The sequence below is a fragment of the Watersipora subatra genome, chromosome 3, assembly GCF_963576615.1.
Source record: "Watersipora subatra chromosome 3, tzWatSuba1.1, whole genome shotgun sequence".
In the NCBI taxonomy this organism is placed as follows: domain Eukaryota; kingdom Metazoa; phylum Bryozoa; class Gymnolaemata; order Cheilostomatida; family Watersiporidae; genus Watersipora; species Watersipora subatra.
The window spans coordinates 24,836,014-24,904,312 of record NC_088710.1 but is presented as its reverse complement, the minus strand read 5'-3'; the positions used below and the strand labels follow the sequence as shown (position 1 = coordinate 24,904,312).

General features: G+C 35.0%; 1 protein-coding gene across 1 annotated transcript; it reads right to left on the bottom strand.

Moving 5' to 3' along the window:
• Positions 1–37,760: 37,760 nt before the first annotated feature.
• LOC137390464 (malignant fibrous histiocytoma-amplified sequence 1 homolog) lies at positions 37,761–65,739 on the bottom strand. The gene is made up of 10 exons (XM_068076792.1): positions 65,720–65,739; positions 64,425–64,562; positions 56,257–58,259; positions 55,944–56,027; positions 55,535–55,710; positions 54,771–54,959; positions 54,073–54,295; positions 49,052–49,294; positions 48,477–48,586; positions 37,761–38,243 (listed from the first exon to the last, which is right to left on the bottom strand). The coding sequence occupies exons 1-10, from the start codon at positions 65,737–65,739 to the stop codon at positions 38,112–38,114; spliced, it is 3,318 nt and encodes a 1,105-aa protein (XP_067932893.1). The 3' UTR covers positions 37,761–38,111.
• Positions 65,740–68,299: the final 2,560 nt, after the last annotated feature.

The window sequence follows — 68,299 nt, the reverse complement described above, 5'->3', positions numbered from 1 at the left end:
AACATCACAGACAGTAACATATATGTTTTATTAAATAACCTCCATCAAGGTTTTACATGTACAGTGCATGCCAACAGTCTACTCAAAACTATAGTAATTCGCTATACTAAAATCAGAAAACACTATGCCGCTTCAAAGCAGGAATCTAGTTCAACCAACCTTAGACAAAAACTATCTAGTTATTTTAAGTCATGTCTAATGGGTGTTTAATACAGGGGTCCAGCGTAACTGCTTCTAAACCTCATTTGATTCATTAGTTTGTTATTAGTTTAATTTCTATTTGGTCACTCTTTGTATTATCAATGATATAGAAGCTTCTAAATCATTGGTATTATTCATTACCATGTGTGTAAGATTCTTGCCTTTGTCATCCAAAGTCATTACAGTCATACTTCGACTTACGAGCTTAATGCGTTCAGAGACTGAGCTCATATGTCAATTTACTCGCATGTTGGTGCAATTCATTTATATATAGAACAATTAAATATATATTGATAGGTTTTCATACTTTGAAAATGCAAATAAAACACTCAAAACAATATATTGTAACAGAAAGAACATGTTGGTTATTGTCCTTACGTACTACATGCTTTCAAAAAGCAACAAATAAAAAATAATGCAAGGAAATGTGATTAATTAAAATGTAAAATTAAACACATACAATAGCAGTTAACACTCGCATTTGCCAGGGAGGGAGATATAAGTTATCCTTCGTTACAACATTTGTCCTTGATAAATTTGGATTTTATCAAAGTGTTAAAAGACAAACTTAGAAGCAAACCTAAAAGCAAACTTTCATTTTCAACTAAACGTAATTAAAGTTTCTTCGGCGTTCATAGTTTTAAGTTTCTCTCTGGTTAGCTAATATTTCTTTTGTTTCGCTCTCACGACCAGCCGGCCGTTTTAAGAGAAACCTATCTAAGGACGTTTGCCTTCGTCGCCCTTTCAACGTGTTGCGATCAGGACGAACACAGGTGTTGTCACCAAGGGTTAATGCACGACCGCTAGCCAACTTGTCCGAATGTCTATTTTTTATAGTCTTGATAGATAGCACCGGCTATTTTACGTAGCATCGTTTCAGTTACGCAGTCACCGGCCAATTGTTTGTCTTTTATTCAAAACCTGAGCAGTCTCTCCATCAGTGGTCATGAAGATCGCTGCATCGTTTAGAAACTATGGTTAGTCCTTTTGCAGACTAAATGCCTTGAATATAATCCTTGTGTTTGATAATTGTGGATGTATTTCTGTCATATTGTTGAGCAAGCTTAATCACGCATACATCTTTTGCATATTTTTCAATAATTTTCCATTTAATATCAATTGTTATCATTCGCTTTTTCTTTGCATTATCTATCCTTTTACTGGCAAACTTTCGGTCTACGCACGGTACTTTTAATTCACATAATTCTGCACTGAAAATCGCGCACGTAAAACATGGTACAAAAGTATAATCTGAGCAGTTGAAAAATATAGAGTGATGCTGTTCTCATAAAACACCTCCGACATACTTGGCAACTGTCTCATGTGCTCGTATCTCAAACATGGCTCGTATTTTAGTGCTAAAACTTGCTTAAAAGCTGGCTCGTACCTCAAGTTTCTCGTACGTTAGGGCACTCGTAAGTTGAAGTATTACTGCATATAAGTTTTACATATTTTCAATAAAATATGCAGTCTCAGATGCACAAACTATGGAAAAATTGAGCAGTTTTTAGTGCTAAGTCAATAGGAGTTAATAGATCAGCTGATTCGCTTTGCACATCACCATGATGTTGCGTCATGCTAATTATAGGCCTCACTTGTTTTGATTATTCGCATATCTAGGGTTTACTATATCTATGGTTAGATCTAAACAAGCAGTAGTGGACAACATTGTCACAGCTCGGTTGTCGTACCATCTAACTGCAGCAATGTTACTCTCTTCATCTGCTTGGTAATCATACGATTCACAACACTTCTTTCTTAGATTTGACTCATTGGCCATGCTGGTTCCTGAAAGACTGTTTTGTCTGCCAGTACCAGTGTAGTATATTCCATCATCTGCAAGTTTCCTTAGAAAAAGTATACTAGTAAAAAGATTTTCAGCATTCACTTTATGATTTTGATGTTTTGGTAAAGTTGATATGAGCATAGCAATTACATCTCCTCCCTGACCTAATTCTGTCCGAGTTATATTGCCGCCTTGATAGACATCAAAATCACTCAGCAGTTCGCTACTGTTAGCCCTTGCCCATATTGTGAACCCTCATGGGTGAGACTCGCTTTTTACATACTGTTGTATAGGACTCCTAATTCCTCTATACTGACACATCATTTCATCAACTGATGAATGCTCTTCTGGGACAATTGCTAGACACTGCTTCCTCATAGCGTTTAGCCAAGGTCGGATTTTCCACAATTTACCTTCTCGCTTTGCTTTGTCATCTATTAATGCATTATTGATAAAGTGAATCAAGGTACAGAGTAGTTCAAACCTATTCCTTGACATGACACAACTGACTGGCTCATATGAACTCTCAGCTTCCCAGTATTGCCACACACTAGCCATTCTCGCTATTCCCATTCGAAAAAATATTCCTACCACCTGTTCGAGTTCTTTCACTGTCGTATTGGCACACTTTCCAGTTCTCTGAACACTATACAAGTAAGTATTTTCTGCGAGGCTACATATCATGTCAGGTGTTACAAACTTCTGAAAGTACCCATAAGGTGTGAGTAGATGTTGATGTTCATCATGGTGCAGTGGTGAACCTTTGATGTTTGCTAAAAGTGGACAAAATGACTTCTTCTAGCGATAAATTTGCTTACTATTTCTCGATGTAGAAGCAGACTGTGGAACCAAAGGGGTTCATCGTCTCTGCTGCTGTCAATTTCACTATTGTATTGAACACTGTTCTACAAATTCAATATATATGCTAAGTATATTGTTGTTACACTAATTATTAAAAAACTTGTAGTCAAGTGGCTGATGCAAAAATAAACTCAGAAATACGTATTTTATAGTAAAACCTGTTGGCTTTTATTCACCTGTGAATTTGTAGTCCAGTCTTCATCTGAGTTGCTATCATTATCAAATCGAGTCAACCATATCGAGTATGTTTTCCACTCTAACATGTTTCTTATGAGAAGCCGTAATTGTCAAGTTTTTGCTATTTTACAGTAATAGATCTACAAGAAGAAACATAAACATGTGAAATTACCTATTTCTAATACATATATGTATGAATGCATGTTTTAGCTCAATATCATTGGCAGCAACATCTCTTTGTTATTAAGAAAGGTGATTTTTCGATAATTATAGTGTGATTAGAGCACACTGTTTGCTGACCAGCCAGGTATAAAGGTATAATAATAAAATCTAAGTAATTACAAGAGATATAGAAGCCTGATATAGGCAAAACATACAAACATTCCAGTAACTGATTGAGCCACACAGATTTCATTATGTTGCATAGTAAATGGCACTAAATTCCCAATGTCACACAGGTGTCATATGAAAATATTTCTCTCTAATTTTGTCCACAATGTGAAAAAACAAAAGAATAGTGGATACATCTGAAGAACAGGCATGCTTGCACACAACTATGAAGAGTAATAGGCTGCAAACTTACCAGTTATAATGTTTTTTGTTTGATGTTTCAGCAGTATGGAATTAGACTTCACAAAATGGAGAGCAAGAAATCCAAAAACGCTACAAAGTCACATGGTTTCAAGTAGCCAATCAAAACTAGTTTGCATGCGTTGATAGAATAACAGAGGGATTATAGTGACAAAAAGCTTTGCTACTATGTGCTTATTCATGGCTTGAGGGCTTCCAGAACGTTCTGTGACATGTACGTGTATGTCACTATTTGGCACTGCAGCTGGAGTGTCACAATCATTGAATACAATTTAAACTTTGGATACTTTTTTATTCACAGGTTTTTTATCATTTATTTATTTATTTTAAATGAAACTAATGGATTCAAACTAACTCTATTTTATCAAATTCATTTAAAACATTGTCATTTGTATGCATATTGTAGTTCTTATGCATGGTACTACATGCTATAGTTATGGATTTAGTGCATTACCATGCAGAATTTGGTTTCATCAACAAACGAGCTTGAGTTTATTAGGCACATTCATCACAACAGCTCGTTACATTATTTGTTGTGTACTATCTTAAATATTGTTTCTTTAAAATTTCACTAATGAGTAATTCATATTTTTTTATCACTCAGCGCGACAAAAGAACATTGTTTAACTTCGGCTGCTTTATTGAGGTATTCATTTATGATAACTCATTTTCAAAACACATATCTAAAAAATAACACAATTTTTTTTCATTTTGGTATGTCATTTTCAAATTTACTGTTCAACCTTCGCATTTGCTGTTCTACACCTTCCATTTGTGAATCTTCCTGTGGCCATCGCTGAAAAACATCTCGCTTTTATATTTTTGTTAAAGTATTCAAAGTATCAACAGATAGTTTTGCTGCAACAGTAACTTTTTAATACACACTTCTAGATACTAATTGTTATTATTAACTCAACATTTCCATTACTTTTATTTTGTTCTGTCAGTTTTTGTAAATTGATTGAATACAGAATCACATTTCATTGTGATCGTTGCAGCAAAACAGAATTCATCTAGCCATTACTTGCTGGTTACTAAACATTTAAAAAATCTACAAGTGTTTTATTTTTTCTCTAAAATTATATGAATTGCACAAAACAGTTTTGGTAATATGAAGTTTAAGAGTTAGACTGGTAAATGTTGCATATGATGAATAATAATAAAGTTTCTGTTCAAACTAGTACTTAAATAGTATTCAACTACTCAGCAGTATTCAAATAGCATTCAACAGAGTAGAAAATACTTAGCGAATAAAACTGAGTCATCGATTGGAGCAGAACTGAACGATTTATATTATGTAAAATATGAATGAATTGTTCTGTGGTTACTTCTAATAAATTTAGAGCTTTAATTTGTTCATGCTAACATTTTTATTTGTTTTGGCATGGACAGCTTTATGTTAGCACAATCAAGCACTGTCTAGTCTGTGGTATATACATATTTAATAACGGTTCATTCCTCAGTGTTATTTTAAAGTTGGTATTAATAGATGCTTGGTAGAGTTTTAGACTACAAAGTAGACTTCAGTTGTTTCTCTGCAAACATTGTTGCAGAGATACTTTCCTCCAAAATTTACTTATGCTCAATGGCAAAGAGCAGCTAAATAGAATACTCCACAAAAATTCAAAGAGAATATAAAAATAAGGTTTACAACTTGCAAATCAAAGTGTAGATTGTAATATATATTTGTTGTCAAAGTAAAATTTAAGCAAACCGGTTATATAGTAAACTACATTTACTATTTAACCTAGCCAAATGCAGAATGTTGCCATAGAAAATTTTATTTTGAACAAACAAGTTAACTCGGCTCCTTCTATATAGGGCGAGCAATGTTCAAAAGAGCCACAGTTTGCTTGAACAAAGTAAAAAAGTGCACCATTGTTATATCCGTGAAGTCCATCCAAAGCCTCTGGTTCTTTGTCCATACAGATATAGTTATACGCTATCTTCTGTGAGTTGTCTCCAGACATGAGATATCATTCATATTCCTGTGAGGTCAGGAAAAATAAAGGCTTATATAAAACTGGTAGTTTATATGCGAAATGACACATATCTTTTTTCTGTGCGTCACATATGCAACTTACTTTTAAAAAAGGAACAATAATAACGCCAATAGTTAAAATATATCTATAACACTGGAAACTAACTTAGTTAAACATGTAAACATCAACCAATTCTTGGTAAGCCCTTTTAAAAGGCCATTAATTTGACAGATGGCATTCAAGTTGCTTACCTTATGCCAAGATGATGAGCTTCCTCCTTCAAATGGTGCCGAAGAAATTTCCTCTGCTGCTGAAAAGAATTAAATGTTTTTAAAGCTATAGCTTCTGCACCTAATGTTGTTTTCAGTAACGAGCTTTTTTGTTTCTCCATGTCTAAAAGCATATCAGTGGTATCAAAGTGATTATTATCTTATTGAATTTGATTTAGATCAGAAAGTGAGTGTTATATGCGGCAACTCTCCCTAGTAACTCTCTAAAATATAATTGCCAACTGAAATTACTAATTACTGTTTTAGCCACAGCCATGCATACTAAACTGTAACTAGTTACCAGGAGATGGTGTATTTCTCTCATCAATGCGCTGAAGGCTCTCCTCAATTTCCTCTAATTTCCTGCTGTTGCTTTCAAGGCGGCTCAAAAGTCCATGAGCTATTGTTTGATTAAAGTCCTGTAGAAGTTTTTTCTGTAATTATGCGTAATCCTAAATCTATATAACCTAGTTGCTTAAAAAGGTTTATTGGATTATCTGGTCGCGAGTGTAAGGCCAAGGTACTATGTCCAAGATCTTTAAACATAAGAACTACAATGTTGCAGTACGATACACACAAATTTAATTATATTAGCATCTTGTCAACAGCTGCAGGGTATACCATAATCGGAAAGTCTTTCAGATGGCGCTGGTCTTGTAGATCTTGTCTTCTGTACCAACATTTCAACTTTCAACCTCAATTCAGTCCAATCTGACTCTTCACAGTCTCTTCCATCTCTACCATCCCTTCCATCTCTTCCAGGAGGTCCTCTCAAGTGTGAGAGGTGTTCTGTTGGTAGTAAAATAACATAAGTCAAGTGATGATATACTGACAGTCTTCATTGTTAGAATGTATGTAAACAGGCAAGACAGAGTCGAGAAACTGATACTCAAACTCCGTGTTCATGCCAAGTTGACCTGTGTAAAATTGTTTTTGGTTTTTCTATAAGTAAAAAAAAACCTATAACCAATTTGGAAGCCAGAGTTCAAAAGACAAAAATACCAACTTTTTTACAGTTAAAAACAGACTAGCTTTCTTGTATCAAGGTCAGGTAAAAGAGCTACATTAATTTTTAATTGATTATGGCCAAAAAAAGGTTTTGCTACTAACAAAACCAAATGTGCGATGCTAAAAACATATTCAATTGTACATGCAGTTTTATGAAACTTATTTTGAACATCAATAGTTTATAGACTTAAAATATTTTGAACGTTTTACCTATTTGAGTCAATCAATAAGAACATTTTCTAAAGTTGATGCTGTGCATGAAACGTTCTGTGGCTGAACCAAAACACTAGTTTGTAATGCTAGTTAAACAGACAATTTCATATTATCTCTAAAGAAGCGACCCGATCATTAGCAAACATAAAAACTTCAATTTCCCAGTAGCATTAAAAATTATTGCTATGTTATACTCCATTTGAACAAGGGCAAAATTTCCTACAAAGCGAATCATATTATGTTACAATTGAAAACAAGATAACACTATTGAAGTTCAATTAAAATTGGCATGTAGCCTAAATTCTGATAGTTTTTTCATGTACCATCAAATACTTAGTCGTGTTTCTAGAAAATGTGAATGTTTCATAATACAAATAAAAAGTAGAAAAAAATTAAATTTAGTACTTGTTTTGGTTAGCCTATCTTAGGCACCTTAGATATCTTGAGTACTTATCTTGCTTGGGATATATATATATATATCTCATTCAAGATAAATACTTAAGGTATTTAATTATATATACATATTTTACTTATATTTATTTATATATATTTGTACATATAACATTCTGAATAAAATGATATATAATTAGCAAAGTATACATAATGTACTTAGAAATTATTAATGCATGGGACTGGAATACCACATATATTTTTTCAAGCAATATATATTTAACAACATACATGTATATATACAAAATATACTATATATGTTATGTTGTATAAAAATTAAATATATACAGAACTGTCGGAATGTCCGGCGTTGCACGGTATTAAAAATCAGCTTATAAGCAATGATGTGATATAGTTGTTTGCCACTTGCCATTAGCCTAGTGCATTGCCAATTGCTAATTAAAGTGAGCTTACTAAAAAAAGCTAACTAATTGCTCTCATGAAAAAACAAGCATAAAATTTTGTTGCACTAAACCGAGATCAGTAGATTTTTTTCACCCAGGTAGCGACATATACCGTCCGATGAAACCACAAGTCCCGCATAGCTAAGTTGGTCAGGCAATTGCTTAGTGAATGCCAAGATCAGAGATCAAATATTATGTGGTACGGGTTCTTCATTCTAATATTTTATTAGCTTTAGCTAAAACAACTGAACTATACACAAACATTGAGCTTTATACAAATATCTACTTAGATAAATTTATATACTAAATATATAAACATACCAAAATTTTCTACGATGACAAAACGAAGCAGCTGTATGCGATGCTGCGTGATACAATATGTTTTAATTATTTTGTAAAACATGATTTAAATTATTATTCTTGATTTAATTATGTAAGCTTTAACTTTCTGCTGCAATTTTAAATAGTAGCATAATTACTCTTGCAAAACTATTAGGCAAATTATTGCACATTTTGTTTGAAGGCAAAATTGATTTCTTAACTCACTTACAAGGCAAATATTTTCTAAACTAATTCAATATTTCAATCCATATGTTAGTTTCTACAGAAACTAATTAATCAGCTCAATTAGTTTACAGGCTAAAAATGAAGCCAAAAAAATAAAACCGTTTTCTGTGTTTACAGATCAAAATCTCACCTGTATGATTCTGTTTTTTGAAATTTTTGTATTAAGTTTTATTGTAATATACGTAAAACCTTTTGATACAACACTTTGATGCAAAGCTGTTGATTGAGCTAATAGAAACCTTGCATTTGTGAAACAAAAGGTTTAAGGAAAGGCATTCACATCCAGTATTCATATAAATGTTTTTCATCAGCCTCAAATGTTTTATATCTGTTTACTATTTGGCAGTATCAGATAGGTTTCTCACATAGACATCAACAAGTGTAATTTATTTGAAAACCCAAACCAACCACTGCTTGCCAGTACAGAACCTATCAAGTTTGATTTAAGCTATAAAAGGGTTACCATATTTTAAATTATACTATAATTAGTAAATCATTTGCATTATCTTGTAGATAACATAATTTTTTTTCAAAATGTATATAATACAACGATCATTTGTAGTTACGCTGCAAATGGAAGTTCTTTTGGTCTGTTAATGTGATGGCCTTTTGAATATAGGTTATATAGAAATAGTGTAAGTGACCTGCTTGTTTGGAAACTAGTTTAGAAATGTTTACAAGCTCTTGCAAGCATTTTGAAATTTAAGTATTTTTAGATTATCATGCATGCAACAATTTTCAAATTAGCAATATTTTAAATGTTTATGCTAAAAAATACATATGAATAACAATTCATCAAGGAAATTTTTTTTTCATAACTTTCAAAACTATGAGTTTTTGACCCACAATAAATATTAAAGCGTTTAATAAAGGTTGATTTGGTTTCTATGCCAGAACTGTTGAAATACTGTCTCTACTACAACTGCAGTTTTTATGACCTTCTCATCTGACTTACCTAAAGACAGCTGACCTAAAGTCACATCATTAGCATTCTCATCCTCTGCTGACCTTTTCATCATAGCATGATTCAAATTTGCTGAAGAGGTCATTGCTTCCTTAGAAATGAATCATCATTATTGTAGTATTTATATCTAAATATAATATCAAGGGCTGTCAAGGAGTTGGTAAACAATTTTGCAACATAGTGGAATTTCTAGCAGAATTTAGACTGACACGACCTTAGATATGGAAAAGAAAAATAAACAGAAAATTAAATGACAAATTAAGTCATGAGCAGTTATAACAAAATTATTTTGAAATTGTTGTTTTTGAGTAGCACATTTATTAACTCTATAATATTGAAACAGCATATATCTATAAAATAATGTCTGCTAGAAACTCTAAAATTATTAAATATGGATGTGTAAAAGGAGACAGAAAGTTAAATAACAAATTAAGTCATGAACATATATAAAAAGTAACAAGTTTGAAACTTTTGTTTTGGAGTTGTCTGTTTTCCAACTTTATCAGAGTGAAGCTGCATCTATCTATAAAATAACGACTTAAAATTTCTGAAAACCACTGAATATATGTAATGATGTGATAGTTGTAACTGAGTCTCACCTTATTAGTGTGTTTTTCCATCTGTTCCAGTCGAATGGTCAAATCCTTTCCCTCATTTTGTAACCATTGGTTACTTATTTGAGCATAGACAGACAAAGTGACAGCAGATATTGCAAGGGCAATACTCAGTATTTGGATAACTTCATGCTGCTTGAATCTTTGACCTTTTTCCATCGCGTTCTCTAAAAATCCATTTTCTAAAATGTACTGAAAATTTTTGTTTGTCATTGTGCAAAACAATATTTGTAACAACAACTTTGTAGACAATGAATATAGAGTTAGTACTAACCAATTATAGAAATGATAATAACAAACAATATTAAAACTTTCCTTTTAATAAGTTTTACAGATCTTTATTGAAAAAAGCAAGTTGCTACTGCTTGCATAGTTTTATAGCTAAAGACCAAATAACCAATATACTTTCTTTGAAAACTTTAAGTTTGGTTCAAAAAGTTGGAAATTTAGATAACATATTGTCGCATTTGTTGTAGGATGAGGAAACCTTTTATTTGTTAGTCTCCAGAAAGATATAACATGTATTTTACTAATATAGACAATTCTCATAATTTTAATTTTGTATTACATTTTTTTACAAATAACATTTCATGATGCTTGAGAGAATTTTAGTCAAGCTTTTCTTTTATTTTTGAATTAAGAATAAGCAAGGAAGCTTAATTTTTCAAAATGACTGATGGCTTCAGGTTTTGAACCTACATTCATGTCTTGACATCTTTGTGATTTCTATAGAAATATTTTGGCAACAAAGTTCACTATCATGTAGAATTTATTACCAAAATTAAAATGCCATCCGTTTCAGCAAATATTATGTCATTTGTAAAAAACATGATAAGATGTAACCATTTGAAGTATGTTTATTTATCAGATTGTAATATCATAATTTACCTGTAATTGTTAAGACAAGTGCATTGATTGATATCATTGAAGTTGAGAGGCTTTTATAAAGACTGTATATTACATGCTCGACTCTTGTAAGCGTTAATTTATATAAAATTTCTATTGTCATTGTTTAAGTCGGTCTAAACAAATAAATAATAAATATTAATTTTCCAAAAAAACTTTTACAAAAGGTTTCACACTTTTGTAAAACAATAACTAAAGGTTTATTTTGTTTTATACAGGTAAGTGTGCATTGTTTAGTAAACTCCACCAACAAAAAAGTCAAATACCAACAAGACTCACACTTTTGTAAAACAATAACTAAAACATTTCAGTTTATGAAATTTTGAATTTATTATTTTGAATTTTATTTTAATATGGATTAGCAATTTATTTTCATTGTTTGTCAACCTAAGGGCATGTATTTACTCACCCTTACTATAGCTGCTCTGTTCCGACTTTCCTCAGCAATTGAAAATGCTGGCCGATTAATCTTTTTTTTATAGCAATGAAAATTCATGGTGCATTCATTAGTTGATTAATATGGTAAATAGATAAAAAAAATGTATTTTAGTACCAAAACAGTCAAATCATGTGATGTTATTTGGCATTAAAACATCTGTTATGAAGATGAAGTCACTCCTGCCATATTGATTTTCCAGTAATCCAAAAGTCGCACCCTGAGATTTGTTTGTAACATTTCACATTGAGTGGCAGATGATGACATCTACATAGATTTTTGTCGCGCCAGTAGAAAGATCATGTCAATATGAACGGTTTTGTGTATCCTATAAAATCACTCTTTCTTGTGCTCATTCTTGAGCTGGTCTGGCTGTCACAACGCCAAACAAGTTGCTACAATAAATCAGAAACTTTAAAACTGCTGATAAGGATATGAAAGTCATCAAGTGAAAATAGATCTGCTCACGCTATCCTCAACATTTGCAAATTTACTTCATGTTCCAATTTTATTCATTCCTGCATTCATGGAATTACAGATACAACATCAACTATAATGTAGATATCTAATCTATAAACACCTAACTTGTCACTATTGGTAATTAAACTCTTGTCCAATATATTTATTTCTTACATGCATACACAAACAAAATATATTTAATGTTTAAATAAAATTATTATGTCTATGCACATGTTATGAAATATACAATGAATATTTGAGTCTCAGTCACAGTATTTTTTACATAGGTAGATAGTTTAGTAGAATAAAAAGTAGAATTTATATTGCAGTGAGTAGGCCTCATACTCTTCTGACAATATACACACTAGTGTCAATAAAGCTGAGTGGGCAGAATAAATTAATAAATAACAATTTCCTTGTACTTGTTAGTTGCAGTTAACTGCAAAGTGATTAACTTTTTAACAGATTTTTGCCATTCTATATTTCAAATTTTAGTGAAGTCAGTTATCATTATTTTTAATCAAATGGTAAAATGCTACAGTCTTTGTATTCATGATACTTGCAAACTGACTACACATTTTGTTCAATCTTTTATATCTAGCACATCACATCACAGTTTTCAAGTTACAATTAGTTCAACCTCTGAATTAAGCCTGGTTAGTAGTAGCAGCAGTTGGCTACCTTAATGTTTCTCTAAATAACAGACAAATATCAGCTGTTTGTATAGAATAGCTCTCACATGACTCATTTGTTTTTAACACTTCTTAGGTCAAGGTTAAACCTCTTTAACTACTTACGGAAGGCTGTAAGGAGCAAATTTCTGATAATAAATAACTGCTTTTATTTTGGCAGTCTTTTAGCTGTGAAAAAATAATTCCTGAATGAAATGAACTAATGCCTGTAGTTTCAGAAATTTAGACATCCCCTGACAGATTGTATCCTGTCAAGCTTTGATTAATTCAGATTTTGAGATCAACTTGCATCTGTTTGACTAAGCAAATTCACATTGGCCAGCAAAAGGAACTTTATGCTGCAACCAATGCTAATCAGATTAAATCTTTATCTGCTCTCTCCAGTTCCAGCGCTAATGAATCCAGTTGATGATCACATCCGATAATTCTGTTATAATTCAATATAACCGAATTATTAGATGTCATTATCAATGAGTCCATTTGTGTAGCATAGGCCTATATATCTGGGATAGTATAGTATGTGTTATTAAACAACAGAGAAGAACATACTGATAACATACATGCTATAAAGGGCGGGACTTTAACGTTCACCAATGCTAAATGCTTATATTGGCAAAAAGCTTCAGTATACACACTAAAAGCATATTACAATTATTATGTAACTACCTTATACCTTATATATAGTACTTTATTGGCAATAATTTCATTTCACAAATAGAAATGTTTTTCAAATTAGGCCATACAACAATAGTAAAACAAAAAAAAGGGAAAAAAGCAACAGTTAGCCATTAAAATTGAATAGATAGTCTAACAAATAGTGTTTAAAATGCCTTTCTTTGCTAAGAGAACGGATATCTGGTGGAAGATTGTTAAAGCAGCTGGCAATGACATTTTCAAAATGATTGTTAGTGATTGTATGCAATTTGCTCACATCACAGAAGTTGAAATGAGTTAAGAACCTGTAATTGTCATGTAAAAAACGAGGACACAAACCATGAAAAATCTTGAAACATTGAATTGAAGTAAAATAAATATTTAGCATAGGCAGAGTAAGAAGACGCAGAGATTTGGAAAGATCATTTGTTGGAATAATATATGCAGGCATATGATGTAAATTTGCAATGAGTCGAAATGCTCTTTTTTGCAACAAAAATAAATCCTTAGTGACATATCTTAGAGCTAGATTATCATAAATGTAGATACCATAAATAATATGGCAAAATATAAACTGATAATAAAATGCAATAGCAGATTTTGAGTTCATGTATGGCCTGCAAAACTGGAGCAGAGTCAATGACTTCGTGACCTTACTACAAACAGTGTCGACATGATTATTCCAAGAGAGTCGATCTGTCAAAACAAATCCTAACAATTTTGTTTCATGTCTACAAGTGATGGATTGACTATTAAACTTAAGAGTAAAGCTGTTTCGAAGGTTTTCATCAGTATTATAAAGATAAAAGTGTGATTTTTGTAAATTGATTGTTATATGATTTGCTGTACACCAGTTGCTGATAATTTTCATGATGAGATTGCAGTTTGTCTCAAGAAGTTGCACATCTTTGTGATAACTAACAAAAACAGTATCATCGGCGTAGGCAAAGCCTTTTGGAATAAGTCTAAGAAGATCATTTATATATATTAAAAATAATACTGGCGCAATAAGTGATCCCTGTGGAACACCAACATTTATATCTATTGTCAATGATTCCTTGTCATTCATGACGACCTTTTGGCGCCTTTTGTAAAAATAGGATTGAAGTATTTGCAACGATTTATTTTTAAAACCAGCAAGTTTTAACTTATGATATAATATTTTTGTGATTGACGCAGTCAAAAGCTTTGCTGAAATCCAAAAACATCAAGCAAATCTTCTCACCTCTGGTTTTCAAATCCAAACAATCTGAGATTAGTTTATGAACAGCATCAGTGCATGAATGACTTTTTCTGAAACCACACTGATAAGGATGTAAAATATTATTTTTGGACAAATGAGAGTAGATGTGAATATTTAAGTGTTTTTCAAAAACTTTAGATAAAATAGGGAGTACTGAAATAGGGCGGAAATTTGATGGGTTGCTATTATCTCCTCCTTTAAACAATGGAGTAACTTGTGCATGTTTCCATGCTGAAGGAAAATAGCCATCAATCAAAATTCTGTTAAACATATCAGTGATAATAGGTACAATGAATGGAAGAGTTGCTTTTATCATTTTTACAGAAATATTGTCTATGCCTGAGGCTTTGGAATTAGGAATGTTACTGATGTATTTTACAATATCATGAGGAGTAAATTTGGGAAACTCATTGAATGTGGTCTTCAACTCGGTGTTTTGACAAGACAAATAAGGATTGGATGACGGTAAAATTGAATTTGAAAGTTTACTTGCAATAGACACAAAATGTGAGTTAAGTTCTGAAGCTGACAAACAAGTGTCACAGCTTTGAGGTTTCTTATTTTTCACGTTCAAAGCTTGCCAAAGCTTACGCGTATCACCAATCTTTGACTGTTTAACAAGTTCGTCGATACATTTTGTTTTTTTTTCTTTTAATGAGATTTGTGAGAAAATTGCGCTGCTTTTTGTAAGCAGTCCAATCTTTGGAGTTTTTCAGTTTTTCTCTCAACTTTATATTTTGCTGTACCTCTTTGTCAAGCCAGATAGGTAAAGATTCTGACTTGACTTTTCTAGTTTTAAGAGGGGCCAACTCATTGACAGCCGTAGAAAACTTTTGATTAAATAAGTTAATCATGTCATTAGTGTTCTGTTTAATCAAAATATCATTCCAACTGATGAAGGAAAACTTATTTGAAATATTATTAGAAACAAATCTGGAGTAATCTCTATAAGTGATTTTTTGAGAAAAAGATTTATGTGCAACACCAATTTTTCTCACAATAAATACTAAATTATGATCACTCATAGACAATTTAAGTACTCCAGAAAACCTGGCGTGATGAGAGAAATTTGTATACACATGATCAATTAATGTCGAGGAGTTTACAGTTACTCTTGTGGGTTCGCCAATCAGCTGTTTTAAAGACAGCGGATTACATATTTTCCTTTTCCAATTGGAACTTTCTTTTGTGTTCAACAAATTGATATTGAAATCACCTAGTATCAAAATTTCTTCAGTGTTGCTGTAACACTCTTTCACGAAGTCTGAAAATTTTGTTATCCAATCTACTGTAGAATTTGGAGGTCTATAAACAAAAGACACTATGTAAGGTCTCGAAATAACTGGAATGATTTTAATGGAAAGACTATCAGCAGCAATTTCGTTGATAGCAAAATCCAAACACTTGAAATTAATGGAGTTGTGAATATAGCATAATAAGCCACCGCCCTGGTTATAGTTCCTATCATTTCTTATCATATTATAACCAGAAATTTTAAAGTAATCATCACTATGTCTAGCTCCAAGAAATGTCTCAGAAAAACAAATAACTTTAAATTTATACTTAAAAATCAAATACTTAACTTCATCCATTTTGGAAGATAAACCTCTTATATTTAAATGAGCAATGGAAAATCCTTTAGAGAGATCCATCATTTAAGAGGTTCAGTGTGACATAAACAATGAGATGATGGTATACTTATTCCATGTGAGATGGCATTTTGGTAGAATAGGGAAGAGGAGAATTTAATCTTCAAGGATCTCAATCTTTTACCATCTTTGAACAATCTTTCTATGAAGGCATCAGGGTCAGTATTTTTGATATCTTGATGTATTTTATTGTCATCTGCATCGAGTGAGACACCTTTAACAATAACTACATTCTCTTTAAGAGAATCTGAATCAATGGACAGTCTGCAAGATGATCCATCAAACAGATCAGATTTCCAGCAATCTGTAACTCCTTCAGCGAAGTCCCGGGATCGGAATTGAATCATAATTCTAGGATTGTTTGATTTGAAGTTGTAGCAAGTAACGAGTTCAATGATGGTTTGCCCGTACTGACTGTTTATAGCTTTCCGTACCGTGTCTTGATTAAATGATTTATGGAGAGAAGAGTTTGGTCGAATTGAAACCACAATGTTGTTGTTTCCAACAAAAGCGGTCTTCTGTTGTTTAGATTGAGCTGGTTGCGTGACAGCTGTTGCTGGAATACGCTGATCAACATCCATTAGGGTAAGATTAGAAGTTGACGGCGTATTTTGTTTGTTGCACGATTTACTTTTTGGGTTTGTACACACTGTTGCATTAGCTGAATGTTTCCTTAGTGGTTGATCTTGAAGATAAAGATTTCGCTTTGTTGTCTCGGCATAAGAACTTTGTTGTTCCTTGAACTCATCAAATAATGATTTTTGCATAGCTAAAGGTTTGTTATCAAACTGATTTGATGACCATGATGAATACCTGATGAATTCATCCTTAAGATTTTCTGTAGAAATAGATGTTGATAGTAACTTGTCAATTTTTGTTTCCAAATCCGCAACTCTGGTGATTAAGAATTCTACTGTAGTATTCAATTTTGAGCAGTTTTTACATGTTACTGTAGCTTTTTCGGAAGTAGTGTATAGGCGTGGTCACACGAGCACCGAACCGACGTAGGATCGGTTCGGTTCGGAGGCTGGTTCGGTTCGTGGCACATGTCACACGGCCACCGAAGTAACTTCGATTCCTAGATACCATACGTATAGAGACAGGACACGGTTTCATTAGTAGTTGTTATGTATTTGAGTTAAATATTTCTATTGTAAACAAAAAAACTTTGAGGAACAATTATAAATTATAATTACACAGCAGATTTATCAGAAGATCGTTCGGCTGCTCAAAATAAATCACTCGATACAAATATTTTGCTAACCCTTCCCATCAACATAATTATATTTTTTTTATTAACATGTGAATGTTTTTCTATGCTGAGTACATAACAAACAAAAAAGTCTTTATCATAGTACTGTGGTTTTACATAAATAAATCAGTCAACGATAGTTCATCAGGATGAATATGACACATTACTTATATTCTACACGAAGGAAAATCACAACCATTCCCCTACATTTATGCAAAACCTAAGTGCAACATCTTACATTTATGCAACCCAATCACAAGTCCGGGTGAACCTTGTCGTAAATTGCTTCATGTTGTTTATTTAACGAAATAAAAGTATCGTCCCATTTCTTTTTTAACTTTACTCACACGCACGTAAGAAAAAATGAGACGCGTGCTCGCTAGAATTCTAGAATTTTAACCAGCCAATAAGAGCAAGGGTTCGGCACGAAATTTCGAGCAGTACCGAAATAGTTCGCTTCGGCCAGAAATGTCCTCAGCCGAACTTTTTAGAGCTGAAAACGACGTCGTGTTGCGTCATTTAGTTCGGTTCGGTGCCCGTGTGACCACGGCTTAAGAAGCACTTGTTGAGGCTTCATGATCGATTGTAGACAGACACAAAGGTACTGATTGAATATATGATGGATAATTAGATGAAGACAGCGCTGAAAGCTCATCAATGCACTTGCTTTTTATTTGCACATTAAGAGCCTTCTCTTGATCTTCTGTGAAGCTGGTTAATATCTGTTCATAGTGGGAAAAGAAGATGTCAAGATTTTTAAGCTTGTTCACAAGTATTCTACTCATAGTGTTGTAAAAATTTACAGTATACAAGGCTGAAACACTCGAGTGCACTACTAGACCAGAATGGTCTATATTCTCCTTGATTGATTCCACTTTATAGTTAGATGAAAGGTGAACCACGAAACTACGTTTGAAAACCTCATAACCGGCAGCAGTACAATTTATTACTATCTGTGGGTTTTCAGGCTTACCCAGAATGTCGTAGGTAGTTTTAGTCCTTTCGGCATGATCTATTTTCTTGTGAAGAGATTTGATCCTGGACAAGATGTATGGCAGCTGATTGGATTTTAATACTCCACTTGTTTCTTCTTCAGAAGTCTGACTGTCCAGTTCGTCTATCTGCCCTTCTTTATTAGTTTCAGAAGATTGTTTTTTCCTCTTTTTTGACCTGTTACCCATTGCTTTTCAGAATTATTTCAAATTTTTAAAAAAGCAACAGAGAGAGCACAAATTTTGCAGCCTGTCGTGACGTTGCGCCCGACGCAACTCTCCCAAGACTTCACATAGCTTGCTGATCTGACCCACAGATAGATATACCTTTAGTCACTATCATATTTTGCTAAAATGCATAGAGTACAATAAGTAAGCTGTCAGAGCCAGACTGTCACTAGTTTTGTTGTATATGTTATAATTTTATTTTTTATCAATGTTGATTATTTCTATAATCAAAGCAACATCTGCTAGTATGCTGCTAAATATATTTGAAAGCACTTGCTAAAATCTGTTATATTATGCTTCTCAAACATATAATTATATTCAACAGCTAATGTGGAAATATTTGCAGAAACACATTTTATTAAATGTTTATTTAAATATTGGCTATTATTAAAGGAATTGTTAAAAATTTCCAGTCATTTCATAGCTGAATAAAATGTGATATATTGGTTAATACTATTGTTAAAAACTATATTAATTCAATAGCATATCACTGCTCTAAAATTGTATCAATAAAAATTATTTTTTCAAAGATCGACAGTAAATCTTTTTGATATCTAAATATTTGCTGCAAATTGCAATAATAAAACATGAGTTATTCTGCAGCCTGTTTCTTAATACAATGAACATATATCTATTTATTTTTACTCTTAATAGGCTTACAGTTTAAGATAACAATATACTTTATAATTAAACTCTGCTGACCTACGGTAATTTGTCACATCTGCAGTAAATATGTACAAAAACTAACATATTGAAAGTTTTTAAGCATTCAAGTTTTTAAGTAAAGCCCTATCTCTGTATAGCTCATGTGTTTCAAGTTGACTAGTTTAAAAATCAAATGGAAAAAAATAATAAATGAGTCAATACCATTTAAAAGGGGCGTGCGTATTAACCAAATTCATCACTCAATATTTAATGAAAACAGAACCTGCAAAAAGCAAGATTTAATTCAACCCATTACAACGTTCTAAGTTCTTTATTTTCAAGGCAGAGTATAAAATATATTAAAAACTCATTTTTAAGACTAAGTTTGTTGGGTAATTTAAAATTATTTGATTGTGCCTTTTGTTCTGTGAGTAAATAAATTATCAATATCAAATCTTTAGACCGCTGAAACAATTTTGTACCAAATTTTGTGTAAAGGAAGCATTTTAAAAAATAATTGCAGTTGTAAGTACATTTAGTTATTTTTATCACCAAATATAAATGAGCTCTCAAATAAAATCAACCTTTTTTCTGTGGGATAGTGCGAGATTTATCTACCCTTTCCATGAGTAAATAATTCCTATAGTACTAGGGCATTAGATTTGTCTCAATAATGAAGACATTGATATCAGTCTGTAGCTTATTAGCAAAAGCTGCCAATACAGTCTATTGCTGCTACTAATAAGTTATCTTCAGTAGTCTGTATGTTGCTACTGTTTAACAAACTAGTTATACAGTGTAACTGTAAATAATTTAATTTTTTTTCTTAAAGAGATTAATAGGCAATCTGTAAATTATTTTTTGTAAAATAAATAAATTTTTGAACGTAAAATTGTTTGACTGAATTTGCGCTGTTGGAAACCTAAATTAGCTTTTCTAATGCTTCATCTTTCTACGCAAGTCATAGAAATAGAAACTCAGTTTTGAAACACCCAATGTTTATTTGATTTTATCAAATTTCTGTGATTACTAATAATTTAGGTCAGGTGGATTTGAAACATATTAAATGCTTCTCATATTTGTAAATAATCAGGCCAAGGTAATTTACATGGTAGTCAGCTAGCTTTACAAACAGGCTAACCATAGTAACAGGCAAACCGTGAGTTGTCTCTTTTTGAAATGATAAACATATATACTGACACACCTCTCTTGTCCTTATATTACGGCTTGCTGCTAAATCATCATAAGTCACTTCTTATAAAATGAAAAAACAACTTTATCCTTTCAACAGTAGATTATTTTATAATGCCGATTCATGAACCTATCACGTGTGCTTCACAAAATAAACCTTAAGAAATAAAATATCTGCTTTACCTAGCTTGCCTAGTAGCATAACCAAATTAGGGTTTTTTATTTTATATGCGGAACAGTTAGTCCTATTTGCTGATAAGTAGCAGTTAGGGAAGAGGTAGTTACATGTATTTTTGGAATATAGGTTTTGCTTTAAACATCGCTATCTTTTGTGTGTAAAGTACTGACTTAAATTGAGGTTCCATAGCACCTATGACCTTGATAAGAAAGTTGATGGTCCTTTTAGGACTAAACCATGACCTAATAAACAGTCAGAATCTTGCCGTTATAATAAGAAGAACTAACAATTCATTATTTAGTAGATATAAAAGGGTTTGAGCTTCCAGCACACTCATGGAAAGTTTCAACGAATAATGAAAAGTGGGTAAAGCAAAGAGCAGTTAGCTATTGGCATTTGCAAAACACACTTTTTGTATTTGGTGCTAGCCTTCTAAGAAACTCCAGTTTCATGGTTGATGCTGATTTGCATAATCCCAAAGTACTTCTTTCTGGTATGTTTTTTATTTCAAGGTCATCTAAGGGGCACCGTGATGAATACGCCATTGTTGGGGAATGTACATGGCTGATCTTGAAAATCAGCCTTCCACATTTTTTAATCCTGATCAGCATTATGATATCTTAGCTCTAGGCCTGATTAAGGTGAATTAACAAACCGGTGTACCTTTGCTTATAGTTTTACATGTACTATTATTACAATTTGATGACAACATTGCAGAAGAGGCAGTTTATTTTTGTGCCACTCTCTTAAACTGACACCAATATTGAGCACCCCTGTATATCACCCAGGCGCTTTAGGCATATTCACATGAGGCATGGGGATAAGAAGTCACTTTGGGAGATACCATGTTTTTTTTTTACGATTGTTAGTTTTGTCACAGGCCCTCAGATCTGTCTTCTAGTCAGTCATCAACATTTTAATGAACACCACAAAAACGGCTAAGAAATTAAACGATTTTGGGCACTCAATGAACAAATCACAGGGAATTTGTCATCAGCCTTTTGTAGTAAATCCAAGTCAGATGTTTTGACAAGACAATTCAGGCCATGTCAAAACATAACCTTGATGTCCTTTCATCAAGACATAAAAGAAAACGTTATTTTATATAAGTATCATATTTTTGTATGAATTAGTTTCTAGTAACGAGTCCAAACAAAACTATTTTTATTTTTAAGTGTATTTGTGGTTAGTATGTGAGAGCTACTAAACTATACAGACAGCTGTTCACAATAAAAGGGAATCAATGCACTGACAAAGTACTGATTGTTTCCCCTGACTCAGAGCAGGATTGGGCTATTTCAACCTAGTAATGCCAGCCTCAAATGGATTATAGGAATTCACGTAGAAGTGGAAATACAGCTAGGAATCATCTAGTGCAGCTGTAATATCAAGTGGTGAGACTTAACGTGTGGGCAAACTAAAAGCAAATTAAGCAAAGCTATAGCAGCAGAGGCATCAAATGAATGTCACATCAGAGCACACTTGGTGCGATATCATTTGCATCCATCAGAGCAAATTTATGATATAGATGGTGGTGGTATTTGCATTAATTTAAATTGGAACTAAAATGTATTAATTATTATTATTATTTATTTACTTATCAGCTAGCTTTAATTCTTTGCCAATTTCTCACCAGTTATTCCTTTTGATATCTTCTCTTTTATAATTTTGGGGTATTTGATTATAGAGGCATGGCCTCTCTCTTACCAGCGCAATGAGTTGCTCTTCTATATCTGATCACGCTACCATCATTAATTAAGTAATCGATTTATTATTATTAATACACTACTATTTGGTAAGACGACGCTTGTAGTTTTTTGCGGTTTATGACCTTGGAACAGCCAATAGCATGCAAAAAGTTGCACCAAAAATCAAACATGTTTGAACGCTCTGAAAACGCCACAGTCTTGCCGCTGCAGCTTCCGCTTTGTCACATCGCTTCACTTTTGTGTCACATTTGCTCTAGTGTGTGCGCATCTTCAGCCTTGCATAGTACTTGTTTAGTTTGTTGTCCAAGAACCTACTGTAGTGACTGCACTTTTATTAAAGGTTGAATAAGATCTTCAGGTCAAATGACTTTATGAAGCATTGAAGCATTGCATGACATTATTTAAATGAAGTTGATGTTGGTGAGCTGGTTTTGATAAGATAATAGGGATGTAGCGGGATGTTCTTTTCTTAATGTATTTCAACATGTTCATCAATACATAGTACACTTACTGTTAATTTTTAAGGTCTAAGGCGAGAAGTATGATCTTGTTTGTGGTTTTATTTTTGTATTTTGCGTGTTTTATTATGTGGAATTTTATCCGACATGAAGTTATATGGTAACTTGAAGGTATTTACTTTGCATTTTAAGCCTTGAGAATCAGTCAAGAAGTTAGACGGTGGCAAGGTTTGAACAATTATGACAGACAATTGTTAGCCATTGTTGTTTCACGATGTTCCTCTAAAACATGATTGGAAAATTGTGTTCTGACCTTGTTTGATAAATATTATTCTATTTGGTGTAGGTAAAAGTAATTGTGTTGTTTTATGCATTTCCGAAAGTATCATCTAACAAGGGTATGTTAGGGAAGTAATACCCTTATTCGCTCACACTATAACATTGCCTAAATCCTGAATTTGGGTGTGAGAGTCCTTTTGGAAATGCAGTGCTACACTAGATAAACTTTGCTTTGTGAATTTGTAACAGCTAATCTTTCATAAGTTGTGTACGTACTTAACAAAAATTAAATGAAAAATAAATGCCCAAATTTTTTTTAGTGCGTTTTTGTAGTACTTTTTGACTGTGCTACAACTAATTATATCACATATCAGTTTAATAGTTAATTTTCAACACAGATTTAAAATTAGTAACTTTTTTAATTAATACCAGTTTCCACTATGTAAAATTAGTTTGAATTTGAGCATATCATATTCTGTTTACGATTTTACATGTTTATCAAAATTGTTTTTTGTTAAATGTAAACTAACTGACAAAGCAGTCTTTAAGTAACTTGTAAAGTGGTCACAAAAATCTTGGTGATATAAGTGGGAAAGAACTAGCAAACCTCCATTTTTTTATTAAGTTGTTGTTTGTTTTTTTTTCAAAAGTCGATAACCATCCGTAACTGTCTTTGGATAACACAAAACTCAAAGTTTTTTCTATTAAAAATGTGACAATAAAAAAAGAACCAATATAAAGGTTTAGTCATAAAATGGGATATAAATGTAATTTTACATGGGTACTTTTATGTGTCTGACTGTCTACCAAGCTGCTGTACAATTGATCATATACTTTTAATAGGTCAATTCTTCATTTGTCTAAAACACGCTACAATGAATTTGTGTTTTTAATAAATATCTAAACTTGAAAATATAGTAAAAACTGTTTCCATTTTTTTGAAGATGCTTTATGAATGACATGATTTTAGACATTAAAATAAAGCTCTTTTACATTGTTTACAAAACCAATCTATGATTAAGCCACTCTCCTATGATAGCTTACCTGCCAATTTCATATTTTTCTGTAGGTAATAGCTGCTTTATGGATTGCTTTGATGCTGCCGAGGAAGTATTGTAAATGTTCTCAAGAATTGAGATGATGGAACAAACCAGAAGCCACTAACAAATAGTTTATAGTTCATTTTCATGAATAACTCAGTCTTTTATTGTTCAGAATTTACTTGTTTAGAAGTTGACTTCAACTAGTTCTTTTCTATATTAAAGCTCTGTTAAGGATACTACACTGTAGTAGCCTTATCTAACTTAGGCTACTACAGTGTAACCTTGGCATATGTATGTCCTGATATATGAATGGTTGGAGATGCAACACATACAGTGTAATTTGCAAAATTGTATGCTTTGATATAGATCCAAATGTTTGAGAAATACTTTTTGATGTAGTATTTTTCTTGTGTAGGCAACCGATATAAGCCATTCAGTTTGTTTTTTTATTGTCGTTGTGTAATTAATTGTTATCAACTTCTTTGGGCACTTTTAAAAAAGAGATTGAAATACACATGATTGCTACTTTGTATAATTGGCATGCAGTGAAAGTCATAAACTATGCCAAAAATACAAAACATAAAAATAATAATAAGCAGAAGTTTACGTGAGTAAAAATTAAGTAGCATTGTGTTAGGAATTTTATTATATTTGTGTTCAATGTTGTATGTCAAAATATGTCTTTAAAGACTGATATGTGTGTTACCGTTTCCTTATACTCGTTTTATTGCTATTAAAACATGTTCATTGAAATATCAGTTTCTGTTCTGAAATACATGTAACACCAAGTGAGTACTATCGCTTGCAACATATGACAGGTTTGATCACTGTCAACACGTAACATATTTACGTAGTTATTGGTGTACATACTAAAATAATAACAACATACATTAATAAAATGGTAACATCTCATTTCATTCCACCTCTCATAACCTTCACTTCTGTTGACCTACCATCATCATTCGTTTCGGTAACTAAACTTCCTTTTTTATTGATTTTGTTTGCATTTATTGTCAATTATCATATTACTATTTCATTCTATCAATATTAGTGTCATTACTCATTTTTGTATAGAAACAGTATAAATTGTACGCCATTTAGTTCTGTTTTGTTATGGTTTTAACTTTCAAGACCAGATTAACTCAGATTTCATTATTCGGCACAAGAAAAAATATTTTTTAGATGCAATTTCTATTATACAACAATGGTTATGAAACAAATTAAGTTCATGTGTCAAGTTTTCACGGTATTAAAAATGAATCAGTCACATACATTAAAAAAAAATTGAACAAAATTGTATATCATTTGCATGATAACCAATAAAAGTTGATAAACTTATTTGAGTTCTTTCCTGAGCTCTAATAGCAACTTCAGCTGAGATTGGAACATATAGCTGATCAATTGAAGATGCTATTCTTGGTTCACCCAACCCTTGATCAGCATATTAAAAAGTTAAACTAGGCTCAGTCACTACATATATGTAGTATGAAAGGGCAAACTTATAACAAGAGATACATACACAAAACAAATTATAACTCCATCATCCTCTTACAGCACAAAATACAATAAGTAAAACAACGAAAGGGAACTACAGAAACAATTATGTCAGTATTTGCAGAAACACCGTGTTCGGGGATTTTCTATATCTATTTTTTAGATACCAATGCTAATAGATACCAATAGATACCAATGCTAATAGTTACCAATAGATACCAATGCATTCTATAGATAGCTGTCATTTTTTGATGTCAACAATACTATGGTAATGGCATCGTAATTCAGTAAATTCACTCTAAACCAAATATTTTAAAGAGACCTCACATAAGCAGCCTTTACACACTGGTTTTATAGCAGACTCTCATTTTCTATAACGCCAATTTTGGTGACTCTGAATAAGCAACTAGTGTAAATATGTGATTGATGTTCTATTTGCGTGTCAGAAAACTACAACTCTAAAGCATTAGCCATTGTCGGACAGAATTTCAGTTGGATCACCCTCTCAGTAAATATTTGCTCTAGTTGCGCTATTACTGCCACAGATGTTTTATTACATAGCTTCCTTCTAATACATACATTGTATCTGCTAGGGCCACAGTCTATTATTGTTGAGTATTCTGAATTGATGTAACTAGTTATATTAACTGCTAACTGAGACCAGTCTCTTGATACCTCTACTTGTTCAGTTTCCTACTGAGCTGGAGCCAGATCTACTAACATAGACACATCGCAATGTTTTACAACTTTTTTACATTTTTCCTACATTTTTTCTGCAGATGCCAGCATCCCCCTTTATTGTTGCTCAACGTTGAGTTTGATTTACTGCTACAAGATGAATATTTAGAAGTTTGTGCAGGTTGTCTCCCTTATTTTCTAAAAACGTTATGTTAAATTGCATATCTGTGTTATGAATCGCGTTTAGGGAACTCTTGGTAATTTGTCTGCTTCGTTTTTTTGAGATCTGACAAATTAAACTCTAAGGGTAAAACCAACCTATTCAATTATGTCAATGATTAAGACAAATCTTTCTAACCCAATCATTTCACTTGTACCTCCAACTTTAGGCATTTTCACATCATTCAGCCTAGATAATTCCCAGCAATACACTGTGGCTGTGTCTGTACGAATCTACGAATTTCTCAAATTTTTAAAAACCATGTTTATTGCTTTTGTCGGTCTATCTAACTCTGCAGCGTTTATAAGAGTTTCATCATTGATACCTCGTTACCATTTTGTATCTTCTACCATCAAGTTGTCAATCTCTGCTTACACTTATACTGCATAGTTTAGAGCTACTAGCATTGTCTCAAAAATTGCCATTTTGGTGTTCCAGTTGCACTTCACTGGCTCCCTGAGCGGGTCATGTTTCTGCGCATGTTTAGCACTTCAATTAACATGGATTGAATAGTTCGAGGTATACACCTGCCCCAAACACATGTGTTGGCTTTGCGTTCCATGTAACTACGTACTACTCTGAGCCATCTAGCTACCAAATAGTGACCTAATTATTTCCCACATATTGAGTACAACTGTTTTGTATTATTTGAGATTGCTCACCGAGCAACTCAGAATCTTTGCTGTGTATAGGAACAATTTATTCATTCAAATGATTGTCAACGATATAGTGATTGCAACTGCTTACGATATTGTCATCTAGGAATAACAATGGCTATTATACTAGATGAGATCTTAGGCGCTAGCTTGACCTGCACCTTATACAAGTTGTCACATACAGTCTGACATTGAAATTCACTGCTTGAAACTGCTGCAAGGATACATCAACATTAACTTGTAAGTGTGCCTTCTGCAAATCAAGTATGCATGTCTGATCACCCAACTCGCGCCATTGTTATAGTTTCTCTTGATATACTGCTATATTGTTTTCTGTTTTTCTAGTTACATACTTATTCAACTCACGGCTATAGTCTATGGCATGTCTTACTTTGCAGAATGGCGATAAGTGGAATTACATGTACCCCCCCTTTACCTCACCATGCATGCTTTGTTTTGAGATTCTTACCATCCTTCATTAATCCACTGCTTAACTTCAGTGCTATAATTACTTCTGCGTGGGTTATTTATATCATAGTCTCCACATTGAATTTTTAGAGCTGATTGTTTTTCTATCTATTTCCAGCTAACTGTCAACCTGATGCAATTGAACATAGCTATAAAGCCAATATCATTAATGCATGGATTGTTAGAGTGTGGCATTTGTTCTGCAGCAGCTACCGCTGAACTATCCGAGTAATCAAATTTTACAGTGCTGCGTGAATCAACTGTCACACTATTCAGTTTATAGTTTATATCTACTCCTAGAATAAATCTCCATTCATAGATTAACTCTGATGTAACTAGACAGTTAAGCTTCACACTCTTGCCATCTATTAAAGCTTTTAGTTAACTTTCATAGCTGCATCCTGTAGTACTTCCATTAAGTATTTCTACAGTTTTACGGAATTAGAAGATTTGATATAAAAACAAATTCATATAGCAGTCTGAAATAGAAAATGAATCAGAAGCCAAGTCAGTGTTTGTTAATAACACCAAACTAAAAATCCAAACTGGAACCTAAATGAAAGTCAGGACCTGAGTCTATTTTCTAATTTGAAAAAAATCTTACACGAAAAGCGTTTTCGATTATTAATCAGATCTGCAGTTCACATTGATATCCCAGTTTAAATCTGCATTAGTAAGGCCATGGAATTTTAATGTTAAGTTAAAATCTATTTTGAGATCTTCTTTCGCTTATAAACCAAAATGCAATTACAATTCTGAATTGCAATAGGCCCAAAAACCCAAACAAGGTTTTTCATAAATTGTTGAGGTAATGTAATACTCTGATTTGTTGTATAGGTTCAAATACAAAACAGTATTTAAATTGAATTATCAGTTAAGGTATGGTTTAGATGCATAACCATGATGCATAATTTAAATACAGTTCTAATTATAAAAAATACTAAAAATTGAATTTATATCAGAATTAAATCTCAAACTAAAACATATTTTGCTATCAAGATCAACTCTGAATTTAAATCGATAACCAATTTTTAATCCGAAAAATAAGCAGAATAAAATTCTGAATTGTATCTTGAAAGTGTATCTAAAAATAAAAATTGAAGCTTACATCTTAATATGGTTTAACTCTAATGTTTAATCCAAATCAGACTCCAAAATTGTTAATTAATTATAAATCTACATCCAAATTGGAATACATTCAGCATACAAACCAGAATCAGGTATGACCTAGAATCTCATTAAAATTAAAAAATTGTAAGTTTAAACTGAAATAGTTTTTCATTTGAGCTAATTCATGGGGTCATTTTTTGATTGCTCATGAATGATTCTTATAAAACTTTTCGTAATATAATATACAATAAAAATATGTTCCTTACTTATATCACTGCTACTTTGTAAGAATAAGTTTTAAAAAAAATCTACGAAAATAGTTTTGTTATCTAGGGCTGTGGGTTATACTAGTTAGCTCAATTGTGCATAATCTTTTCCACTGAAAATTCTATTCACATATCAAACAAGCAATCTATTTTCATTAGTCAACCTAGAAAACTGCTGATTTATAAAAATAATTATTCAAATTGCTTAAAAAATCATTAAGCAAAGAAAAACCATAAATAGAAGTAAATGTTGATGCAATCAAAAGGCAAAGAATAGCTTGTTAGCTGAGCCTGTTGTACCAACCAGTGGAGACTGCAAAATAACCAATTCTGGTTGTTAGAGTTTTCTCTTTGTACTTACCTGAAGGTGGGAAACACCTGCTGTTCAGCTAAAACAGATAATCACATAATGAAGCCATCTCATTTTTAATCACTGTCGTATTCACACCTTGAGCGCTTCTAAATACATTCACTGTTCAACACAAAATAAATTATAGTGAGAATGCATGAATATCCTATAAGTCACATAAATGTCTATACAAGGCTACAGATTCAGTTGATCATTCTAATTTCATCATTTGAAGCATCAGACAAGTTAAAGGGTAGACTTCTGAGCATGTTTGTATCAAAATGTAACTTTTCTTGTTACACTCTACATTTTGTGACTATGGCTATTATTTAAAATTTCTGATAATTTGCCTATGCGTAGCATCCAACCTTTAAATTATGGATGCACTTTTTGCTAGTAAATGTTGATATGAGTGATAATTTAACACCTTCTCTGGTCTCTGAATCAACACTTAATAAATAGCTCATGCAACTTTAAAATCTCGAGTAAAAATACAAGGTTTGTTGTGGTAATTTGCTACACACAGACAAGGAGAACATGGTCAAAAATAGAATAGGAGAAAAAATCTGAAACGCAAATAATAATGTTCTTTTAAAAATGAGTGTAACCGTATTAAAAAAATTAAAAAACCTCTGTCAAAAAAAATTCATGAGCGCTAGTTTCTATTAAGAATAGTCATTGGATTTCAACAAAATGAAAAAATATATACATAACTACTTTTAAAAAACCTAAAGACTATGTATTAGGGTAATACGGCTTCACAGTTTCTCTTGCCATTTTCTCTCACTTACTTTCTCACTCACTCTCTTACTTACGTTCTCACTCATTCCATCGCTTACTCCCTCCCTCACTCTTTTTACTCAATTTCTCAATCTCTCACTTACTCTTTTGCTCCATCTCTCACTCTCTCATTCCCTCACTGTTTCACTTATTCACTCACTCAATCACGCTAACTCGCTATCTCGCTATGAGCTATCTCGCTAACTCATTCAATCACTCCCTTAATTTCTTACTCACTCTCTCACACATTCCCTCACTTGACCTCTCACTTACGTTTGCACTTACTTCCCCACTTATTCTCTCCCCTCTCACTCAATGTTTTTTCGCTTGCTTGGTCTCTCTCTCTGCCTCCCCTTCTCTTTCTTTCGCTTTCATACTCTCTCTCTCTCTCCCTCACTCTCTCTCTCTTCCTCCATTATTTCCCTAGTTACTCTCTCCCTTCCTCTCTTCCTCTCTTCCTCTCTCTCTCTCTCACTCTCACGCTCTCTCTCTCTCTCTCTCTCTCTCTCTCTCTTTCATGCTCTCTCTCTCTTTCATGCTATCTCTCTTTCATGCTCTCTTTTTCAAGCTCTCTCTCTCTCTCTATTTCATGCTCTCTCTATCTCTTTCATGCTCATTCTCTATTTCATGCTCTCTCTCTTTCATGTTCTCTCTCTCTCTTGCATGCTCTCTCTTTCTCTCTCTCTCTCTCTCTCTCTTTTTTTTGCTCTCTCTCTTTTATGCTCTTTCTCTCTTTTATGCTATCTCTCTTTCATGCTCTCTCTTTTATGCTTTCTCTTTCATGCCCTTTCTCTATTCCATACTCTTTCCCTATTTACTGCTCTCTCTCTCTTTCATGCTCTCTCTCCCTCTCTCTCTCTCTCTCTCCCTCTCTCTCTCTTTATTTCCTTTCTTTAATGCTCTCATTCACTCAATTATTCTCTCTCTCTCTCACCCTTCCTCACTCACTAGCTCACTCATTTGCTCCCTTGCTCATTCTCCCTTCTCGCTCTCTTTTTGTAGGTCACTTTGAGAATGACTGTTTTCTAGTACTAGCTTTATCACTTACTTCTGTGCAGCTCCGTTTTCTCTTCGTCTTGCCATCGGTTTGGGTTCGGTCTCCTCAACTTCATGTTATGCATAGCTACATATTCGATTAACTTATATCTAATATTTAATTTGAACACACTCTACCACAAAGTTTCTTTAAATTTCATTCCAAAATTTACCAATTATCATTAACATTTTCAAAATGGTTTTAATAGATAATGCAACATTTTTGTGCTTGTCTACAGAAAGGTTGAGGCATACTTTTTCATTCACTTCATGCGCTGCCTCTCACAATATTATAGCTGTGATCAAACTTTCAATGAAAAATAGAATGAACATTTGATATAAAAAAGAAAGTTTAATTAAAATATCAAAATACATTTATAAGTTATTTTCTTCTGTTCTACAAAGCACTGAGATAAACTGTTTTCCTCCATAGATCTGCTTCCCACACAATGTTTCAAACTTGATCAAATCTTGAACAAAATGACCAACGAATATTTTTAATAAAATAAAAATTCCATTGTTATATAAAACTAGTAATTGAGACAAGAGAACAGGTGGAGTCATGCTACCAGGTGTACTGAGCTACTTTATCTACAAGCAGACAACTAATTGCTGGACTGGAAATCAGTAAGGCAAATGACTGTATGGCGATTTTCAAATGCAACATTGCTTTTGCACACTATGATGTGTTAAATCATTTTCTTAGACTGACTTGTGACGTAAAACACAGGCTGCTGATAGGTAGCTACCAAGTTATAATAACTGCAAGCTGTATGGCGCTTATGACTGACCATACACTAGAAGACATTGAGCTATACACACTGTAAATTGTACACAGTTGCTGTCAAAGTTGTAACTTTCTCTATGCATCAGCTAATTGAGGGGCAGTTTGAGGACAATTACATAAGATGTCACAAACTGCCATACTAAAAAAATCTCCTAATAGAACATCATATGTGACTAATTAACCTGCATCCTCCAACCTAGCCCTTCTCCATCTAAGGACAAAGCTGTTCTCCTTGGTGAGCTTTGCCTTTTATTGTTTTATTTTCTCTGATTGCTTCAATTGTCGATAATTTTTTTTATTTCTCAGCCTGCTATGAGTAGTCATATGAGTTATAGAGACTACCGATTAACATAGAAACATGGTGCTCTGGGTCTAACACAGCACTAATCGAGCAACTATTTGAATACTTCTGTCGTCTGTTCAAAGCGATAATCCAGCAATCTTTATTTACTTTGTATGAAGCTGCTTAATGTCATCAATCCTTTTTCACTGAAGTTTTCTGCCCTTAACTACCAGATCAACAGAGTCATTGAGCAGATAAAATAGCATAGGGTGAATCTCAAGCAAAATAATTAAAAAATCTTTATCGCGTTTTGCAAAGTTTATTTCTGCTTACTTTTATTTAACTCTCCACCATCTATTCTAGTTAACCAACTATAGTCCACAGCCCTGACTTGCTCTATAGCACTAACACAATAATTTAGGTAAAACTAATGAAGTGTTAAAAATGAAGATCGTTATTCATTATCTTTTTGCATTTATATTGGATAAAAACTGAGTTTATCTTTTTGATGGATTGGTAAGTTGGAAATAGTGCATGTTGAAGTTTAATAAGTTTGTCATATACTGTGTATATATCTGTAAAACAATCATGAATACTGTGGATGCACCAAATGGTGAGCCATGAAAATTAGCAATGATTTTACAATGTAGTGAGCAACATATAAGTTCACACAAATATATTTTATTTAAACTAGTAAATAAAATCAATATAGCAAATTGAAGCGGCAACCAGAACTACCAACATACCACATTATTGAGGTTAATGTTAGAGTTCAGATGCATAGGAGGAAAGTTAATTATGAGTCTACTAAATCTTCAATAATAAACTTGATAAGCTAATCCATTAGAATAACCAACAATACAAAGAGTCTGGTCTAATGGACCTACCAGCTCTCAGCAAAAATATAATACTTGATAATAAGGGATGGCACAATATTCAACCTTTGTTACGCTGTTTATTTCCATGTAAACTGAATGTATAACATACTTGTCATGACAGATCAAGTTAGATCAAAGTCAGCAATTGTCAATGTTATAATATCCGAATGTCTAGCAAAAACAAATTTACCATTTTCAAAATCTAGTTTTATTAACCAAGTTCTGAAGACTGGTTGACAAAGTACCGTGTAGTCTGACGAAACTGCATTACTTCAGTGGTGGGTTAAAGTCTTGTGTAGTCTGACGAGACTGCATTACATCAGTAGTGGGTTAAAGCCATGTGTAGTCTGACGAGACTGCACTACATCAGTGGTGGGTTAAAGTCTTGTGTAGTCTGACGAGACTACACTACATCAATGGTGGGTTAAAGTCTTGTGTAGTCTGCCGAGACTGCACTACATCAGTGGTGGGTTAAAGTCTTGTGTAGTCTGACGAAACTGCATTACATCAGTGGTGGGTTAAAGTCTTGTGTAGTTTGCCGCAATGGCACTACATCAGTGGTGGGTGAAAGTCTTGTGTAGTCTGACGAGACTGCATTACATCAAAGGTGGGTTAAAGTCTTGTGTAGTCTGACGAGACTGCACTACATCAGTGGTGGATTAAAGTCTTGTGTAGTTTGCCGAGACTGCATTACATCAGTGGTGGGTTAAAGTCTTGTGTAGTCTGATGAGACTGCATTACATCAGTGGTGGGTTAAAGTCTTGTGTAGTCTGCCGAGACTGCATTACATCAGTGGTGGATTAAAGTCTTGTGTAGTCTGCCGAGACTGCATTACATCAGTGGTGGGTTAAAGTCTTGTGTAGTCTGACGAGACTGCATTACATCAGTGGTGAGTTAAAGTCTTGTGTAGTCTGATGAGACTGCATTACCTCAGTGGTGGGTTAAAGTCTTGTGTAGTCTGCCGAGACTGCACTACATCAGTGGTGGGTTAAAGTCTTGTGTAGTTTGCCGCAATGGCACTACATCATTGGTGGGTTAAAGACTGGTGTAGTCTGCCGAGACTGCATTACATCAAAGGTGGGTTAAAGTCTTGTGTAGTCTGACGAGACTGCACTACATCAGTGGTGGGTTAAAGTCTTGTGTAGTTTGCCGAGACTGCATTACATCAGTGGTGGGTTAAAGTCTTGTGTAGTCTGATGAGACTGCATTACATCAGTGGTGGGTTAAAGTCTTGTGTAGTCTGCCGAGACTGCATTACATCAGTGGTGGATTAAAGTCTTGTGTAGTCTGCCGAAACTGCATTACATCAGTGGTAGGTTAAAGTCTTGTGTAGTTTGCCGCAATGGCACTACATCAGTGGTGGGTTAAAGTCTTGTGTAGTCTGACGAGACTGCACTACATCAGTGGTGGGTTAAAGTCTTGTGTAGTTTGCCGAGACTGCATTACATCAGTGGTGGGTTAAAGTCTTGTGTAGTCTGCCGAGACTGCATTACATCAGTGGTGGATTAAAGTTTTGTGTAGTCTGCCGAGACTGCATTACATCAGTGGTGGATTAAAGTCTTGTGTAGTTTGCCGAGACTGCATTACATCAGTGGTGGGTTAAAGTCTTGTGTAGTCTGACGAGACTGCATTACATCAGTGGTGGGTTAAAGTCTTGTGTAGTCTGACGAGACTGCATTATATCAGTGGTGGGTTAAAGTCTTGTGTAGTCTGATGAGACTGCATTACCTCAGTGGTCGGTTAAAGTCTTGTGTAGTCTGCCGAGACTGCACTACATCAGTGGTGGGTTAAAGTCTTGTGTAGTTTGCCGCAATGGCACTACATCAGTGGTGGGTTAAAGTCTTGTGTAGTCTGACGAGACTGCACTACATCAGTGGTGGATTAAAGTCTTGTGTAGTTTGCCGAGACTGCATTACATCAGTGGTGGGTTAAAGTCTTGTGTAGTCTGATGAGACTGCATTACATCAGTGGTGGGTTAAAGTCTTGTGTAGTCTGCCGAGACTGCATTACATCAGTGGTGGATTAAAGTCTTGTGTAGTCTGCCGAGACTGCATTACATCAGTGGTGGGTTAAAGTCTTGTGTAGTCTGACGAGACTGCATTACATCAGTGGTGGGTTAAAGTCTTGTGTAGTCTGATGAGACTGCATTACCTCAGTGGTGGGTTAAAGTCTTGTGTAGTCTGCCGAGACTGCACTACATCAGTGGTGGGTTAAAGTCTTGTGTAGTTTGCCGCAATGGCACTACATCAGTGGTGGGTTAAAGACTGGTGTAGTCTGACGAGACTGCATTACATCAAAGGTGGGTTAAAGTCTTGTGTAGTCTGACGAGACTGCACTACATCAGTGGTGGGTTAAAGTCTTGTGTAGTTTGCCGAGACTGCATTACATCAGTGGTGGGTTAAAGTCTTGTGTAGTCTGATGAGACTGCATTACATCAGTGGTGGGTTAAAGTCTTGTGTAGTCTGCCGAGACTGCATTACATCAGTGGTGGATTAAAGTCTTGTGTAGTCTGCCGAAACTGCATTACATCAGTGGTAGGTTAAAGTCTTGTGTAGTTTGCCGCAATGGCACTACATCAGTGGTGGGTTAAAGTCTTGTGTAGTCTGACGAGACTGCACTACATCAGTGGTGGGTTAAAGTCTTGTGTAGTTTGCCGAGACTGCATTACATCAGTGGTGGGTTAAAGTCTTGTGTAGTCTGCCGAGACTGCATTACATCAGTGGTGGATTAAAGTTTTGTGTAGTCTGCCGAGACTGCATTACATCAGTGGTGGATTAAAGTCTTGTGTAGTTTGCCGAGACTGCATTACATCAGTGGTGGGTTAAAGTCTTGGGTAGTCTGACGAGACTGCATTACATCAGTGGTGGGTTAAAGTCTTGTGTAGTCTGACGAGACTGCATTATATCAGTGGTGGGTTAAAGTCTTGTGTAGTCTGATGAGACTGCATTACCTCAGTGGTGGGTTAAAGTCTTGTGTAGTCTGCCGAGACTGCACTACATCAGTGGTGGGTTAAAGTCTTGTGTAGTTTGCCGCAATGGCACTACATCAGTGGTGGGTTAAAGTCTTGTGTAGTCTGACGAGACTGCATTACATAAAAGGTGGGTTAAAGTCTTGTGTAGTCTGACGAGACTGCACTACATCAGTGGTGGGTTAAAGTCTTGTGTAGTTTGCCGAGACTGCATTACATCAGTGGTGGGTTAAAGTATTGTGTAGTCTGATGAGACTGCACTACATCAGTGGTGGGTTAAAGTCTTGTGTAGTCTGATGAGACTGCATTACCTCAGTAGTGGGTTAAAGTCTTGTGTAGTCTGACGAGACTGCATTACATCAGTGGTGGGTTAAAGTCTTGTGTAGTCTGACGAGACTGCATTACATCAGTGGTGGGTTAAAGTCTTGTGTAGTCTGATGAGACTGCACTACATCAGTGGTGGGTTAAAGTCTTGTGTAGTCTGATGAGACTGCATTACCTCAGTAGTGGGTTAAAGTCTTGTGTAGTCTGACGAGACTGCATTACATCAGTGGTGGGTTAAAGTCTTGTGTAGTCTGCCGAGACTGCACTACATCAGTGGTGGGTTAAAGTCTTGTGTAGTTTGCCGCAATGGCACTACATCAGTGGTGGGTTAAAGTCTTGTGTAGTCTGACGAGACTGCATTACATCAAAGGTGGGTTAAAGTCTTGTGTAGTCTGATGAGACTGCATTACCTCAGTGGTGGGTTAAAGTCTTGTGTAGTCTGCCGAGACTGCACTACATCAGTGGTGGGTTAAAGTCTTGTGTAGTTTGCCGCAATGGCACTACATCAGTGGTGGGTTAAAGTCTTGTGTAGTCTGACGAGACTGCATTACATCAGTGGTGGGTTAAAGTCTTGTGTAGTCTGCCGAGACTGCATTACATCAGTGGTGGATTAAAGTTTTGTGTAGTCTGCCGAGACTGCATTACATCAGTGGTGGATTAAAGTCTTGTGTAGTTTGCCGAGACTACATTACATCAGTGGTGGGTTAAAGTCTTGTGTAGTCTGCCGAGACTGCATTACATCAGTGGTGGATTAAAGTCTTGTGTAGTCTGCCGAAACTGCATTACATCAGTGGTAGGTTAAAGTCTTGTGTAGTCTGATGAGACTGCATTACCTCAGTGGTGGGTTAAAGTCTTGTGTAGTCTGCCGAGACTGCACTACATCAGTGGTGGGTTAAAGTCTTGTGTAGTTTGCCGCAATGGCACTACATCAGTGGTGGGTTAAAGTCTTGTGTAGTCTGACGAGACTGCACTACATCAGTGGTGGGTTAAAGTCTTGTGTAGTTTGCCGAGACTGCATTACATCAGTGGTGGGTTAAAGTCTTGTGTAGTCTGATGAGACTGCACTACATCAGTGGTGGGTTAAAGTCTTGTGTAGTCTGATGAGACTGCATTACCTCAGTAGTGGGTTAAAGTCTTGTGTAGTCTGACGAGACTGCATTACATCAGTGGTGGGTTAAAGTCTTGTGTAGTCTGACGAGACTGCATTACATCAGTGGTGGGTTAAAGTCTTGTGTAGTCTGATGAGACTGCATTACCTCAGTGGTGGGTTAAAGTCTTGTGTAGTCTGCCGAGACTGCACTACATCAGTGGTGGGTTAAAGTCTTGTGTAGTTTGCCGCAATGGCACTACATCAGTGGTGGGTTAAAGTCTTGTGTAGTCTGACGAGACTGCATTACATCAGTGGTGGGTTAAAGTCTTGTGTAGTCTGATGAGACTGCATTACCTCAGTAGTGGGTTAAAGGTTTTGCATTCTCTTTTAGCTGTTTTGTTTTAACTTTGCCCCATGACTTAGTTTAATTTTAAAAGTAAAGCTCATTCTAGAATCCATACAAAAACACTGTATTGCCTATTGGTGCAGCCAAATATTTTGCTTGTTAGGTACAAATTAAAGTAGCTTAAAATTTAGTAGCTAACTTCACCCTAATTTGATCTGTCATGTCTACAAAATATATACAAACTATCCAGAGAAGCTTACACAGAGGTGACAAAAAATTTACCGGCTCGGAAAACCTGGGAAAAGGTATAATTTTTTCCCGTGAGTAAAAGTACAAGTCGATGTTGGAACATTTCCACCTTGTGTGTCATTTTTCTGGCTCATGCTGACCTTTCTTACTCTCTTCTGTACCTATAAGAACCATTAAAATTTTATTATCAAGAAATTGTAGTTGCAAAATGGTAGTCTCCTTTAAAAGCATCATTTTTAAACAAGTTACAATTCTTTTTGCTGCAGTAACGTTGTATGAACTGTTTTAAAAGAGCATATTTTATTTCAACATATTACCACTAGTAAAAGAGATGAAAACGAGTGAGCAAGCTCTTGGCTAACTTCACCATTTTGAATTGATATTAAGATTGAAATGTAAAACAGCAAACGTGCCTCTTTATTCCAACATATTTTTAATGATACTTTATTTGAATTAGCAATTATCAACATTTAAAAATACATGTAGATTGACTAAATTATGAGACTCGTCAAAGCACTCTTTGTTATGAATGTTGCTACTTGTTCACTTTTTTGCCGAAATCAAATTTACCAGCATTGAAAACTTTTGTAGAACAGTGTTGTCTCCTCCGTTTTTATGTAACAGAGGGTTGACAACTACATCTATGTATATAAATGTGTAAAATTATATTCTCATTTTAGGCTCTGTTTACAGTTAAAAGAAAATATAGTAAGAAGAGTCTTAGTCTACCTTAAAACAGTAATGATTGCTTTGAACTAAACTAGTTTACTGAAAATTATAGCAATATTGAATTAGGGATTATTGAAACTCATTTGTGGCTATAATATAAAAATTTAAGGTTATACCACTCCTTTAATTTGTAGTGAGTTGTAGTTACTCAGTGGTAATTAAACAACATTCTGTAATGAAACAAACTTTAAACATCAAATGTGTCAACAGCAAAACTTTTAGTTATATACAAACACCACCACAATTCTAAATATGTCCTTCTATGCTAAGGTACTGTGATAGTCTTCTACATGTATATGTTTTATCTAGGGAAATTGAGACTATGAAAATTAAGACTATGAAAATACTTGAGTATAAAAACTGCATAAAATTATGAAGATGAATTCTACCACTAAAGCTAAATAACAACTCATTAATATATTTTAGTGCACCTGAAAAAGGTCGAGGGGCATGGGAGTAAAGGTAGAAACAATGGTAGCATATTACCCAGGGGGTATTTAAACAACCAAATAAATAAAATTATGATATAATTCAACTGATAGCGGAGACTAAAGCACTTGCTAAAAGAAATATAAAATAAATAAACACACCAAGCATTTTATCAGTAGAGAACAAAAATTTTATCACAAATATGGATAAATACACGAATCCAAATGTGTGTGCACACAAATGACAACTCTAACTATCTAAAGGGCTATAGCTATGGGCGGGCTCCTTTTTTGAGCGCCTTCTCCAATCATAGCAAATGGGTGTCAAAGTTGGTGGCGGTGAGTACAATTTCATCTAGGTAGAGCAGCATCATTTTCCAATGCAAGACACGCAGTACACGCTCCATCAACTTCTGGAAGGTGGTTGGTGCCGACATGAGACCAAACTGCAAGACCCTCCATTTCCAGTAGCCAGAACGAGTAGCAAATGCTGACTTCTTTTGAGCAAATCGGCATCTAAGGATACTTGCCAATAGCCATTGAAAAGGTCTAGTGTGCTAAAGTACTTGCTGCCAATGCATTGAGACTGTCATTGTTGCAGGAAAAGGGGTAGGTGCCCTGCTCGGTGATGGCATTTAGCTGCTGGTAATCTATAAAGAAACGCCACTTGCCATCCTTTTTTCGAACGATTACTACTGATGAGCTACATATATTAACAGCTGACTCAATAAATCACTTGTCAAGCAATCGTTAGACTTTAAATTGAGCCTCAGTCTTTTTCTCTGGACCCAGTCGCTGAGGTGGTTGTAGGATAAGACATTTCCTTACTTCGACGGAATTGAATGATTCGCTCCGGAAGTCTAGCCCATATCTTCATCAAAAGTAGTGAGTATGAATTGGTAAGGTGTCAGCAACAGCGCCAGTCACTTGGGCTGTCTCAGCACCCTGCAGTTATGTTGGGCAACCACATCGCGATCTGCCTAGTGTGCTAGCACTTCTTTTATTGGTTTACCAACTTTCGGTGGTGCTGCTCCCAAACCGGAGAGACATGGTTTGTCATCAACATGGCGGTCCTCTACCCTTGTACGCGCCAAATTTAAGCAACATGTTGAGGTTGAGGCACCGCGCTACTGTGCTGCTATTTGGCCAAGGCCAGTTTAAGCTTGTAGCCTGCGGCGGCTTATAAGGCAACCCTCAATCCCTACCAATGGGGAATAACTCCTGGTCATCACTCTACATGAAACAATCATATTGGTCATGGCGGGTGCAACCACGTCATGCATCACCCTGACCGTACTGAGCGGCATCTGTCATGTCTGTCCCTACAGTGCAAGGCAGACGACAGCTCATGGAGACCATAAGTTGCTAGAACTCACTTTGTAGCGCACTTGCCAACCACCAAAAACGGCGTTCTTAAGATAGCATCCCCACTGATGTGGCTCACAAAAAATACCTCTTCAGCCTTTATACTCCGGAGCTCTATGGGCAGCCGTATTACCCCGCAAAAATGCAGTCCTGGTCCCATCGGCCATGATTCTGTGGCTGTGGTTTTTTTTCAACAAATCACTTGTAGCTAGGATAGCTTGTCGAGCACTTGACAAGTTTTTCATACACACGGTGTCAAGTAGAAACTGAATGGGCAGCTCCCTTTAAATTATCAGAGACACTTTAGCTGCCGAAGTGGACCCAGCTAAGTGCCTGTGCCCAGATTTAATTGGAACCACTATGGCTAAGCCAGGCATGTGTCTCTGATCCAGGCAATCTTGAAAATGCCAAAGCAATCATTTGGGGTGCCTGCAGAGTCTCACCGGCATGAGTAACTAAAAACCAGTCCTTCCAAATTTAAAGCAGGCTTCCAACAGTGTACTACTCCATCATTGTATCTTTTAGTCCCGGGCATGGTCCGAGAACCAACATTCTTGGAGCTGACTTTTGAAGAATTTGATCACTTGTAGCGAGCAACTCTAGACATGTTGAGCTGGCCAGAAAAGCAGGTTTCCAGTATTGTACCTGTCGGTTTCTTTCCACCTGGCTCGTGAGTGTGTTCTTGGCTGGGCAGCCAGATTCGGCTCAATTTTGTTCAAATCGGCATCCTGGCATACGTGGTTGGTCCTTCAAGAGTCCAGGCTTTGGTTCCTCTATAGCGCGGCAATCATTTCAGAGAGTTATGGCCATAGTCTCTTCAGTTGCTAGCAATAGCAGGGGCAGACCTCTTCTTTCTTGGCTCTCCATTTTGACGCCAGTGCTTTCAGGCTGTCGCCTTCCTAGCTGGATTTTTTCAGTAGGGACCTGGTTGAGCCATCCATAATGAAAGGTCCTTGATGCAGCGCTGATTAATTTTATTTTGCCAAAGAATACGCCTTTGGGGCCTTAGTGCAATTGTAGTTGACATTACCATCATGGCTTAGGACTATTTTCCCGATGTACCCATATTTGGTGCAATGCTGGTGCAAATGCCTAGGGAGCACGCAGCCTTAATATCACAGAGGTTTTATCATTCTTTTCTTGAAGCCGGCTTCTTTTCAGTTGCTGCTGCAGTTGCTGTGTCAGCAATTGTATGACCTGGGCCAACTGAATGACTGCATGATCCTGGATCACCGCTGCTTGCTCAAGAGCTTTCTCAATGGTCCACACAAAGACTGCCACTTTGCCCTTTGGTTTGATTCTAAGAAACTCTGTCTTGGCATGCAGAGCCTTTATCAGGTGACCATGGACGCAACTAGGAGATGTCTCTACAGGGCGGCATGCTAGACTAAGCAGCAGAAAATTCATGTCAACCCTGTGGAGATCATGACACTTTCTGTACGCCACCCAGACTAATCTTTATACCTGTTAGGCATGCTCCTGCAGGAAGGTTGTAGCGGTCCACCTCAAGGTGCCCAGCATATTACAAGCCTGCCTGGCAAAATGGCCGAACTGGATTTGGGGCCCGTCAAAGACGGCTCTTACACGGTTGGATTGTCCGCAGTCTTCTGCCTTTTTCAGGGTGTTTCGGAGATGTTGACAAAGAAACTGATGAAAAAGAGGATGAAAAATAGCCTAGATGAGAAGATTTCACACGGAGGAGGCCTCTCGGTCTCCTTCATCCAGGCACCAGTGTCAGCTTCTTATTGGAACCGACTGATGCAATACAGGACTTTTCCAAATCCTGAGAACTGAAGTGACTTGAACTGATGGACTAGGCATATGCTCAGGGTGCCGTTGCTGGTCATTCAAGGGCATCGACTAGCTGGCCGATTCTTTGGCCATCCATAGACTACTGGAAGAAACTCGCCAACTTCCATGGGAAGGTGATGCTGTCTTCGGCGCATGGCCTGCAAGGGGTCCAAAATGCTTGATTCCAAAGCTGCCATCATAGTGAAGGAAACTGCCTAATCCTTTACACCCAAAAAAACACTAAATTAATAAATAAACACACCGAGTGGGTAATCACCAGAGGATATACATTTTATCGCAGATATATATAAATACATAAATTCAAATGTGTGCATACAAATGACAATTATAAAGAGAGCCTGTCCTTGTTCTGCTAAAATTATGGCATTCTCCTTTGTTAACATGATTGTTTCTCGCTAGGCTCCATCCCCTTTTCTTTATTTATCACTTGGTCTCTTTAATTATCACTAGGTTGTCCAAGCCGGTTTATTGGTGATTGATCCATCTCCGACAGCAGGAATGCTTAGTTTGGTGATGCCACTGACCGTGGGGTTGGTCATTTCAGCTCGGATCACAGCATTCCACCGCAGCAATGCAGACTTTTTTATTACATTATATGCTATATCTTTATTATAAACATGCTAATGCCTTGCGGAGCAATGAGCTTGCTGGACTAGCTGGAAAACTATTCCCCACCTACTGAGTTTTTTTAGTCAGCGAGTACTGCTAAAACAAGCAAGCCAAACCAGAAGAGGCTATAGGCTGTGCATGTTGCTCACCTGAAGGGTCAGTTAAAAATCTAACAGAAATACCAAAAGGAACTACCACTTCACACTACCCGCAAGTGGGTTTGGTTGTTATAAAAACTGAGGAATAGAACAACTCCAAGTTTCAAGCTTGCTTTGTTAGGCAATATCAAAGTTTGAAAGCATGGCCTATTCACATTCACTGTGTGAAGCGGCACAAACAGTCCTTCACGTAGAGCGAAAGCTGTATCCTGCAATATCAAGCCTGCCCAGAACAACTGAGTCCTGATCCAAATACATTGGAGCTAAGAAGGGCCCAGTACGAAAAAAGCAAGGCCATTCCACTAAGAAAATTTAGAGAAACCTTGAAATGATCTGGTTATTTCCTCAGCTTAAAGTGCTGCCACTCAACTATGCAAACAAGAAAAGGAAAAAGGGGATGAGGCTTAAAAACTGCCAACTATTTTGGCAAAAAGATCTCTAAACCTGATCGAGTCCAAAAAGCTACTCGAGCCAGTCTGACACAATCCAGAACCGGCCAAAACAACTCTGAAACCAGATAGTTATTATGGCTGGACGTGCTCGGTGGTCGAAGATCAACAGCTTATAGCAGATTGATACACTACAAATCTGAGAGAGAGAAGAAAGCTCAACTATAGTTATTACTTCATTTCGTCGTGAAGCCTCCAACACTACAAACCTTTGATCTACTATACATAACTCATTTCATACAAAAATGAATATTGCCTTTTAAAGGTCCTACCAAAAACTGCTCAGTCAGTTGGACGCTCCTATGAAAAACTCTTCCGTATATACCAAACAGTTAGAAAAATATTTATGAGAGCACACTGAGGCGGTTTTAAAAGTGTCAGCTGTAACAGCACATGCTCAACAGTCTAAATTTGTGGTATTGAGAGGTTAAGCCTTTAGAAAATATTTAACCAAACAAGCGATCCCAAAGTAATAACTCCACTCGAGTTACACAATGACCTCGATTGGCTTGAGGAACCACCAGTGGAGAATCCTGCCTTAAAAGTGAAAAATAATCTTTTTGAGGCATGCAACATATAAATACTGCACGCAGCACCAGATAAGAAAAAAATGGAGCATAGCTTGTGCTCCATATGGCTATACTACTTGCTACACCAAACAAACAGGAGAAACAAAGGCTACGGTCAGTCAGATATTTGTCTCCTGCATAGCCAAAGTTGGACCGAGAACCTGCAATATCAAAAGGGTTTTCACAGAATCTGCCAGTTTACTACTAGTTATAGGTGGGCCCGCATCATGTGATGCAACACTTTATGACCTTTATATGACTGTGTTTCTGCTAGAATGATTCACGAGACCAAGTACAGAGACATCAAGATGCTAACTTTTGGAAAAGCGTGACTGTGTTGTATGTCTGGTTGATAAGCCAGAACTGAGTCAATTTTTGGCCAATCAAGGATGGTATTCATAAACTAAAATAACTCTGTGCAGCCCTATTCTTGCTACCCAAGATCGACTTTGGAAGATCTAAAAAATCCAGCCTAGTAGGCCAGATTACCTTTCAAAGCCTACATCAAAGTTTGACAAATTTCAGAAAATATGTAACAAACTTCCCTTTGAAGCCCATTAGCCGTGTGACTTCCAAAAAACTGACCAACATCTAACACACTATTTGAATTAGCAAGGCGAAGGCTGTTCAGCTATTCCTAAGGCAAAAGGAAAAGCAAATGAGCTAATCAGCTAAACCAGGACCTTTAGGACAGGAAAGATGCTGCCAGAGCTACCCAGTGCATCACAGCTGAGGACCTGGAGTACAGGGGCCCGGTAACTTCTGACCTTAGTTCAGTTGGCTCTTACCAAAGTTTGAGTAGAAAGATAACTCTTCAAATAGTGAAATATATGGTAATAACCTGCAGATCCTATAACCGGACCACCCACTAATATTGCATAAAGATAATTTTTTTATAATATTTAAAGACACCCAACCCTATGCAAGAAGACAGATATTGTTTGCATCTGTTTTTGTCTACAGGTATCCACATTTAACAAGTGAAGAAAATATACATTGAGTTATTCAAACAGAGTATGTTGTTTTTAGATTTCAGATACGATGATAGGCATCATTTATAATACATAGTCCGTTATCATATGTGCTAGAGAGAGTTTGCATTTGCTGCTCTTGCCAGAGCTGTGCTGGTCTATACATTGTCTGCTATTGACTGTTATATAGAGAGTCTATATTAATGGCTCCTGCATTAGTTGTGCATAAGTGTATGGTTAATTATTGTCAGCATTTCTGCAACTATCTCAAAGAGTCAGTTTCTGTTTGGTCTAGTACAGAGTTGCCTTGATTATACTCAACTTATAAATTCAACTATTGAAAACTATTATAACTGAATGTGTAAAAATTTGACTATCATCAAGTAAACAGCAGGAATAATGCCCTATGCACTTCTAATTGGTATAACTATTGTATTTCCATAAGATATAGGCACAATTTTCGGCTTTATTACCATAACCTTTAACAACTGAGAATTGAAAGGACCATAGCTTGCATAAAAACAAAATATAAGTTTGGGAGTAACAACTCAGTAATTTAATTTTTTATGTAAAGCTTATTTTGTTATTTTCTTGGCTAAAAATTATTTTCACATTCATTCACTGGCATACTAGCTATATTTTGGTACATCATGGACAATGTTGACTGATGATTCTTCATTTTCTATGTTATGAGTGTTTTACATATATTAATTACAAATGGTGGCTGATCTTCTGGGCTAATAGTAGATAGTTCATGACCTTACTATCATCTTATATTGTAACGGCAAGGCAGCATGACTAGGGTCAACGAGACTAATTGTCATTGTCAGTGGAGAGATGGCTAACCTCCCGATGCTCAGACGGGTATTGCGATTATCTGACCAGCTAGATGTCAGCTCAGCACCCACCTAGGCCCGACCTATGCATGAATATGGGGTGGAGATGCTGAAAAGTATGAAGGAGGTGCATTCAACCCTTCGCGAATAGCAGGTGGCCATCCAATGGGAAGACCACAAGGAACATCTGCTATATGCACTAAGAGACTGGGTTTGGAACTTGAACAAGAGAAGAAAAAGAGAGACCACTACAAACTACAGGCTAAATTTGTGGGATCGTACAAGATCATAAAACCATGGTCAAATCACACTTGCCTGAGAAAGTGTTGGGCTTAACTAGTTTCGGTGCAGAACGAGAGCCGACTGAAGAGTTCTTGCCTGAAAGACTTCAGACAAGTATGTGCCACTACTGAGCCTCAAAGAAGGCCGAACATCAAAGGAACTAAAGCCGGGAGGCATAGACTTAGTTTGAAACTAAGGTGGAATCGGCAAAGCAAAAAAGGCTTTCATCACCTCTTAGTTTAGGAAATAGCTCGAGGTTAGTCTAAAAAAAACAGAAGAGTGATGTCACAGAAAAGCCGTCTAACTCGCGAGTACTTTGGTGACCCTGCCATTTAGCTCAAAATGAGAGGCACATAAAATCACTCAGCAAAAAATACCTATCAGCTCGGTTCCCTCAGCAACCAGACTAAAAATGCCAATGGGCATGGCTATCAGCAGTAGCAGCAAATCCCTCAGAGCATAGGCTTAGGAACACATAGGCTGGAGAAAAGAAGAGAGCTGGAGGAAGTTGGATGTCAGGACTATTTATTTGTGCGCTCTACAGTTACCCAGTTCTCTCCCGGGGCACAGCAATTTATCTACAACAGCCACTACAACCGATAGACTTTTCACGCAAGATCTTAAAGTTACTATTCTCAATATTTTACCGTTGTAACAGGAAATGAGCTTTTACCAATATGAACTTTACTCTTCCGAGAGAGGGCAACAAACGATATCCCAGCAGTAATTTCAGCAATAGACTGGTGAAATGTGCACATTTTTCTCATAAAATGTGCGTGGCTTTATCGTTCTACTATCTGTCGCACGGCTTTATGGTCATTTTGTTGGCCGGTCCTAACTTTGATTAAAGAGGCTTGTCAGATTTTAATGGCGATTTTAGGCCACATTAATCTTTCTAGTTATGTATAATCCGATCAGATGAGTAAGTCTTAGGATATTGTCGACAGTTTTCAAAGACTTGGTAACATATTTAAATAAGTGTAGATGTGTTTTGTATCATTATTATACTTAAACGACTCGACAGAAAAATAGTAATTTTTTATTGGATTTTGGTAAAAGGATTTGGGTATGGTCGTTGGTCGATACTTTTTAGGAGTTGTGTGCACATATGCATTCGACATAAAGCTCCCAAACACTCGCTTGGCTCGTGTTTGGTCGTGGGAAAACTCTATGGAAAATGGCTCTCTTTTAGTAAAACTATTATGTTGTGACATAAAAAATATAAGTGCTAAGACAACCACTCTTAATTGCTTTGATCTCAAGATTATCACAGTAAGGTAAACCCAGATGTTTTATCAGAATACATATAGATATGTATGACTAAGTCATATAGTTTTCAATATCATAGTTAATCATATTTTACTTAAACTTTTTAGAGTACTTCAAATGAAACCTTGACAGCGTTTACAGTTGGCTCATTGAGCTGGAATGTACAAATACACAGCAGCATAGCAAATATATGTGGCTTTCACCAAATGATAAAGCGTAGAAACAATAAACTTGACCACATTCTTAGTTTTGTGTCGAACCATTTTATTTATAATTGAACAAAACAAGTACAGCGTTTATGGAGGCTGTAAAATATTTACAGAAATTTGTCTCATAAATTAATTATAAAAATGAGGTCTTTTTATTCTCCACTTTCTGATGCGCACAGATATATCAGTAACTTTATGTAAGGATGCAGTAATCTATACAAAGTTAAGTGTTCATTATTTGGTTTGTTGATCGTTTGTGTGACCAACTTTAGCATTAAAATATGTATGCTTGTAGTGCTAGCTAGCGTTAGAAACAAAAATATCGCATCACACTACAATTGAACTCGAACCAACACTTAGAGACGACTTATGCAGACAGGCATGTAAACAAACACGTCACATGGCAGGAATTCCATACTAAGGAATAATTGTGGACAAACATATTACATGAGCCAATATTTACTATAGCATTGGACTGTCAGCCTACTAGAAGAAAAACAGGTTCCAAGACTTCCACAAAATGCTACAAATATGTGTATATACGAAATAAACGTATTCAAACTCGTAGCACAGAGAGAAATAAACACTCACTTTCATTTAAAAGCTAGGGGTTAATGTTTTATATGTTTATTAAATTAAACTATTTGGTCAAAAACATTTTGTATTACTCATGCACAACTGGGCATTCAGCTCATGAAGTATACTTACAATTTTGAATAAACTCTCAATATCTCTGTGGCAAGCGTGTTTGTAGAAGGTAGCAACTAACAGTCGAATAAACCAAGATCCATGAGTTGTGGATCTGATTGATCTGTATGCTGCAACGCATAGTAGGTTAAATAAACACTATCAGCACCCTTATATGGCATGTCATCATGGTCGTCATATGTAAGGCACAGTTGTTTTTGATAGTTATTAACTTATTAGGATAAAGTTATTTGGCATTGATACTTTTTAGCAAAGTTTTATGATAGCATGCTGCATTGGCAGCTAGAGTAGTAGATAAATGTTAAAAAAGAGTGTATATTAAAACTCCATCATAGGTGATTGTATTAGGGGTGTCCTAAAAATGCAAGGAAGCTCCAAATAAAAGTATCAGCTTGATAAATAAATGGGTACAATATTTTTGATGTTTAACATAAAGTCACTTTACTGAATGTCCTTTGTTTTGGTTGAAAATTATTGTATCTCTGTTACCTATGATATGAGCCAAGCTTTTTTTTGTCAGTTATTATAGTATAATTATCAGGTGATTTGTATTGGATATATGGTTTGGTACTCACATTCACAGCTAGACTTCATGATGAAAAAGTCATCTACGTTGAGTACAGTAGGACGAGCTGAACGGGGAGGCTGATCATAATCAGAAAAAGGTACAAAGGAAGGAAGTCCTGCGGTTCCTTTGGCAACAGGCACTGGTGGAGTGGAGGAAGATGACTGCTGTTCAACACATAACTTCACAGTTGTAGGAGTTCGACTGATCTCGGAATCAGGAATTTCTTGCAAGTCACCGTAATCAAACCGATCTGAAACACACAGTAGGCGATTGTAATCTAACTCATCAAAATATACAAGTGTCATAATGTAAAGTATCTTAAAAATGCCACTCTCAGTTCAAAGCGTAATGAAAATATTCTAGGCTGAAAATCGCATTATTTGCATGCATTCAAAATATATGCTATAATTCATATGGCTTTAAATATAATGAGAAACAGCAAACATAAAATGTGCTCAATTAAATATTCAGTATCTGGTTATTTGTTCATCTTAACTTTTTTATGAATGGAATAAACACTTAGTGAAACTTGAACAGTGGAAGACATCAAACTGCTTTCTGATGATTAGTTGACTTCCTCATAATCAACAGTTAGTAGTCAGTTATCACATACAAACTAATGGTAAAACATGTTATAGCTGTTCAAAAGCACTTACTGAATAACTAAAATCTAGCTTTTAAGAATAATTAGTGAAGTGATATGTGAGGTCATCAAGTTGTAAACCTTATTAAAAGCCTGGCTTTTAAAATATAAACGAGTAAGGCACCTGCTGTATGTGCTCATAGTCTACAGAGAAAACTTATCATAAAGGTGCAACAGTTAGCCATATTCTGCAGACAACCTTTCCAAGGTAAGTTATATTCAATTAAACTTAACTATTTAAAATACTTCAAACACAATTTTAGCAATTTTTACACGAATCAAATACAACTTACTTACATTTGACGTAAGCCGTCATTGCATCATTTTAAAACCTAAATTATTAATAAAGACCCAAAGGTTAGCACACTCCTTTTTCCTAAATATTACATCAGTTATTAGTTATGTTTTGGATAGACAAACAAAGATGAAATATATCACTGACTCATTGCACAATTATTAGCGGAGGAGTCATGCAACTATGTTACAAAACAATGTATCACATGTATGAAGGATTGACCAACTACGAAAATGATATCTACGATGATTTTTTCCACTATTGTTGAGTTACGTATAGACATTTGTAGTAAAACATGGATCATCAATAACTTAGGAAAGAAAAAGCGAGTATCCAGGAAACTCATGCAGTTAAATCTTTGCTAAAACAGTACCATATATTAATGATGAAGACAAACAACTACTTTAACAGTCAGACTAAGTCAAAGACAGAAGTTCAACTGTAAAAATAGGTTTACATACATATATTTAGCTACTAAAAATTATATTACACGAAAGTATCTATAAAACAATTTAAAACATTTTATAAACTATACCACATTATAAAATGTTTTTATTTGCATGATATAAAACAGAGTACCGATATTCATATAGTAAGCTCTTTCAGCTAATCACAGGTGTGCTAGTTCAATATTTACTGATGAAGATCAACATATTGGTTGTGAGAGTACACATGAATAACGTATGACTCACCACAAAGGCCATGGCTACCTCTAATATGCATGTTTGTCTGTGTGTAGCAAGACCTTTTCAATGATAATGATTATACGACAGCAGCAACAGACTTTAGTAAGAACCATGTGATATTAGTCAAAAAACATATGAATATACATTTATCTCCTTCTCAACAGAATTCAGCTGATCACTGAAATGTAGAAACCAAAGCTAGTTGTTTTATATTTACAGCTAAAAATGTTCAACGAAATATTTGTAGCTGCAAAGTTTCTCAAAAATTCCAAGTTCACTTGCATTGCTAGAGGCTGATGATAAAGAATTTTTTTTAAAATTTTTCCTGGTAGGCTCAAAATATATTAACTCGTTCCATCAAGTTTTAACGATATTTTCAAAACAAAAAGAAAATTATTGAACTCACGTTTTTGTTTTGATCGGTATAAACAAATTCATGGATTTCTGCAAATTTTCACAAAACTTATCTTGATTCAAAATTTAAACAACTAAACAGCCAAATTCAAACTTGTGGTAGATGGCTGCATGACGCATGACTTAACCTAAAATATTTAAACAATTAGCTAAATATTGGCATGCAAGCTACTGCAAGCTGCGCTATGTCACTGAAATTAAGTAAAATAGTATCATTGTTGGGCATTTTGCATTTTGAACATAAAAAATTGGTGGGGCTGCGGTTTAGAGTTGTTTGCTCTTGTGATAACGGATGATTCACAAACTGTGCACATTACATTCAGTTGATAGGCTTTGGCTTGTACTGGAAATAAACCAAATATAATGCTTACAAACTCTAGTCTATCCAGACATGTAGAGCGACTCATGAGTACACAAAAAGTACATATTACACCTAGTTAGAGTTTTTAGACTCGAATTAAAATAACGCACTACAGAGGTTGACATGCTCCACATTTACTAACACTTATTAACTGTAGACTCCAGCTATAATGGAACAAGTCTCGCCTTTTCCACTGAAAAATTTACATCGATAATCCCATTGCTAAAATGAGAGCAGAATCTACTATATAAATGGCAATCGTTGTCTATCTGTGTATCTGTCTGTCCGCTTTATAGAGTACCGTACTTTTCGGACTATTAGCCGCTACTTTTATATAAGGGCGGCGTGTCTATTCTGTGGTTTTTCTCACCGCTAGGGCGCATTAACGGGAATCTCCAGTTAGTACACGCCTCTATTATAATACGTAACCTGCTATTCATCGTAGGGATGGACGATAAATACTGATATGCTAATAGTAGGAGTTGTCTTCTCGATATATTGGGTCACCGATAACTCCCAAATATGAGCAGTATAAATAAATTATATAGCGGTCTTTTTTTCGATTCGATCGTACGAAGCAAACTTGATTAATATGAGTAAGTAGTAAAATTAAATTAGTAGTAAATATTAGTAGGGAATTAAATAAAATTTACTACTCTTTAAATAGATTAATGAGTAGTAAATTACATCTACTATATAAACGGCAATCGTTGTCTGTCTGTCCGCCTTATAGAGCGGTCTTTCCTTTTATCGTTGTACGAATTTCGGTCGTACGAAGCGAACTGAATTAATATGTGTAGTAACAGTAAATAAATTATAGAGCGCTCTTTCTTTTTCCATTCGGTCGAACGAAGCCAACCGAACTAATATGAATACTAAATATCGTAAATTCGTAATATGGACTATGAGCCGCTACTTTTCTCTGACGATTTAAGCCAAGCGGCTTATATAAAGGTGTGGCGATTCTGTTGTTTTTCTTTCACCTCTCGGGCGCATTAACCGAAATCCCCGGTTAGCACGCTTTCTAAACAGCAATTTTTCTGCCGTGTTAAAAAGCTCTTTCCTGAGTTCTGCGGCCTATACAAAGGTGTCTATACAGCTATACAAATGTACTATGTATTAAATAAAATAAATTAACGAGTAGTTATTTACATGCAATTAATATTTACTGCCAACGTGTACCGAGAAAGTCACGTAAACGTTTGTTTCTTGGAGCCACTGGAAAAATGCATTTCTCACCTACTAAATTTCCACATCAAAAAGGTAAGTGTTTCTTATACGATGTTGTATTGTATATGAATTGCCACATCTCCACTACTTAATAACGTTGGATTTGCCGCTGTTCGTGATAGTGGGTCATGTTCATTTCCTTCAGCAGCCGAGTTACTAATTTTTTTCCAGCTACGAGTAGGCCTACTGTAACTTACTATTACAGAACTTTCACGAGTACTCCGAGGGTTGCGATACGCTATTGTGAAAAGAAAGAGAGCAGCTGCTATCGACTTACTGTCACCCTGCATCAGCCATGACCAGCTATACGTCGCCTGCTCAAAAGTAGGCACACGCCAAAAACTGTTTCTTCATACGCCCGACAGAAAAACCAAAAATGTTGTCTATCCGCAAGTGTTGCGTTGAACTAAGGGAGAGAGAGAGAAAGGGAGAGAGAGGGGGAGAAAGGGAGAGAGGGGGGAGAGAGGGAGAGGGGGAGAGAGAGGGAAAGAAGGGGAAAGAAAGGTAGAGAGCGAGGAGGAGAAGAGGGGGGAGAGAGAGGGAGAGAGAGGGGGGGAGAGAGGGAGAGAAGGGGAGAGAGAGGGAGAGCGAGGAGGAGAGGGGGGAGAGAGAGAGGGAGAGAAAGAGGGAGAAAAAGAGGGAGAGAGAGGGGGAGAGGGAGAAGAGGGAGGGGGAGAGAGAGAGGGGAGAGAGGGAGGGGAGAGAGAGAGGGGAGAGATGGAGAGAGGGGAAAGAGGGAGAAAAGGAGAGAGGGAGAGATGGAGAGAGGGAGATGTAACTGCATATTTGGAGTTGTTTTACCGTATGAAAGCCAACTCTCAATAAACCTTATGCTGCCAGTGAATCTGTTACTGTAGGCGGGTAATGCAGCTAGTATTTTATAAACACCGGATAGTTGTGATTAGGAGTTGTCTACTTATGCCTGGATAAGCCTATCAATAACTTGAGTAATTACACACTCAATGAATTTACACTCAAGAAATAATCATTAAACTCAAACTTACACTACATCTCTCATGATAGTGAATCTAAACATATGATTGTTTCAGTAGATAGGAACCAATTATATAATTACTAAACTACCAGTTGACCTTTTTTACCTTGTATACCTTGTTTTTTTTGCGCTGTGTATAAGTACAATTTGACACAAGCTAGCACAGAAAGTTTTAAATGGAATGAGACCATTTGTAAAACATTCTATTAAATGATGTAATAACATTACCACTGTCAAATAAATATATCAAATTTTGTCAGAACAAAATCAAAAAATTTAAAAAATAGTAACCCTAAAAGTTGGTAAAGCATTTAATTTGTAGTCATCTGTGAAATGTTGGTAAAGTCCTAAGAAACTAGGTGTAATATTGTATATGTTGGAAGAAATTACATCTTATTTCCTCACCTCCAGAGCACGCCTGGACAATGATGAGCTTAGGTTTACCAGCCATTGCAGGAAATCTCCTTGGAGACAAGCTGTCTCTGATAGCTACCAATGAGAAATATTTCGCATGGTGGTCTAATAGCATGTCTGCATCAGCTCCATGGCTCATGATGACAAGTACAAACATTCCAAGTCTGTAGTGTTCTTCCCTGCTTGTTTCCTCTTGTATCTCTTTCAGTATCTTCTGTAAAACATTTTTGAATAAAGATAATCGTGAATGAAAATATTTATTAGCTTCTTCATTTTATTTATGAAATTACAAAACCTTTTAATCAAAAAATACTCAAATTGGCACAGAGACACCACATTGTAACCGATCCTGTAATGAAGGGGATGTATATTTAGATTCCGGTAAGAAGTATCAAACTCTATTGCAGATGATTGAACAGGACAATTTTCCTAAGAAACTCCTGGTTGAAACTACTCATCACATGTTGTTGAATGCACTTGCAGTCATAACAGAGATGTAGTAATACAGTTATACTAAAACTGTCAAAAGGTGAAAAGTTAAAGCATCTATTGCGTGTTTATTTAGCAGTTGAACTGTTTATATAAAAACTTAAGGTTTGTGTGAGACAACAGCTAGTACAGAAACTTATCAAATGATTGACAATAGATGATTGTTCAGATATTGATATTTAGTCAGAATTATCTACTACCTCAAAGCTCAAGTCGGTAAGTTCTGTTTGGGTTTTGACGACATCAACTTTTAGATCTTTCAACAGCTTCTCCAAGTTAGCATAGTCTATATCAGAGCCATGCCTTGTGTCATGCCTTGTGCTTTGCTGGAATGTTTTGATGTTTAAAATAAGGGCTCTTCCTCTTATTTTCTTACTCATCTGATATACCTAAATACCAATTAAGTATTAAAAAAGAAATGTAATAAAGAGGTACTTTAGGAATACAATATTAATAATTAATTATTAATTATTAATATTAATAATTTAGGAATATAATGAATAATTTAATATTGCTTCACATGAAATGGTGTCCATAGGCTTTGACCAAACTTTACAAAAGCTTAGCTATAGTTGTAGAATGAGGTCCTAATTACAAGACGATAAACAACTACGTGTCAAACCAAGATTGTTGTTGAATATAAGGGTACTACGGAGTGTTATTTTTTTCCATAAAAACAAACAAGTTTTCTTATCTTGTAGAGCTAGACAAAGTTCATAATAGTTTGTATATTGTTGGAAGAAATGAGCTGAGTGTTGAAGCGTTAATAAAGTAATCTGATTCTCTATCAATCCAACAACATTGACATCAACAACAAGCTTGATTTGTGATCATTCAAGTTACTTGGGCATAATATAACAATAATAAAATTGGGCCATGTAATTTGCGGGAAAATTTAGCTTCTGGAAAACCCCCCATGCAGTTGCCAATATCTTACAATGTCTTTTTTACTTTAGATAAATACCTTGTCCTTGTTTGTGTAGAGATCTTTAATTTTTTTCTCTCGAACAGGAACCAGCCTCATGCTGATCAAGGGGGAGGAAGTCTCGTCACAATAACTTTCTTCACTATCAGATACATCACTCTCATCATCTCCTGTTGATATTTCTACAGGAGGCACTCCTTCATCATCACTCTGAGCTAAAGTTAAAATTCTGCCTCATTAAATATTGTGATGAGTAGCATTTCGAGCAAAGCATATTCAACTACCTTGATAATACGCTGATGAAATCACTATGACAAATAATTTGTTAATAAATGATTCAATTTGTTAATTTCTCTAAAGTGCTTAATTAGTGTTTGTAAATTTATAAAACATGTAGATGAGTGAAGTGTTTTAAATATATATATATGTTGCCTATGCAAGTGCTCACCTTGTTCAAAATTGGCTTGGCAGTGCTCCAGTTTGGAAAGAAACTCCTTCAGCTTTTTGATCTCATTGTCAGTGAGGTGAAAGCCTAAAATTTGAAATTGAAAGTTTATTAATAGTCTTTTCTGTCTGAATTCAGAAAAAAGTTAGTTTGTTCTTTTGCAGAAACTACCTTTTATCAACTCCCTTGAGTAATAGTGTCTGTCTGTCAATAACCAGAGTACCAAATACAAAGTAAAAAGACTATTTGTTTATTAAATGTGACTTAACTGAAATCATGGATAATTGCGGGAACTTAAGATATACAAATGACTTACATGGAAACCTCAAAGGCGTTGGCACTTTAACTGGAGCTGAGGAACGTTTTTTGCAAATGACTGGTTTTATTCCGGAATAATCCGTAACCTTGACCTCAGGTTTCCCTTCATCTGGTTTGTACTGGAAGTAAAGCCAAGGAGGATTGTCCTGAATGTCAGGTTCTTGACTGCCGATGAAGAAGCAATGGGAGCAGTAGGTACGAATAGTTACACGACAAGCTTTCCATGACTGAAACAATTGACAAATGATGGCTTCTGTTACACGAATCAGGCACTTCCACGACTCGCTAAGCTCTTCAGTAGAGGTCGAAACATTCACCTCAACTAGTCTTTTCTGCAAATGATGCACCACACTTGTGACGCTGTCTCCATGCACAATGTTGACCCCATTCTTCAGAGCAGAAGTTTCATGACAATGGTTTTGGAGAAGATTGAGAACTGTGACTGACATTTGCTGATGAACATACTCTGGTATAGACAAACCTCCAAGAAGGATGTCTAATCTTAGTTGAAGTTTATTTTTGGTCTTAAACAAGACTCCTGGAGATTTTAAAGCCAATGCTGGGACTAAGTATTCAGCATTTGGCGACTCTTCAATTGGACCATGAATCATCAAAAAAGAGCGTAAAAGCTCCCTTGATACAGCAAATGGGAATGCCGAATCCTTGAGAAGGTTTTTCAGAAGAGCTTCTGCCAAGACACCATCGTACAACAGTCGTTGTACAAGGTGTTTGTATTCAAACTTGCCAATTTCTCTACCGTGATGAGGGAAAACTTTAAACTTGGAAAGATGATTGTCCCACTGTTCTTGTGAAGAATGATGGAAAAGCAGATTTATCATGGAAGTGATTTCACTGAACCTGTGAAGAATGAAAGATGAGAGGCTTTCAATCTTTTCAAAGAAAAACACCCGACCAGCATTGTGCATGTAGCGCAGGATAATCAGTGGATCAGCATTTGGAAAGTTCTCGAGCACTGTTGAAACTTCCACATATGGCTGTTCAGAGAACTGTTGAATGAAACGCTCCACAGAATTCCATAGTTTGGGTAGTTCCACAATATGCTCTTTACATCTTTCATTGAGCTTCTTTTTAAGAAGTTCTATGTTAGATGTCTCTTTTAGATCGTCTCCAAACTCAAAAATCTCTCCTTCATCAAACAATGGTAGGTTCATGTTAGACAGATGCTCAACCACGGTCAACATCTTTGGAAAGAGAGTTTCAAGTTGCCTTTCTTCTTCTAGCAATTTCCCTCGTATTGACTCAGCTTCGGTGAGAAGGTCTCCCCGTGCTTGACTCCTCTGAGCACTTGTCAGCTCATCTGTGTGAGTGAGAACAAGAATTGGTGGGCCGAGCTTTGGACAAGCCAGATAGAGATGAGATAGCCAATCAAAACATACCAATCTACATGCTTCTTCCTTTCCATTATTTTGCACATTTTTTGCAAAATCTGCCAAATCTACTACTATCAATGGTACACACCCCTCCTTGCTGAGAATTTGGTATGCGAGATGATAAACTCGATTACCACCATAATCAAAGAGCTTGATTTTGGTGGCCTCAAGAGGCAACTCTTCTACTTGAAATACTCTGGTTGTCTCATCTTGTTCGGAGCTTCTATCACGGTGTGTCAGCACACGTTTGCCAGTTTTCAATGTTCTAAATAAGCTTGTTTTGCCAGACAGTGTGTTTCCAATAACAGCTACTGGCACTTCTACCAACTTTACTGGCTTGTCGGCGGCAAGATCAACAAAAAACTTTCTAATAGCTTTTATTCCTTGTATACATACACTGTATGGAGGTTCCTTCAAGTTTTTACACCTTTCACAGTCAAGACGAACAAGACTCTTCATCTCTAAGACTGCACTCTCTATTTTTTCCAGCCTTGTGTTTCTCCTCAGATCTAGCTCCTCTAGCTTTTCTAGCTTGTAAATCCAGAGTGGGAGAGACTGAATGTTGTTGAAAGCCAAGTTCAAATCTCTCAGCATCTGAAGACTGTGATATCTAAAATATAGTTTTTTTAACTGATTTTTGAATTACAAACAAATTTTGTTAAATGTTGTTGATACATCCAGAGGCAGCGTCACTAACATAAAAAGCAGCATATTACCTTATATTCAACCAAGCAAAGCTTTATTTTAAACTTTAATGCATTATTATGATTAAATATAACAAAATTATTGCAAATTTTTTCATTATATTAATGGCTGAAGCTGCTCAAGAATGTTATTAGTTGTGTTATAGTTACACCATATTAATTCTTCATTATATCAATGGCTGAAGGTGCTCAAGAATGTCATTAGTTGCGTTATAACTACACCATATTAATTCTTCATTATATTAATGGCTGAAGGTGCTCAAGAATGTTATTAGTTGTGTTATAGCTACACCATACTAATTCTCCATTATATTAATGGCTGACGGTGCTCAAGAATGTTATTAGTTGTGTTATAGTTACACCATATTAATTCTTCATTATATTAATGGCTGAAGGTGCTCAAGACTGTTATTAGTTGTGTTATAGCTACACCATATTAATTCTTCATTATATTAATGGCTGAAGGTGCTCAAGAGTGTTATTAGTTGTGTTATAGCTACACCATATTAATTCTTCATTATATTAATGGCTGAAGGTGCTCAAGAATGTTATTAGTTGTGTTATAGCTACACCATATTAATTCTTCATTATATTAATGGCTGAAGGTGCTCAAGAGTGTTATTAGTTGTGTTATAGCTACACCATATTAATTCTTCATTATATTAATGGCTGAAGGTGCTCAGAAGAAGGTGAGCAAAAACTATGCTTAAACTCTCTAGTAATGCTTTACGATTGTTAGTTAGAAAAGAATCTCAACAAGTTCTGATTGTAAAATGACAGCATTTAAAATGGAGCTTAACTTTTACTTTAACTATTTAAAATGTTCTGCTTTAACTTATTGTTGGACATACATGTAGCGCTTTTTATGTCAACTGTATGCTGCACTCTTCTGTGAATCGAGTGATAACTATTTTGTTTAAGATAGCATTGTTTTAAAAATAAGTTCTTTGTATTCAGAAAATATCATGCAGCCACGCAAAAATTGCTCTACGCAAATCATATTAGACTAATAGACTATTGACTTATCTCAATAACTTTAATTTCCAAGTTTTGGAAAAGACAAGAAATTATAGGCAGAGCAAGATTCCTCAGATTCAGATACATCAGTGTTTATTTAGATTCCATCGCTCATATACATCAAATCTTAAGACGGACTCAAAACAGAAGACTTGCCTGTCAAGCACAATTCAAACCTTTATACTTGTTATTTATATTAATCAGGTTATTTTCAGGGTTTTGACAAAAAACTTAAAATCCTTGATAGTTTGACAAATTTTTAAACAATAACTTCTCTAGACGCTGTTTATTTTATATACCACTACTGAAGAGAATTGTGGCCAAGGTTGTGAGATGAAGTCAAAGACTGAAAATTGGATTTATGCTTTGGAAATTTCTTCTGGTTGTAGTTATTATAACTCTGACATTGAAATATCATCACATCAACTCAAATAAGGGGAATTATCAATTATTCTATCCAATCATTTTCATCATTATGTTATTTTGTATATAGTTTTTTGCTAATTACTGAATGATTAGTTCACAAAGAACCAAAAAAGGTTGTTTAGTCATGAAAAACACAGTGAACGTAAAAAATAGCTATTTTTCCTAAAAGATCTTTATTAAACAAAAAATGAATTTATAATAATAAAAGTAAGTCAATATGCGTATCATTTTGCAGACAGTTCTTTCTGAAAAAATTTAATTTAAAAATCACCAAAATCAAGCACATAGTTTTGGAGTTATGACAAAAATAGTTAGTGAAAAACATGACAAGCAATGTTTTGAAATTAATTTTCTTGCAGGAAGGGTATCTCTAATAATAAATTTGCCCAATAAAGGTCATGGAAAACAGTCTAGCATCTAACCTTGAAGCAAAAACTTCAGTTTAATAACTACAGAGTTTAATAACATAGAGCTAATAACTAAAAGTTATTAGCTACTGGTAGGTTACAAGCTAATAAGTCTATGAGGCACTAAATACAAAATATCTATTAACTCATTCGCAACCGACTAACTTTCATGTGATCCACCTTTAATACCAGTCATTTCTCAGAAAAATGCTACAAATTAAGTTTACAAATGTCAAAAATGCATTTAGATGTTTCAGTGTTCATATAGAAATGTTCATTAAATTGTAGTTCTAATGAATTTGGCCATTTCTTCCACTACTTCCTATGCCTATTAACTCTCTAGCACATTTGTAAGTGAACAGACAGCTTCATTACTACAACAATAAACACCAAAAAACAAAATGTATGTATCAACCTGTAAATTTTCTACATATATTACCAGATCATGTAGATATCCTGATGGTAAGCAAGCTTCTCACTACCTGTACAGATTTCAGATACATGAGTAATGTCGCACCCAAATTTCAAAACCTTATAAGCAACTTAGAAAAATTATAACTGTCAGTTGCTACTTTAGAAATCTTTAGAACTATTTTGAAAGGAACAATCATACACGCACTCAAGCCAAGTGTAAGATATACAGAGCTGTGGTCTTAAAGGCACTATTATATAGATCTGAAAACCAAAGAGTGTACCAATCGCAATTGAAGAGACTGCACACAATGATGGTGAGACAACTACACCGCATAATAAATTTCATCTTGAAAACTAAGGTCATGAACACAAAAATCTTAAATTGGTTTGGCTTCATATCTACTGAGACAATCTTCATAGACAATCGCCTAAGATGGCTGAGAGATAACCACAGGATGGGTCATGAACGACTACAAGGACCATTACACTATTACAGCTTATTCATGATCCCATGAAAGAAATAGAATTGACACCCAGACCAAGTTATAGCTTTGCATAATGCAAAGTTAAAATAAAAAGACACAGAGATGGCAAGTGACGACAAACAAAAGAGTTGCGTGAAAGTCAGTAATGTAGCCTTAACCATAACCAGTTATTGTCATAACAGGTTATTGCAAGAGAAAGAGTGATATAAAACTATCGATGAGTAAATTCAATAATGCGTGTAACTATGTTATCAAAGGATTATTACTGACTGCTATATTGATCACCACATACATATAAAATAAATAAAAGAATAGAAAATAATACCGAGAGATATAGAAAGCTGAAACATATAAATGTAATAAAGCATCAATAGCAAGGATAAATGAGAGTAACACATATTTAGCTTTTAAGAACATTCAACTGAGAACCATTAATTACATTCTACGCTGCGAGTGAAACTTGTTTGTTCTGATACACAGCTTAGGTTTCTTCGATTAGTTTTGGTCTAACAAAATGGTTCCCAACTACTTTAGAGCCATGGACCCCCTGAGCTCATTATCTAAAAGTCATGGACCCCTTTATAAACATCATAATATATGGTGTTTATAACAATGCATTGTAAATTGGCGTACATTGTAAATTAGAATAATATAAGAGTCAATAGATTTTAAATGTTTCTATTTATTTACTTATATAATGCAATGCTATACTAAATTGCTTTGACTGTTAATTTTCAGTAGTCAGTTTGTTAAAGGTTTAGATTGTACTTCTTGTTTTTTTCACCAAATTCTCAATCTTTGGGGAAATGGTTGACAAAGCGCATCGCATGTCGTCTTCAAGTCCCAGTCGGTTTCGTCGTTTCGATTTGAGAAGAATCATGGAAGAGAAAGCGGACTCGCATAAGTATGTATACACAAATGGGAGCAGAGTTTAAAGGGCGTGTTTGGCTGTCTGTGGATATGAATGAATCATACATGTAGAATGCAAAAATTCTTCAATAGTTTCATTTTCATAAACATCTTTTTTTGCTGGTTTCATGGTTTCATCATGCTGGTTTCATTTTGTTGTCAAATAAATATTATAGTTGTCAGATATTGTCACAATTATGATCAGTCAGCTGCCATTAACAAGCATTCATGATATTAATAGTCGCCATTGAGAAATGACCAAAATTTGGTTTTACATACAGATTTTGAGTATGAAAACTACACTGCACAGCTTTGCCGCTGTTCCATCTTATTGGCCAGGTCAAAAAATGGGACAACGACATAAGACTTTGCCATTTTATATTATGAGTGGAAAAATGTTAATTAAAAACTAGGGAAAAAAGGTCATTGTTTGGGTGATTTCGGGTAGACCCCTACCAATCTGAAAATTGGTAAAATTAAGTAAGTTGAAATGTTTGATTTTCCGTGGATCTTAGTATATTGCCGAAACTGAAGAGGGAGAGGGAGAATTACGTGTTTGCTGGTTACAGGTTCTGTTATTTTGTACCATTAAGTGGAAATCAGGTACTATCTAGCGATTGACACACATAAGTGATAAAAGTCTAAACCCAAAAATCTAACAAGACAATGCGACCACGCCGCGGGAATTGAATTAGCCCCGAAACCCAGGTCAGCACAATCCCAACAGATTTTGATCATTAAACCCCGCCCATATGACAGCCGTCACCTATCCTTTTAGGGTTTTATATCATTGATCCAACCAATATGACAGAGATAGCTGTAGATATCTTGCTAGAAAAACCAATACTGACACCAGTCTGTGAACCCCCTCAAAAGTTCCTGTGGACCCCTGGGGGTCCATGGACCACCAGTTGGGAACCACTGGTCTAACATGTTGATTTTCTTAAATTTTTTTGCAATTGTTGAGATATTTTCATTAAATTTTTTCATGCCAGATTTTGTTCAGATTTTTTCTATCCCATGAATTGGTATCTTGCTCTATTTTTATTATTTTAAGTTATAGCAAAAACCTGCATGCCACCAGTCTTTCTCCTTTATTAATATGTCTCTATGATAGACAATTTATCTAAAATAGTATTTCATGGTAGTTCCTAATTTTAAAACTCAGCAAGTGTGACAGTTTAAATTTTTGAAAAAACACATTGTTTGTAAGTTGAAATAATCATTAAGCTAATTTACTAATATTACTTTTGGGGCACAAAACAATACAATGTTACGAGCTGAACTATGGTTTTTTAAAGACATGCTAATTTAAACGACTTTAGCTACAGCAGCAAGCACTAATAGAAAGTAAATTATAACTAAAACTAGATTAAAACTAGTACAAAAATAAAGTAATGATAGACAGAGAACACGATTTCGATAAAATCTTACATTAAAACTGATTTATGTCTCATTACGATTGTTCATAAGTAGATAAATTACAGATGATATTAAAAACCAAACAGCTTCAAAGTTATGTCAGTGCATTTGCATCTTCAGTTGATAAAACAAAAAATATCAGCTAGTGCCTTTGGTACACTTTCACACAAAATACTTGTACTACAAGGCCAATGTTGGCATTGTTATACGTAAACAGTGTAAAGAAAGTATTGATTTAATCGTATTTTTAAATATTACATATAAATTAAATTTAACAAAAATAGTTTATCAAACTGAAGATTGATAATTAAAAGTTAAAAAAAATGAAAAGTCAATTTTAGGCTACTCACAGTTATCTTAGTATGTATCTTTATTAACTCTGTCTTTAGTATGTTTGAAGAACTCAGCTATGTGATAGGTATGGAAGGAGATTAAATATTGCCGTCAGAAATTTAGAAAAAGGTTGATCACTGCTGTAGGAAAGTAAAAAAATTTTGGTCGGCTGCTATCAGAAAGTTTTATGGTGAGCATTAATATATTTAATATTATTAAACAACAAGAATTAAATCTTCGTAAGCAAATTTAGCATTTTTTTTGTGGCTGCCAGTTATAGTTTGATCAGTTTAGAGAAGTCCATCTTTAACCAATAACAGTGGCTTTTACGGAAACTCAGTGCAGGTTAAAATTGGTGAAGACGACTCAAGGTTTAAATAATTTGAATAATACAGCAATAACAATACTAATACTTTATATTAATAATAGTAATAATCTAATATGCTATATTAAGAAAGGTGCTCGTGAGAAAAATAATAAAATTTTATAAGAGTTGTTGATAATTACTACACTTTAATTCTATTTTACCATAGTTTTAGGGTAAAGTAACCACTTATAATATTCAATATTTAATCACCAGCAACTTTATCATGGCTGCTCATTAATAAGTAGTAAAAGTTGTTCATAGAAGGAGTCCATATGCTATGGGTATATTTACCTCTCTGGGAGTTGGCTTATCTTGCACCTTGACAAGTTCAGCTCTTCTAGTGAACTCAATGCAGTGATAGACTCAGAGAGCCCTTCAATCGGATTACTAGAGAGATTCAGTTTTCTCAGCGATTTCAGATAGTCAATCCTGCAAATAAATTATATTAAACAGAATTTTCTGTTGTGATATGTTCATATCCTTAATTTTATTAATTTTGCTGAAATATACAAATTTGCTATAAGCACAGCAGTGATACACAGCTATACAGTAAGAATCTTTTTTCAACCCATCACTTCATAACCATCAACTTTTTATTTGAAATATCATATAAATGTGCTACAAATGTCTACAAGATGCTAAACTATCAAAGGTTTTAGACATTGTGCTTTACTGGTTCACTGTGTTTGAGCACTAAAGAAAGCTGAATTATATTAGCATGTGAACCATGAAACAAAGTTATGTCTTAGAAATATATTAATACTAGTACACTGGCAGCCCCTTGTACCGTTAGAGCTTGTCATGTGTAAAAACGATTTCTACAATTATTCTTAAATATGGAGAGGTGGTTGAATGGTACAGATGGAATCATGCTTAGCTAGAATCCAAATATTCAGATTTCATTCTAGTGCGGGGCAAAACTTCTTCCTAAAGTCTTTAGCGAGGTGACAGACACAGCTCTCATTATTGTAAAGCTAAAGATCACTCATGCAAAAAATATTTTGCACAAGAATTACTCCCCTAAAAACTCCTCACAATCAGGTGCTTACTTATTTTGAGGCAATGAAAAATAACTGAATCCATTACCTTACTGAATACATTAAAATAACTGAATATTGATTAATTTTCCAAACAAAATTAGACCGAAGCATACAAGAAATTGCCTTGGTTCCTGTAATAGTCTAAACAAAACATAACTTTTTCTTAAACGATAACTAACACGTATAACCTTTATCATAATTTGTAGGTAAATCAAACATGCCGATTCCAAATTTGTACTCAAAATAAAGATTGGTCCACTAACTTTCAGAGTAATGAAGGGTTTTTTACAGTGTTTTAATATTGGTCTTGAAAACAACACGATCGGCATAACAACCTCCGCCCAATCAAAGTTAGGGATGTCTAGTTTGATTTAGAATGATAGAGATGTGTGTTTTAAAACCTATTATTATCTAAATTCAGCCTGCAAAATAATTTTACTATTTTTTAAAAGGTAGATAAGCAATTTAATACTGCACATTTACAAATGAGCTCAAAAAGCGCAATAACTCAAAGTCACTGAAATGGCAAAGGTCATTGGCGAGTACGGAAATCCGGCTGAAGCCATGTTAAGTTAGCGTTTGAGTAAATTTGACTGGGTTCAACGTGAGAAATAAATCTAGTTTCAGATTACACAGGTATAGAAGATCACGAATATTCTGCTAAATCAAATGAACAGCCTACTGAGATTACTATTACTAGTTTATGTAAGAGACTGAAGGGTGTGAACAGTGCTATTGATATTCCATTAACTGAAGAAACCTGCAGGAATGGACTTTCAAAAGAAACGACATGACATTTTACAAGTGAGTCACTTCTACTACTAGTTCTATTACTATTGCTAAAGTCTACGACTACTACTAGTTGCGCTACTACTAGTTAGTACTGCAACTAGTTAGTTCCGCTACACTAGTCACTGGATGAGTGAGCGCCGGTCAGTGTCACTACTGAGTGTAGGAGTTTGACTGTATGTTGTTGGTGGTTAGATCAATTTATAAGCTCGTGAGTGAACTTTTTCTTCCTTCAGAATGAAAGGTTTTTATTGGTTAAATTTAAAACTTTCATTGTATTAATATCTAAAAACTATTGACCATCGCGTTATTCCTAAATAAATATTTGAAAAAATGTTTGTGGTACCTATAATATTATTTATTGCTGTACCTGAGTATAGCTAGCATTAGGGAGATAAAAGTAATAACACTATATTTATTGCTACTGTTGCTATCTAACTACTATAGTTTTATTTTATTTTTTAGATTTCCAAACCAAGTAATTGAGAACTCTCGTTATTTACAATGGCATCGCAACTGCAGAAGAGTGAATAAGCCTGCCTGGTCTATTGGCACTTATATGCAACAAACATTTCAATGATTCATGTTTTGACAGAACAGGTCAAAATGTTCGACTGAAACCAGATGCTGTGCCCACACTGTTTACACTGCCCAGCCATTTAAAGGTTTATTTTTCAATGTTGAATAGTGCTTTTCAATGATTGATTTCAAAACAATATTGTCAAGCACAGTGCTGTTAGGTTTTTCAACTTAAAGCAGATATATCTAAAAAGTTTTCAGAAACCTCAAACATCACGCAAAACAGCGAAAGCTGCCACAGCAAGTCCTTATAAATATGTCTGCATCTTAGCAGAAGATATTGACGTGAATTTCTCTAGTAATGCATCTGTGGCAATGGTTAGTAGTTCTTTGCAATTTTGTTGTTGTCATTTCTACTGAAATAATCTCATGGATGCAATTGGTTTATGATCCATGCTTGATAAAAAAGTTTCCATTAAGCTTTATGCCTTAGATGTGTGTGAATGACTTCCAGTAAAAATTGCCACATTTTCTTTTTACATGGTATGGTATTGCTAACACTTGCTAAACTATCAAAGGTTTCCAGCATTTTGCTTTAATTTTTAACTGTGTTTGAAAACTAAAGAAATCTGAATTAAATTAGCATGTGAACCATGAAATAAAAGTGATGTCTCAGAATTATATTAATGCTAGTTCACTGGCAGTCCCTTGTGCCATACGAGATGGTTACGTGTAATAACTATTTCTACAAATATTTCTAGATGCGGAGAGGTGGTTGAACGGCGGTGAGGATATCATGATTACCTGGAATCCAAATATTCAGATTTCATTCCTGTGCGAGGCGAACTTTTTTCCTAAAGCTTATAGCCTGGCCACCGACACAGCTCTTAGTATTTTAAAGCTAAAGATTACTCATGCTAAAATATTAGGCACAAGAATTATTCACCATAAAACTTCTCACAATCAGGTGCTTACTTATTCTGAGAGAATAAAAATAACTGAATCCAATAACAATACATTGATTACCTTTACAAACAAAATTAGACAAAAGCATACAATAACCTGTCTTGGTTCCTCTAATGGTCTAAAAACAAAACATAATTTTGTTCTCAAGTTATGACAACATTTTATGTAACAAGAGTAACAGTACAGTTTACCTGATAATTCAGTAAATTTTAACATTGCTTTAGAAAAAGCCAAAAATCATTGAAAAGAAAACGTATCAGTAAAATATTTCTACTTTGACTGATTTTCACTGCACTTTAACTGCAGCCTAATTTTTTACAGAAATTGTCTGACCTCTATCAAATCATGAAATTTCTTGCTACATTTAAATAAATAAAACAAAATCCGAAGCGATAGGCTGATTTCCAACAAATGAATTCTTACACCAAGAAATACAGCTACTAATGCATCAAGTAATTACATGTAGTTTCAATAAAACTCGATAGACTGATGGTTAATAACTGCAAGTTAATAACTAGTGGTAGGCTACAAGTTAATAAGTCTTTGAGGAACTAAATACAAAATATCTATTAGTTAATTTGCAACCGACTAACTTTCATGCAACCTACCTTTAATTCCAGTCAGTTCTCAGAAAAATGCTATAATTTAAGTTTACATAATTATGTCAAAAATGCATTTTGATGTTTTAGAGTTAATATAGAAATGTTCAAAAAATTGTAGCTGTACTGAATCTTGCTATTTCTTCCACTATTTCCTATGCCTATCAACTTTCTAACACTCCTGTAAGTGAACCAACAGCTTCATTACTACAACAATAAACATCAAAAAATGGAATGTATGTATCAACCTGTA

What these genes read in the sequence shown, in the direction of transcription:
- LOC137390464 (XM_068076792.1), bottom strand. Translation starts at nt 65,739, where the DNA reads ATGGCTTCAGCCGGATTTCC. An exon ending in ATGGCTTCAGCCGGATTTCC is followed by an intron (nt 64,563 to 65,719) that starts GTACTCGCCAAT and finishes ATTTATTTGCAG; the next exon opens with GATTGACTATCTGAAATCGC. An exon ending in TCTACACAAACAAGGACAAG is followed by an intron (nt 54,960 to 55,534) that starts GTATTTATCTAA and finishes ATTGGTATTTAG; the next exon opens with GTATATCAGATGAGTAAGAA.